Here is a 71,544-nt window from a genome sequence, read left to right as displayed (position 1 = left end):
ATAAATATTATATATAATATAAATATAATATAATATTATATATATAATATAATATATTAGATATAAAATATATATTTTATGGAAATTTGTAGGAAAAATGTATTTTGCTGCGGGTATGGGTTTAGGTGAAAAAACCCGAACCCAACGGGTGTGGGCGTGGGTGTTAATTTGCCACCCGAACAACCTTTGGGTTTGGGTTCGGGTTCTGGTGCCGATTTCAGGTGCGGGTTTGGGTAGTGTGAAACCCGCACCCGACCCGACCCGTTGCCATCCCTATATATATATCCTTGGAAAACAATTATTTTTTAAAAAAATTATTTTATAAAATATTTTAAAATTTATAAATTAGTCAAAAATAATATTATACTATAGTTAAACAAACCTCATTGACACTGTTGAGTAAATAATTTCAACTTTTCTTAAAAATGATCATGATGAATTCTAGTATATATATTAGATAAGCAATATATATATATATATATATATATATATATATATATATATATATATATATATATATATATATATATATATATATATATATATATATATATATATATATATATATGACAAAATTACCCTTGCAAGAAGCCAAGAACATATATTTAATTTGATAAAAAAAAGTAAAATTAGTATTCATATTTTTAAAATTTTAATAATTATTTTATTTTTAAATATTCTAATTTTTTATATTTTATAAAGTTAAAAAATTATCCTTATGATAATTATACATATATATTTTAAAAATTATTTATTAATATTTTTAATTTAATATCAAATTAATTTTTATTTGCATTTTGTCATATTTAATTTTTTATTTTAAATTATATTTTATAGGGGTAAATTAGTAAATCATTTTCTTATCCTATCCTGCTAGATTTAACCCAGCTCATATTCAGGATAACAATTTGAACTAGTGAGGCAGGATAAGATAAGTTTCAGGATTAACTTATCCTATCCTGTTGTGTCAGCAAACACTAAATTAAGATGGGATATGATACAAATATCCTATCTTGTCTCTTATCCTGCCCATCAAACGGGGCCTAAAACTTTATTTTAGTTTTATTTTTCATAACTCCCCCATTCTCCTTTAATTCTTATTAATCTCATTTACCAATTCCCCTTAATTTTTATTTTTTTCCTCAAGATCACTTATTCTTTGATTTTCTCAATTATTTCAATTAATTAACTAAAAATATATAACATTTCTACCCATCCTCATCAAATTAAATAAAACAATAAATTAATTCAAAAACACACCAAAACTCAATTAATTAAAACTGGAGTGTTAAACTTCTCCCTCACTTAAAGAATTTCTGCCCTCGAAAATTACTTGAAGGAAATAGCTCCGGATAAGACTCTCCCATTCTACTCCCTATCACCCGCGACACACTTCCTCCAATAGGTCCTCCCCATATTATATTCACCAAATTATCTCTTTACCCATTAATGGTTTCACTTCTCGATCCTCTATCCGTGAGGGTGATGCCTCAATAGTCAAATTCTCTCTCACTTGCACATCATCCAATTGGATCATATGAAATGGATCAGGAATATACTTTCAAAGCTGAGACACATGGAATACACTATGAAAAATCGAAAAAAGATTGTGGCAAGGAAACTTTGTATGCCACTTCTCCTACTTTCTGAAGGATATGATACAAACCAATAAAATAAGGCGCAAGCTTTTGAGACTTCAGCACACGATCAACACCACTCATTAGAGTGACTCTCAAGAACACATGATCTCCCTTCTAGAATTCCAGTGCCTTCCTCCACTTATTATGATAATTCTTTTGTCTGCTCTGCAATGCCTTCATCTTCTCCTGAATCATCTTAAATTTCTCAGTGGTTTATTGAACAATCTAAAATCCAAGCACAACACTTTCACCTAATTCATATCAACCTAAAGGTGTCTTACACCTTTTACCATACAAAGCTTCAAAAGGTTCGTTTCAGATACTAGAATGTAAATTGTTGTTATTGGTGAACTCGATCAATGGAAATAACTATCCCAATTATCTCCCTGTTCCAAAACAAAGTTTTCAACAAATCTTCCAATGATTGGATAATCCTTTTAGTCCGACCATCCGTTTGCGGATGGTAAGTAGAAATCAACCTCAACTTCTTTTCCAAGGCTTATTACAAACTCTCCCAGAACCTTGATGTGAAACTCGAATATCTATCTAAAACAATGCTCGAAGGAATACCATGCAACTTCACAATCATACTGAAGTATACCTCTGTTAACTTCTACAACAGAAAATAGATCTTAACGGAATAAAATAAGCCGACTTAGTCAGTCTATCCACAATAAACCAAATATAATCGCTTCCTTTAGAGGTCTTCAGAAAACATATATCAAAATCCATGGAGATACTATCTCACTTACATTTAGGAATACTCAACGATTTCATCAATCCGGACGGTTTCTAATGCTCAATCTTCGACTTCTGACAAGTTAAACAAGCGTAAACAAATTCGGCCACATACTCTTCACACATGGCCGCCAAAAAAAATTCTTAAGACCTTGGTACACCTTAATAGCTCTAGGATGAATACTCCAACTACTTCTGTGACTTTCTTCAATAGTTCTCTTCTAAAGCTTTGGAAAATCTGGCATACAAACTCTGTCCCAAAATATCATAATTCCATTCTCTTATACTTTGTTGTCCACTTATTAACCTTGATTGATTAACACTAACTGATCAACCATTTCTAAGTCCAAATTCTGACCTTCTTTGATTTCTTCTAACACATTACTAGTCAACTTCAGCATACCTAATTTCACACTCTCTAGTGTTATCTCACACACCAAGCTAAGATCTCTGAACTGCTCAATCAACTCTCTAACCATAAGTGCCGACATATGCAAAGACTTCCTACTCAAAGCATTTGCCATCATGTTAGCTTTACTATCATAGATCCATTCGAATGTTGTTGGCCTAGGTGGAAAAGTTTGACTTAGAACTTGAACAGATGGATGTGAAGATCGTCTTCATGTATGGAGAACTAGATGAAACAATTCAGATGAAGTAACATGACAGGAACGTAAAATAGGGCAAGGAGGATTATGTATGCATGCTGAATAGGTCTTTGTATGGCCTGAAAAAATCTCCTCAACAGTGGAATATGAGAGTTTATAAGTTCATGGCAGACATTAGTTTCACTAGGAGTTAGTTCGACCACTATGTTTACTCAAGATTTCTACCTGGAAGTTCACTTGTTATTTTGTTGCTTTATGTGAATGATATTCTCATAGAGAGCGACAATGTTGAGGATGTAATGAAGGTGAAGAATGAACTCAATAACGAGTTCAAAATAAAGGATCTAGGCGCTGCCACTAGGATTCTTAGGATTGACATTTGGAGAGATAGAAAGCAGTCGAGATTATGCTTATCTCAAGAGACGTACCTAAGGAAGAATCTCGATAAATTTGGTATGTCGAATTCAAAGTCTGTCGTAACACCAACAAATCCTCAATTCAATCTGAGTACGACTTAAAGTCCGAGTACTGAAGTTGAAAAAGCCTATATCAATACCATTACATATGCTATAGTATAATAGGTTCTTTGATGTATATTATAGTTTGTACGAGGCCAAACATAGTTTACATAGTGAGCCTTGTAAGCAGATATATGACTAATCTTGGGAAGGCACACTAGCAAGCTCTGAAGTGGATTCTGAGATGCATAAAAGATCCTTGAGTATGGTTCTAATTTATGGTGGAGCCAAAGAAGATGACAAAGTGGAAGTCAAAGGATTTGTTGACTCTGACTAAGCAGGAAGTATGGATACTAAAAAATATCTTTCTGAATATGTTTTCACTATGTTTGGTACAACAATCAGTTGGAAAGCAATGCTTTAGAAGGTTTTAGCCTTATAGACCATTGAAGCTAAGTGAGTATATTGCCCTCATTGAAGTTGTTAAAGAAGCATTGTGGCTTGAAGGGTTTGCTAAAAAACTGAAACTTCAAGTTCAAGCTACCATTGTTAAATGTGATAGTCATAGTGTTATACTTCTATCAAAGAATTCAACATATATAAGGAGAGAACCATGCACATTGATGTTAGGTTGCATTTTATTAGGGAGAAAATTGAATGTGGAGAAGTCAAAGTGATGAAGGTTTTGGCTGATCACAATGTTGCATATATGATCATAAAGTCATTGTCAATCAACAAGTTCTTTCATTGTATGCAGTTGATGAAACTGCATGATGAAAGCTAGTTTGTTTCTTTCATGTTGTACAGTTTGTTCCAAGGTGGAGATTTGTGGTATTTGGATCGAACTCTAGTCTCGACAAGAGTAGCTTCATGGTTCGACAGAGTGGTGCATGTTGTAGTCGAAGTTTGTTCTAGCATGCAGTAGTCGAAGATGTGTGTGCTATAGTCGAAGCTTGTTCTAGCATGCAGTTGTTTAAGTTAGCTTGTTGTTTAAGTTAGTTTAGTGTCTAAGTTAGCTATGTATGTCATGTATGTATGTGTATTATCATCATACTTAATATACATAGTTAGCAGTCCATAATAGGCTGATCTCTTGAGTTTTTGAGAGGTTGAAGTTGGTTGTTATTTTGTAATACTTGTAATTACAAACTCTAATGAGAAGATAAAGATTAATGATTTTAGTTAATCCTATTTTTCTTCTTCTTCTTCTTCTTTCCTCTTTTCTCCCTTTTGTTAACTGAACCGTTTTTTAGTCAATAAAAAAACTCTCTTTCTCACCTAAAGACATCGTAATTAGTATCGTTTGTTACAACAGTATGGAGGAAAATTCTAAATTCATCTTCTAATAATTTCGTAGATTCCCAAATATTCAATTTTGACATTTTGTATAAAAAGATCTTTCTTGAAAGTCATTCCTCAAAATTTTAAGTTTGAGGATCTCTGAAATTATTGGAAAATTGATTGAGAATTTTACTAAATATAGATTATTTGGGGTCCATATCCTTGTCCAAATCTCTTATAAAAAAATTGGTTCACTGGTTCACTTGTGAAAATTGTATAATTCCATAAAAATAATGCTCACTACATACAACTTGTTTATAGATAAGTAAGTAATCTGAAAGAAAATGAATGGTCAGAGGAAATAGTTCACAGGAATACCAGTGTGCCCACAATTGTCTCTTTCTAATATGACACAGTCTTAGGCACTGGTCCTATGGAATAAATGTCGAAACCCAAAAAAAATTCAAACTATGTAAACTGTATGTTATGTCCACTTCTGGAGACTTCTACTAGGTAACAAGTTAGGAACAATGAGGGACAGGAAAAGGTTAGAACACGTGAATTTGTTTGACAGTATAATCAACTAGAATTTGTAGCATTAAATAAGGTATCTTTAATACTTACACACTCAGGCTCATTGCTTTGTAACCATCCAAAATCCTGACACATCTTCAAACTAAAAGGTTTCAAAATTTTATTTACCAAATAAACTAATAAACTGTTATGTGTTATGTGTCGCTCACAATGCCCAAGACAAATTGAGCTGAGACAAAGCGAGGGCGAAAAACATATGTTTCCCCTTCTCACCAAGAGCAGACAAACTCTGCTCTCTGGTTCATCATCTATCGTCCAAATCAATTAGACGGTTGTCTTCAGTAATGAAATGACATTGTGACTTAATAAAAACTAAACTTATGAAGGCAAAGAAAAAGGTCTATAATCAACTTATACATGTTTGAAAGATAAATTTGACGAAATTATGGTGCCTCCGTTGCGACTTGGTCGAATGCTAAACTCATTTTCAATTCAAACATACACTTTATATTTCATTACTTCCAAGACCCTTGGAAACAATAATCAGATCAGGTTAATATACATCGGAAAGGTTTAAGTTCATCATAATATGTTGTTTGGCGATGAGATTATCGACTTGGTTAAGAAATCTTCACGTTAATAACTAATGACATACACACAAAAACATACAAAGAAATGCCTGATATTGTAACCAGCTGACTGTAGCACCGAGCAGGTGCGAATTCAAGAAACTTCAAATAATTTGAAAAAATAATAATGGTTAATCATCTTGTTCTTGTTCAGAACGTGGAACAGATACATTAATCAAATCAAATGAAATAAATGTCAACAACTTTACTTTGTTTTCATTCACTTCCTTTCGGCAAAGGGGAAGAAGTGGAGTTAATGTTCTCATTATCGGTCTCGCTTTGAGATGATAATCTAACTTCTGCTTGGTTCTCAGATGATGCTCGAGTCTGTGTATTATCAGTCAGTCTCACATTTTCTATCATCTTCACAACTTCTGACATCTTGGGTCTCTGATCAGGCATTCTTACCACACACGACATTGCTATCTGCAACATCTCAACCATCTCTTCTTCTATATTTGGATATCTCATCAACTCTAAGTCAAATACTTCAGCCGTCCACTCCTCTCGCACAACCGAATGAACCCATCTCACCAAGTGAACAAACTCCTCACCACCTGTTGAATGGATAGGTGATTTCCCTGTTAGAAGCTCTAGTAACACCACGCCGAAGCTGTAAACATCAGAAGGTTGCGCTGCTTTCCTTGTGTCTGTAACTTCTGGTGCTCGATAACCTGCTGCTCGTGAGATTGGTAGGGCGAGGGACGTTGATATGGATGCTAGACCAAGATCAGATACACAACCGTATTGCTTAGTGTTGAGAAAGATATTCGAAGACTTGATGTTTCCGTGTACAAGTTTACCGCTATTCTCAACATGGATGTAAGCAATGCCTCTTGCTGCACCTAAAGCGATTCTCAACCTAGTATCCCAATCTAAAGGCACCTTCTCTTCTCCTCTTTTCCCTGAAATTCTCAGAAAGCAAAATGAGTACAAAATTTTTTATATACATTTGATTCAAGCATAGTATACATATGCAATTGCAATTGGTTAAAATAATGGAACATACCATGCAACAAAGAAGTGACACTCCCCTGACTGTAGTAATCGTATACCATCAGTTTCTCGTCTTTCGAATAATAATAAGCTTTCAGCTCAACCACATTCTCATGTTTAAGACTTCCAACAATCTCCATGTATTGCTCAAAATCCTTCTTTCCAAAGGCAACCTCCTTCAATCTCTTCACAACAACTGCTGTCGCGTCCTCAAGAATCGCCTTGTAAGCAGTACCAAACATTCCCTTTCCTAATACCTCGGCGGAAGCTCTCAATAAATCCTCCAAATCAAATGCATAATTACATCCCTCGAAGAAAGTCAGTTTATTATTAGCATCCATGTTCCTCGAAACAGCTTTCTCCGGAGACATTTTCCCCTTATTCGACTTTCCAACAAACGTATCATCATCATAATCATCTTCATCCTTTTTTCTAGCACAGCAGCACACAAACATCAAAAAACCAAATGCCACAAGCCCAAGAAAACTCCCAACAACAATAATTCCAAGCAGCGCCGCTTCACTTAGCCTCCCGCGTTTCTCCGAGGGCGAAGACGCAACATAAACCGGCGAAGGCACGGGCGGAACAACAGGATAATCTCCAAGAGTTACATTATTCCCAAAAAACGCCGAATCCGGAAACCTCCTTAACGATCTCGGCACAGTGCCATGTAAATCATTGTTAGACAAATTCAGCGTCTGCAACCTCGACAAATTCAGATCAGGAATATCACCAGAAAGATCATTATTCGCAAGGTTCAAACCCGAAAGCTGAGTCAAATTGGAAAGCGAAACAGGAATACTCCCATTGAATCTATTACTAGACAAATTAACAACAGTAAGATTCTTCCAAGCTGAAAAATCAGGCAAAGACCCAGACAAATTGTTAAACTGAAGATAAAGAAAAGACAAGTTTTTCAAATTAGAAAAATCACTAGGAAAAAATCCAGTTATGAAATTGGATCTAAGACTCAAAATCTGAAGCTCTGAAAGATTGCTAATAGTATTAGGTGGAATCTTTCCATGAAATCCAACACCCGGTAACCGAATCGCTATAACCCTAGACTTATCACCATTGCAAGTTACACCAGTCCAATTATCACAAACAGAGAAACTCTCATTCCAATTCAGTGTCCTTGAAGGTGGAAACTTTTTCACAAAATCAAGCAAAACCTCTTTATCTTCAACAGGCTCACAATTTCCTCTCCACATAATACACAATATGAATATAACAAAACATGTAACATCAAGAAACTTCATGTTTTTTCACTTCTGCAATAAGCACTTCTACAATAAGCACTTCTACAATAAGCACTTCTACAATAAGCACTTCTGGGATAAGCTTAATGCTGCATGGATTGAAATGAAAATTACAAGAATGTTAGTACTATATAAAAAAAGAGAAAAAAAAAGTGAAATTTCCCGCTTGTGAAAATCGAAATGAAAGAGACAAAAAGGAAAATTCAAATTGTTATTATTCCAAGAACGTTGTCTATAGAATGAAAGTAGAAACCGACATTGCTGCATAAAAGAAAGAGCTTTTTGCAGTGGTGGTGTTTCTTTTCTACAACAAGTAAGTTTATAATTTAAAAAACTAGGTTAAACTAAAAAAAAAGAATTTAAAAAAAGCGCGTTTGAATTTCAGCTTTTTGGTGTTTATTTATTGAGTAAAGTGGAAAAAAAATGGATGAAATTCAAATTTTGTATGAAGAAAAGTGGTGGTACTTACTTACTTTGGTTGTTTGAAAATGTAGATCTGAGATAAAGAAAGTAAGAGAAGAATGAAGAGATGAAAAAGAAGAGAAAAGTGGGTTTTTATGGTGGTGAGTTTTAACAACGGTTGTTAAGTTAACGGTATTATTTGGTGTGGTGGCTGTAACGGTGTTGGAGAATTTGAAGAGGTTGAAATGGGAGCGGTGTTAAGTTAAGTGGTTGAGTAGTAGTGGGAGTGTGGGAATGAGTAATACTAATAATGAGAAAATAACGGTGAAAGTTGGAACGGAAAACTGCTTTTGTTTGTGGTGGTATTATCATGGAATGGTGGAGATGGTGATGTGGAATATGTGGGGTCATGTGTTACTTCTTTGGATTTCATTCTTAAATGTATTGTTTGGATTCACATGGATTGTTGTTATTTATTTCTTGATTTATCCTTAAATTTGGTTTCAATGCTTAACTATTTTGAGGTTGATATATTTTGAATAGAATTTTTAAAATTTTTAAAATTATTTTGTTATACAATTATATTTTAATTTTTATAATGTTAAAGTCAGCTTTATTAAGGTAGTATATCAGCTCAATTGATTGATGTACAAATTCGAGACATCAGATTTAAATTCACTCACAGATATTCATTTTTAAAAAATAAAATTTAACATAGAAAAAATATATCTCATGAATTTATGATCAATTTATAATAATTTTAAAACATAGCTACACTATGGACCAATTTAATTTGATGTATTTGAGATTTTTTAAATTTAAATACATTTTGTGATATCTGTATTTTTCTTTTATCTTTATTCTTTAATTGTCTTTCTTTAAAGGAATAGTTGTTTCTTAAAAGTGGTTATTGTTTTTGCACAAAATTAAGATGAAAGTAGTATTAGAAAAAATTTGATATAATTATATAACATTGCATCATTAAATTAGAATATAATGTAATTTTTTCGTTAAATAATATAAAATTTAAGAGAAAAAATTATAATGTTAAATAGAAACAACTATAATAGAGATAATATAAAATCGAGTTAGACACTGTTTGTCAAAAATAGTGGTTGACTGATAAGTTAGCTGATAATTTATGACTGATAGCTGATAACTTATAGTTTATAACTGATGACTTATAATTTATAGTTTATATGCTAATTGAAGTGTTTGGTATTAACGATTCAATTACCTAATAAATTAAAATGACACAAAACATTTAATAGTTAATTATTTTATTTTAAATTAAAATGAATTATAAAGGACAGTAATGAAGTTTGTTAAACCAATAAGGTCAAAAGTGAAATAAAAAATAAAATGTTATTAGCTATAAGCTAAAATGCTATTTGAAATAGCGTCTAAAAAAATAAGTTATAAGTTAGTAAAATAAGTTATAATAAGCTAATAAAATAAGTTATAAGTTCGTAAAAAAAACCTTATTACCAAACATATCTTTTATTGTCATATGAACATATAAACTATAAACTCACATACAGAGCTCTAATGGTGGTAGAGGTAGATGAGAGAAAACTTTAATTTATTAATTAAAATAAAAAATGTAAAGTTAATGGAATAAATAAATAAATTTAAAAATAAGAAATAACAATTTTATCCTCAATGTTAACGTCAAAGTTGATAAATAACTTAACAACGGTTAGTGGTGGTAGTGGTAGAAGAGAGAACAAAATTAATTTATTAGTTAAAATTAAAAAAATGTAAAGTTAGTGAAATAAATAATAATAAATAAATAAATTTAAAAATAGGAAATAACAATTTTATCTTTAATTTTGATGCCAAAATTGTTAAATGACTTATAGTTTATAACTAATAGTTGTTAACTGATAGCTTATAATTTATAGCAGATAAGTTAATTGAAGTGTTTAGTAAAATTAATGGTTCAATTACCTGATAAATTAAAAATGACATAGAAAATATTTAATATTTAAATGTTTTATTTTAAATTAAAACAAAATATAAAGAGTAGTAGTGGATTTTGTTAAAACAATAAGGGAAAAGTGAAAAAAAATGAAAAACTATAAGATATAAGCTACAACGCCATTTGAAAATAGCATATGAAAAATAAGATATAAATTAGTAAAATAAGTTATAAACTCGTGAATAAATGATTGTTATCAAACATATCTTTATTGTGATATGAGTTTATAAGCTATAAGCTTTAAACTATAAACTCGGAATTTGGCTAATCAAAAAGAGCCTTAGTGGTGGTAGTGGTAGAAGAGAGAAAACATTAATTTATTAATTAAAATAAAAAAATATAAAGTTAGTGGAATAAATAATAAATAAATAAATTCAAAAATAAAAAATGACAATTCAATTCTCAATTTTGGCGCCAAAGTTGCTAAATGACTTAACAACGGTTAGTGGTGATAGTGGTAGAAGAGAGAAAAATAAATATTTATTAATTAAAATAAAAAATTTAAAGTTAATGAAATAAATAATAATAAATAAATAAATTTAAAAATATTTTATTTTGTTAAAATAGCAGTTAACTGATAAGTTAATTGATAGTTTATACTCATGGCAGATGACTATAGCTTATAGCTTAGAGCTGATAACTGATGATTATAACGGATAAGCTAGTTGAAGTGTTTGGTAAAATTAACAGTTCAATTAGTTGATAAGTTAAAATGACATAAATGACATTTAATATATAATTATTTTATTTGAAATTAAAATAAATTATAAAGGATATTAGTGAATTTTATATAAAATAACAAGGACAAAAAAGAAAAAAATGATAAGCTATAAGTTATAAGTTAAAACATAATTGAAATAACGTTTGAAAAATAAGCTATAAGCTAGTAAAATAAGTTATAAGTTCGTAATAAAATGAACGTTACGAAACATATATTTTATTATCCTAAAAACTTATAAGCTATAAGTTTAAAAAATGTCTTGTCTAACAGAGTCGAATAAAAAATTTATCTTCAATTTTGACTTAACAATTTTTTTCTTTTTTAAAAAATTATCAAAGAAAAAAAACATATATATATATATATATATATATATATATAAGTGAGAACACTGATTTATTATGAGAAATGAGAACGATTAATCACGACCATTAAATTTTGATTTGTTAATTTTAATGAACTGAATTAGTTTCTCATTCTATGTTGATTTAAAATAAATATTAAGGATCATAAAAAGAGAAATCAATTCAGTCCATTAAAATCAACAAATCAAAATTTAATGGACATGATTCATTGTTCTCATTTCTCATAATAACCAAGTGTTCTCACTTGAGTCGTCTCCTATATATATATATATATATATATATATATATATATATATATATATATATATATATATATATATATATATATATATATATATATAAGTTAATTCATATGGGTTTCATCACGTAGGTTCTATATAAATTTGTGGGACTCATGTAAATGAAAACCAACAGAAGTGCTAGTGCTATCACTATAGCACACACTTTATAATACACTCTATTTACATGAACGGAATTAAATGTAATGGAATGACATAAATAAAATATATAACCTCATCTACTCATATCTTAATCAACAATTATAATTTAACTATCTATTATCATCAATAAACTCGAGTGCACAATCATAATATTCAAAGATTGAAATAGATTTATACTTTAATTACATATTTTGGTTGGTAGGAGCATTGAATGAGTGGCAAGTTTAAGTGGGTAGAGACTACTAGAGAGTGGTGAAACGATCATTGCACTTTTTCAATAACGACAAACAATCAACGTTGTCAATGGTCCAACACCAAAATATGGACTTGTACAACTGCACAAAAATTCTATAATCCATCATGAGTCATGACTTTATACTATCCCAGCTTCTCGTATTAAATTATTTTAATATGTATTTATCGTTGGTTGAAATACAAATAATTCAAGTGTGGTAGTAATACAACTGTGTAACGAGTTATAGTTTGAGAAAAAGTATTTCTAAGAGTTTGAAATAATTGTTTTTGTATTGTGATAATCAATTACGCAAACACGTTAATCAGTTACAATTGTGTTGTATTACTCTGTAATAAATTATAAGCAAATTTTGCTTTTTAAATTCATTGAATAACTAATGTATTTGGTTTATATAATATATTAGATACATTAGTTATTCAATAAATCTAAAAAAACAAATTTTGCTTATAATATATTATGGAGGGAATATTGTTTTTGTTGTTTCAGTGCTAACTGGTTAAACCTGCGCACAAATTTTTCAGTTTTTCATGTTGTTTAAGATTTTGCTTTAGGTCCTAATTATTGTAATAGTCTTGTATAAATATATTGGATGCATCCTCGTCTAAATGTTAATGAAAGTTTTCATTTTGACTCTCTCTCTCTCTCTCTCTCTCTCTCTCTCTCTCTCTCTCTCTCTCTCTCTCTCTCTCTCTCTCTCTCTCTCTCTCTCTCTCTCTCTCTCTCTCTCTCTCTCTCTCTCTCTCTCTCTCTCACTATCTTATTTTCCACAAACCCTAAATCTCAATTGTTTATCAATTGTGTGATTGTATGTTCCAACATTTAGCATTAAGAGTTTGGTTCTGATCCATAATCTGTTGTGCAAACATGAATATTGTCTCCAATGATAAAGTTCTTACAAACCTACCTCTCCTTGAAGTAAAAAATTACGACAAATGGTACAAGCAAATGAATGTATTGTTTGACTACCAAGATGTTCTTGAAACGATCAAGAATAGTAAAACTAAATTTTGATCAAAATCAAATTTTAATACTAAATTTAATCTCAAATAAAATGTTAAAACTAAAATATCATTATACTCCCATCTTCTACCAATTCAACATATGATTCATGATTAAAATATGTTATGTATTTTAGACTGAGATTGTAATTCTTTGTATTGAAGCAGGTTGTTCGATAAAAATAAAGTTGTGTCGAAAATAGTCTTGTGTGAGTGTGTCGAATTGTTGAAGGAGTTGTCTCGATAAAAATTTCTACTTGGGTCTAATTTTGTAGTTTTAATAAAATTAGGTATTTTGGACTTTTGTTTTTGGGCTTTACTTAAGGAGCAAACAAACCTGAAATCTATAAATAGGGAGTTCTCCTATTGTTGTAAATAGATTTTACAATTGCAACGAATAAATTTATAGTTTGTGAGCAGAGATAAACTCATCAGAAATTATTCTTCTTTCTTTTATTTTGTTCAAACCCTAATTCATCTTTCTTCCCAATTCATCTTTTTCTTTTCTTCTTTCATTAACAATTGTGCAGCAGAATCATTTTGCAATCAAGGTTGGTTAATTCACTCGAGTGAAGAGTGAAGAACAAGAGGGAATTCGATTGCTTGATTGAATATTGTTCATCAAGATTGATTCAGAATTCTCCATAGGTTTTTGGCAATTCCAACATTTTAAAGGGTTAAATATGTTTAAAGTCCTAGTAAAGTTAGACGTTTTCATTTTTCTTCCCTCTTAAAAATTTCATTAAAGAATCGTCCCTCTAAAGTTAGGAGTTTTATCTTTGGTCCCTCTTGCTAAAATTGTCGCTAAAACTATTGTTAATTCAGTCGCTAAATAGTATATCTATAACTTTAGAAAGACGATTGTTTAATAAATTTTTTAAAGGGACAGAAAATATAAATACTAAAAACTTTAAAGATAATTAACCCATATAACGTATAATACCGGGTTGACTTAAGAGAAAGTGAAATTATAAGCTCCATCAAAACAAGTAAAGTTGCTCTGGGCCCAAATTTCAATCTTAACCTTAAAATGGCAAGAGCTTCAATAAAGAGAACATGGTTTAGGTGGGAAAGACAGCGAAACCAAGTTGTTAGAGAGATATTATGTCAAACATCATACTTTAAGACTCAATCAGCAGCACATTCATTATTGTTTTGAATGAAAATATTCCAAATGTTGATGCCTTAACATATAGTAAAATATATTATCACAAAATACAAGATAAAATAGTTTATTTTAGGCAAAATTTAAAGACCAATATTAGAAAATCATTGTTTATGGATTAATTAAATGTGATTTGGTTGGAGAAACAGAGTTTATGCATGTCATTTTCCTCAAACTACCTCTGTCATCTTGGATGGTTATCATAATAGATGGCCACAAAATTTTAGTTGTTAAATCAATTGCTGATTTTATTTAGTAGCCTTAAGAAGTTTACTCTTAGATATCAAATTTTGATGGCTATATATAATGATCGAAATTTTTCAATCACTAAATCGATCACTAAAAGTGAATTTTTTAGTAGTCATACCAAATCAACAAATATTTGTACAAATCAACCCAACTCTTTTTAGTATTTTTTGGTGTCATTAACACATTTTATAACAATTTTTTTAAAAAGATCGCCAAATACACAAATGCGCTAAACTAAGGAGTTGTTATCTTTTAAACCTATATGTGTGTTTGGATACTTATCGATTTGATCAAAGTCACGTTGAAAGCTTAAACCCCTTTGTGGGTCTCACTTCCATTCCTTTGAACCATCCAATCCTATTGGGTTCTTGCTATATCCTACCTTCAACCTCCAACATATTTTCTCTACTCTTCGCCAACAACCGTCGAATACTCGTAGTCGCAACTCCGATTCCGTTCTCACCAGTCAATGAGTCAATTTTCTGGGACAACCAACATGAAAAAAGACTGCCACCAGAACCTCAACCACTAGAAGATTCAAGGCTGTTGAGAATTTGTGTTTGGATAGTGGTTACTATTTTTTTGTTTATTGTTTTTCTAGTTTTATGTTTGGATCTGTGTGTGTTTTTCTTTTGTTTAGTCTATTGTAAGTGTGTCTTCAAGGTGTTTGATGAAATGCTTCAAAGAAGTTTGGATGAAGGTAATGTGTTCTTGAGTAAAAATCTTAGTGTGAGTTTTGCAAATCAGATTCTCTCTTCCTTTCAACAAATGCTCCTTTTAGAGATGGCGAGTTTTTTCAATCTTATGAACCCGTATAATCGAACTGAACGTGATAAAGCCAAAAAAATGATCCATAACTGAATAGATTTAAAGATTATGATTCCCAAACTCATTTATCTTTTGTTGAAGATTTTTGTTTGGTTGATTAAATTAAGGAATTGGATAGGTAATACCTCATGGAATTCTTTATTCTCAAAGCTGATTATTGTCCAAATCTTGGTAGGCTTAGTTATTAGTCTTGTTTTTAGTTTGTGAATGGAAAATGCCCTTACACACTGTTTTGTCACTTGGTTTATACTCCTTCTGTTTAATCTAATGAAGTTTGTTGTTTACTAAAAAAAAAAGTCACGTTGAAAAAACACATAAATTAAAAAGCTCCAAATAGTTGTTTCATTATTTCCACATCTTATTTCTCACCATGATGTTCTTTCTAACGTGAATCTAAACACATACCAACTAGAAGATGCACATTGTTGATTTAAGTGGTACTAATCAACTATTTCAATTAAGTTATCATCAACTTCAAACTATATTGAAGTCATATACAAACATATATAGTCCATTCATCGACCACTCTTGTTTTAGTCCCCATTCATTTCATTCATGTCTCTTTTTTCGATTTTAAACTTTCTGTTAGTACTTTTTCTAATAACATGTTGTTAAGTTGTCTTCTTGTAATGCACTTTTTTGAAATATCTAACATTATAAGTTTGCTCAACTCTTAGAAATGCTTTAAATAATTTGATTACTTTTTGATATTGAACTATATTCGGAGTGTGTGAGACTGTAGTGTTTGTTTGGGTATAGGAAAACCATCCAATGGTGTGTATGAGGAAGACATGTCACATTTATCAAAATCATATATATTGAATAGTTTCAACATTTAGTTCATTGTTTTCATAGTTTGATGTGCCAATTTGGTGGGGAAATATTACCAAAGCCAACTTCTGGTGAATGCACCTTACATCCTTTGGGGCATTACGATTATGGTAGGTCCTGGACATGTATTGTCTTCCAATATTGACTACTATTGAAAAAGGATGTAACTCTTGTTTATGCAATGTTTTTGCTTTTGCTTTTTTTATTGCTTTGATTTTGAATATGTCTGGACTTAGTCTTAAAAGATTTTGGCTCAATTAAGTTATGCTTTTTTTAATTAAGATTAAGAAAATCTAATTAAATTTTCATCTTTTGTCTTAATTCTTCGGTTCTTAGGAAAAATGCTAAACAATATATGGACAAAGATTATTCAAATTTGAATAGGATAAGAGATTTCTTTTTAAAAATATACATAAGAATAAGCAAAACTTCAAAAATAATTTATAGATGATTCAAATTTACATAAAAGTGAAACGTTGCAAATCCGAACTCGCATTTGTATCTAACATCTATAGACAATTATCAACTGAGGATAATATAAAACTTCATATTAAAACCTACTTGAAAATATGTAATTTTGGACTCAACAATGAAACTTTTTTAGATCCAAGGCGCATTCTCACTTCAAAATACAATATTTATTCTTTAATGTACTTTCACTTTATATTTCAAATTGTAGTTTGCCAAAAGTATAATTCCTGAATGGTTTAAATGTTTTTTTTTTTTCTTTATAGCGCCAGTTTAGTCCGGTTCGGGGGCGAGTTCTGGCATCAAATGGTTCCATCCCCCTCCCGATCGCAGTTGCGGGGCGATCGGGGGGATCGAACCGTGGTTCTCCCTACCAAGTCCAGCGCCAATCACCACTGGACCAACTAACGATTGGTGGTTTAAATGCTATTTTTATAGAATGACATTGTTAGAAATTAAAGCAAGAATTAAATTCCCCTTTTTGTCACGGAAAGTCTGAGAGGCATAGATGAGATTTTGAGGTAATAATTTTCTGCCTTTTTCATTCATTTCTTCATACTCTTATAGTCTTGAACCAATTACAAATGTTTCTAAAATAAAGGATCTAGAGACACTTGTCAACATCTTACAAAACAATAGAAAAATACTGATTTATTCTTATCCTGATTCTATGCCAGGTACTAACGGTAAAGAGGTGGAGGTGGACACAATTGACAGCTCGTAAATTTTTGTCCTTTTCTAAAGATGCTTCTAGGATATTTGTTTTTAATTTCTAAACCTACCGGGCATTTTGATTGTTCTCTTAGGCTTTTCCCTTGGCCCACTATTGTCGTCATTTTTGTTGTTTTGCTGATTTGTGCTTCTAGGACCCATCTGACTTGTAACATTACCGTATCCATTGGGACAAATCTTGTCCTCAAGATTGAAGTGAGGGTACTTTGTCTGAAACAATGTCTTCTTCTCCCAAGTTGCTTCAGAGAGTGGAAAACCCTCCCAGTGAATCAAAACTTCTTCAATTTCTCCGTGCAATGGCCGATGAGATAGAACAGCGACTGGGGTCAGCACTTGTGGCGGAAACGACACCGGATCGGGCAGAGGAGAGACTTGGGTTGTTGGTCGGCCATGGCAAAGCTTGAGTAGGGAAACATGGAAAACCGGATGGATCCAAGAGGATGCTGGAAGATCGAGCTCGTAAGCTACAGGTCCAATGCATTTACAGATGCAGAAAGGTTCGTAATATCGTTTTGCAAGCTTTTGTGAGGGTCGATGTTGAACGAAACTCTGCCTATATGGTTGTAGCTTCAGAAAAACCCATTGATCAACTTCAAATTAGTTGTCCTTGCGATGAAGATTTACCTGTTGCACCATTCGATTCCTTTCCTTTGTGAGATTTTCTTTGAGCAGACGGAGGACGTGGGCTTTGTTGTGAAGCAAATCATCCAAGGTGTTGATTTTGGATTTCCCAGTGGTGTATGGGATCAAGGTGGGAGGTTTGCGACCATAGAGAGCTTTGAATGGGGTCATGCCAATTGCTGAGTGATAAGCTGTGTTATACCAAAACTCGACAAGTGATAGGAAACGAACCCAGAGTTGTGGTTCATCACTAACAAAGCAACGCAGGTATGTTTCTAAACAACGATTTAAAACTTTAGTTTATCCGTCTGTTTTCGGGTGATACGAACTACTAAAAGAAAGTGTTATGCCCAGGTGTTTGAACAAAGAGCTCCAAAACTGACTAACAAAGATGCGATCTCTGTCGCTAACAATTGTTTTAGGTGCTCCATGAAGTTTGTAAATTTCTGAGATGAAAATTCGTGCTAAGGATGCGGCGGTGAAACTTGCAGGCAGTGAAATAAAATGAGCAAATTTGGTGAGGCGTCGACGATGACCCAAATGGTGGTTTTATTGTTTGATTGTGGGAGGTTGGTGATGAAATCCATAGAGATACCATCCCATACTTGTTGAGGTAAAGGTAACGGTTGAAGTAGACCGTAAGGAGCATGGGTATTGTATTTATTGTGTTGGCATGTGTTACATCTGTTGACAAACTGTTTAACATCCTTATGCATTCCAGGCCAATAGAAGGAAGCAGACACACGAGCCAATGTTGCTTGAATCCCAGAATGACCGCCTAAAGGAGAAGCATGGAATTCCTGTAGAATTTTCAATCGGAGCTCTGTTTCTTCTGGTATGAACAACCTGTCTTTGAAGTACAGTAAGTCTGATTTATGAGTGAAATGTTGCTGCATTCTGGTGTCCTCTTGAGCTTTTTTTATTAAATTTTGACCTGCGGGATTAGCAGAAAAAAAGATTGCAATTGAGAAATTAAAGGAGAAAAAGGGGAACTAATAGATGCACAAATTTCTTCAATTGGTGGCTCAGTTATTCGAGATAATGCATCCGCAACAACATTGTCTTTTCCAGGTTTGTAATGGATTTCATAGTTATAACCCACAAGTTTAGTTAACCACTTTTGCTGCTCGGGTGTTTGAATTGTTTGGGTCATGAGGCATTTCAAACTCTTAGGCTATGTTTGGGAGTTTGGAGGGGAGGGGAGGGGAAGGCTTCCAAAAATGAAATTTTTAAAAAATATAGAAAAATATTTGACATTTTTTGAAAAAATGATTTTGTTTAGAATGATAAAAGAGTCATTATCATTACTAAATTTTTAATTTTCAAAATACTATAACAACCTAAAAGATATTTGGAAAATTTATGTAGGCCCTTCAAAACCCTCCAAAACCCTCCTTCAATACAATTTTTGAGTTCCCCCATTTTATGGGGTTTTTGGTGTTATGAATAAACTCAAACCCTCCAAAACCCTCCTACCCAAAATCTTTTTATCATTTTCACCCAATTCTTCTTATTTTTCAAAGCCCTCCCCTCCCTTCCCCTCCAAACTCCCAAACATAGCCTTATGGTCTGTGAAGATTTTGAAAGTGGATCCTAATAAGTATTGCCTCCATTTTTTGATTGCTTCAGTTAGGCCATACAACTCGCGAACATATGTGGACGAAGCTGACAGACGGGGGTTCAACTTTTTGCTGAAACAGGCGATGGGTCTGGAGTTTTGGGACAGAACGGCGCCTATTGCCGTGGTGGAAGCATCAGTTGTAACTTCGAAAGGCTTGGAAAAATCATGTAAGGTAAGTGTAGGTAACTTGATCATTGGTTGTTTTAGTGTGTCAAAGGCTAAAGTGGCAGCTTCTGCCCATTTGGAGGAATTTGCTTTGAGTAAATCGGTTAACGGGCTAGCAATAGATGCATAGTTTAGTACGAAACGTCGGTAGAACCCTGTTAAGCCTAGGAAAGCCCGGAGGGCAGTGATGTTTTTAGGTGTGGGCCAAGAAATCATGGCCTGGATTTTTGAAGGATCTGCTTGAACACCTTCAGCTGAAATAAGGTGGCCTAAGTAGTCAACAGAACGTACCCCGAATTGTCATTTTGATAGCTTTGCGTAAAACTGGTGGGTAGATAGTAAGGATAGGATTTGGTTGATGTGACCCTTTGCACATATTTCAGAGAATAGAAAGCAAATTCAAAAAATCCTTTGCCTAAAGATGTCACGCCCCATTTCCCAAGTGAAGGCCACAACTCAAGAAACCTGTTTTTTAGGTTCACAACTGTGAGCGGCTGGGAACCTTTAGACCAGACTACACGGCTATGGAGATGATGTTTACAAGCTTCAAATCCAAGCGCATATTCTTCTTTCGGGATCGTGATAGCAAGCCTATCTCCCTTTAGGAAAGGTGTGGGCAACTGGCTTAAAGGAATATCGCAAAAGCTATTGGAAACCACTGAAGCAAAGGATTTGGCTTTCACTTGACTAGCAGTGTTATTGTTCACATTGACATGTTTTGATTTACCACCATCTGTGTTTGTTTCAGGAAAAAGAAAAGAGACATCCATGGAAAGGAAGTAGATAATGTTGTCGAGCAAGAGGAGGAGAAGAAAACAAGATTGGAGAGGGTGAAAAATTTGCGGCAAAGAAAACTAGCCGTTATCGATGGAAGGAGTCAACATTTTGAATGTATTGAAATACTAGATAATATATATTTCCAATAGAGGACTACGTTGATGAAGTGAATTAAAAAAAAAATTAAGTTGATTGACAATAGATATTCTTTTGTAAGTTTGTTCTTTAGTAATTTGTATTTCAAGTTATTAATATATCTGAAAATATAAAAAAAAATTATAAATAGATGACAAAGGAAAGTATTAATAGTGTCTTAATATTTAAATTTGTTCTTCTTTCATCAAATTAGTTATAAAAATATTTATCAAATTAGTTACAAATATACGTTCAAATAAGCTTTATAATTAATATGGTAATAGTGTGTGGATGACTATTACTATTAGCCATAGAAAGTTATTAACAATATAAGAACACGATTTATTACAAAATAAGTATAATTATAAAGATTTATATAATTAATTCACTTCAATTTTAGTAACAAAATTTATGCCAAAAAAAGATGATTAAATAAAAAATGCATCCAGACTTAAACCTACTTTGCCAAACATGTCAAATTCTAAAAAGATTGCAAATAATACTTATAATAATTTTAAAATGAACACCAGAATTTAGGCCTATTATTTCTAAATGTCCTAAAAATAAAAAATAAAAAAATTAAGAGGGAGGGATATCTCTTTTGAATTTAAATTATTAGCCTAAAATTTAATCACTTACAATAATATTTTTTTTATTTTTAATTCCAAATATATTCTAATGTAATAAAATTTTGATATTTATAAATCAACATGTTTTTATGAAAACAGTAATTAAACAATGTAAGCGTGTCCAAATGATAGGTTCAAATTCAACTGTATCTTTTCACACAAAAATTGACTTATATATAATAAGATTGAGTACCTCAGGCCTAACATTTCAACGCATACTCCTGTAAAAATCCTATCAAAAGACAACCATGTAAAGATAGAAGTTCGTGTCACTTGTAATAAACCTAGTTGTCCTAATCAACTGACTTTTGTATTAATTCCTTCCATTCCCAAAGGAATAAAAAAAGCTAATTAAACCAGACATTTGACTATTTAATTGTTCAATGCATTTCTCTTTCTCAGAATTAAAACCTTCTAACTCTTCAACCATCTTATTCATCTTCTTGACATACCCATTCAACCTTACTTTTTCTTCCTCTACACTTGAATATAGCTTATGAACCCTGTCAATGGTGGAATCTTCCTCCTGATACTCAGAAAAATTTTCCAGGGTCAACTGACTTAGAGAATCTCTCGCCAGCTGTAGCATATGTGAGATGTTTTTTTCATTACTTTTGTTGACTAATTGCACCATTTCTTTGTTAACCATCACCATTCCATTTTTAACTCTAGTCAGTAAGTAATAGAACTCGACTTTCTTGGTTTCGAAAGACTTGGTTTTTTCTGAAAAAACTTCAACTCCCCTGTAAAATCTACCAATGAGCGCAGTTAATTCATATTTTATAATGCTACACCTTTCTCGAATACTCTGAATTTGAGCCGCTACTTCATGGATTTGAGTGAGCTTTGAAACTTCTGATCTTGTCTCATCCAGATTCTCTTTGAACTGGCTTGGTGCTTGTAAAAACTGATCATCTAGTTCTTTTTTGTTGTTTTGAAGCAACTCTAGTTCAAGTTTCAAATTCGAGATTTTCCCTTCAAGTTCCTTGATTTCTTCATGTTGCCCTTGATGGATTTCAGGGAGGATAGTGTGATCAAAGTTCTTGTTTAACTGACTTGATTCAGCTAGAAACACATGTTCCTCTGCCTCTCTTTTCTGGTTTTGCAGTGATTCTAGTTCAAGCTCCATATTTAAGATATGTCCATCTAGTTCTGTGGTCACCTTTGATATGTGTTCCTCTAGTTCCTTAACTAGATTTGAGGACTCACTCTCATGCCTTTCATGCATTTGAGTGAGGGTTGAGACATCTTTTTCTCTCCCTTTTAGTTTGTCAATTATTCCTGCCAGAAATTCTTCTTTTCTGATTTGAGATAGTTGAATCTGATTCCAAACTTCCTTTTGTTCTATGGAGACCTCCTGTTCTAACATAGAATGTTTATCTGTTACTGTTTGTGATGCTTTCCCAGACAAGAAGTTCATCAGGTTTCTAGCAACTTTCTCTTCCTCAGCAATCTGTTGTGCCTCTTCCTCTTTGCTGATACCGTTATTGATTGTCTTCGTATCTTCCAAACCTGTACTTATAAGCTCTTTTACTTTTTCAGAAATCTTCACTTGCTTAAGTAGTTTGGATTTCAAATCCAAAATAACAGTGTCAGCTTCTTGTAATCTGACAACCCCCTCTTCATATTTTGAAATTAATTCATCTTTTTCTTCCTGAATAATTTTTAGCTTATTATTTAATTTAACGACTTCCTTGTTCAATGCTTCATGTTGTTGCCTTAACCTAGCATTTTCCACTTTTGATTCACAGCAACATTCCATGGCAGACACTATGAAATCACAAACAAAACAGAATTCAGAAAACCTAGAAGCAAACATTAAAATTTAATGAGTGCAATCTATGCTTATAACCTATATACAGAATTAGCATAGGAAATCATTAAAATTTAATGAGTGCAATCTATGCTTATAACCTATATACAGAATTAGCATAGGAAATCATTAAAAATTACTGAGTCCAATCTATGCTTATAACCTATATACAGAATTAGCATAGGAAATCATTAAAAATTACTGAGTCCAATCTATGCTTATAACCTATATACAGAATTAGCATAGGAAATCATTAAAAATTACTGAGTCCAATCTATGCTTATAACCTATATACAGAATTAGCATAGGAAATCATTAAAAATTACTGAGTCCAATCTATGCTTATAACCTATATACAGAATTAGCATAGGAAATCATTAAAAATTACTGAGTCCAATCTATGCTTATAACCTATATACAGAATTAGCATAGGAAATGACACTGACACGCCAACATCGATGAAAAAAATTCTAAATCAAAAAAGAACACTGTATCGATCCGAAAATTTTGCAACCCAAGATAGAATAATATTAAAATGTAACAAATTAATTACTACAATCTTCTTATCACCTATCCAGAATCCGCATAGGAATTAGAACGTCGACATGTGTGAAAAGATAATACTTCGTTATTCATATTAAAAAGAACAAGAAATCAAGATACACAATGAACTAGCTTAAAATCAATCACACATGTTAAACAGAATTCAAAGAAACGGTAATTACGGTCAACTTACACTTCAGAAGGTTATCAACAAATCCAGAAGTAAATCCACCAACAAAGAACTTCAACTGGAACCAAAAATTGAGCATAGTTCAGATTTATATTCGAAACGTAATGAAAAACTTGTAGAGAAAATAACGGAATTAGCCGTTCTTTGTTACCTGAGAGAGTTGAGAAGAAGAGGAGTGAAGGATGAGAATAGCTTTAGGAAGAGTGAATGGAACAAGATGAGTAAAGATCAACGAGTGAGTGCAAGAAGATGAGTAAAGATCAAAAGTTCGTTAGGAAGAGTCAAATTTGGATTTGTTTATATTAGAGCGCTTTCGATTGATTTTGGGATGTTTCCCCCCTTTTTTTAATTCTATTTATAACCATATTTCCATGGGTTAGTTAGTTAGTTAGTAGTTGTTATTATTATAATTATTATAATTATTATTATTATTATTATTATTATTATTATTATTATTATTATTATTATTATTATTATTATTATTATTATTATAATAATAATAATAATTATTATTATTATTATTATTATTATAATTATTATTATTATTATTATTATTATAATAATAATAATTATTATTATTATTATAATTATTATAATTATTATTATTATTATTATAATTATTATAATTATTATTATTATTATAATTATTAAAATTATTATTATTATTATTATTATTATAATCATTATAATTATTATAATTATTATTATTATTATAATTATTATAATTATTATTATTATTATTATTATTATTGTTATTATTATTATTATTATTATTATTATTATTATTGTTATTATTGTTATTATTATTATTATTATTGTTATTATTATTATTATTATTATTATTGTTATTATTATTATTATTATTGTTATTATTATTATTATTGTTATTATTATTATTATTATTATTATAATTAGTATTATTATTATTATTATTAGTATAATTAGTATATTTATTATTAGTATAATTAGTATATTTATTATTATTATTATTAGTATAATTAGTATATTTATTATTATTATTATTATTATTAGTATAATTAGTATATTTATTATTATTATTATTATTATTAGTATAATTAGTATATTTATTATTATTATTATTATTATTATTAGTATAACTAGTATATTTATTATTATTATTATTATTATTATTATTATTAGTATATTTATTATTATTATAATTATTATAATTATTATTATATTTATTATTATCATAATAATAATAATTATTATTATTATTATATTTATTATTATTATAAGGGTTAAATATACAAACCCCCCTGTAATGTTAGCGAGATTAGGTTTTAGCCCCTGTAACAAAAAAATTTTTGATCCCCCTTAACATCTGTAGATTCCATCCCCAGACCCCCCTAATTGCCACGGTTGCACTCAGATTCCCCTAAGATTCTATATTGTATCACACGTGGAATTTTTTTCTTCTTAATATCCACCATGGCATTTCATCATCTTCTCAAATTACATTATATCTGTAAACGAAGAAACTAGGGTTCCTCCATTGTTCCTCTCCTCGTATCATTCCTCCGTCGCTGCTTCACCGTTAATCTCACAACATGGGTAGCAAATCTTCCTCTGTAGGAAACTCCGGTTGCAAATCTCCTTCGCTGCTTCATCGTTCCCAAGCTCCACCTCATTGTAGTTGTAACATAACCATGAAGCTGTGGGTATCAAACACCATTGATAACCCTAAACGCAAATTCTGGAAATGCAGAAATGTACTGGTAAGTTCATTCACATTTTTTTTTATTTGCTCTGTTTGCTGTGCGATAAAGGTTGCTTGTAATTTGCATAATGGATGCGGTATGTTCATATGGGATGATGAGCTGGGTGAATTCAATAATGTCGAGGTGATTCAATGTAAATGCACTGAAATGACAAAAGATGCGTTGAAAGAGATTTTGAAGGACATTGTCACTGACAATTTGGGAACAGACACAAGTAATGAGAAGATTTTGAGGTTGAAGAAAAAAGTTGCAATGGAGAAGAAGAAGAACGATAACATGATGGTTGCACTTGTTATGTCTTGGATGTTTTTTGCAGCATTTTATATGTTTTTGTAATTTAGTTTAGGGAAGTGTATGCTGTTTGTGATTGTATCACTTGTATAACTTTTGTGGTATAACTTTTGTGGTTTGTAACAATTTGAGCTTGAATGGAATGAATGAGTCTATTATCAGTTTTCTATAAAGATTTGCAAATAATATGAAGTAATTATGAGATTAGATAACATTTGAGGAAATTGATCCAAAAAACCATTACAAATGTTATAGGTCATTACCCTAAAAGTCATGTAGATCATCACCCAAAAAACCATTACAAATGGCCACAAAACAAAATACCATCACACAAAATATCATAGGACATAGTACCATTACTAGACCATTACAAGTTAACTTAATGTCAATTGGTACAAAATACACAAAATAATCAACTGCTCTTTTGTTTCTTCCATTTCTTCAAAGACTTAGTTGACACTCCAAGGCTTGATGATGTCTCTGCAGGGTCTTCAACTATGATTGGTTGCTCAGATGAACCTGGACCAATAATTGGTTTCTTGAACCAACTTAATTTGACTATTTCACTCCTCCTTATCTTTAAACCATGGTGAGGTTTGATTGTCTTCTTTTTCTTGGGTTGTGGTTGACTATTGTCTACAACACACGACTGGGTCTAACTCTGCTGCACATCATTTGGCACATCATCATGAACATTCTCAGCCTCTACATCATTTTGGACATCAACTTGATCATCATTCTGAACTACCTCAGTCTCCACATTATTTTGCTCCTCATTCTCAGCCTGAACATCATTCTGAACAACCTCAGTCACTTTAGCTTTGACCTTTCTCTACATCACAGCCACAAACAAACAGAACAAATTAATACATTGAGTGCAATAGAAATATTTATAAAGAACATATAACATGTCTTACCTTTCTTTTGAGTGCAACAGGGTCCTGTGTGGGGCTCTTACAGGTCAAAGCATTATGACCAAACTGGTCACATTTTGTACATTTGTATGCAACCCCAGTCCTTCTTTTCCTAGCACCCTCTTCACCACTTTCTCGAATCCTCACCTTTCTAGGTCTACCAGGCACATGTCTTGGCCATTTTCAATCTCAGTTTCTGGCCACATGTCTTGGCCATTTTCACTTGATTGCATTTTCTTGACCACATGCTTAGCCACCCATCTTGAGTTTGCAGATCTGTTGTTTAAAACCCTAGCACATGTGTGGGTGTCTACAAGTGTTTTTATAGCATAAGTATGCTTGTGGCCCACTTTGGAACATAAGACCAAAAAACCACATTTAGCCTTACACTCTACCCTTACTCTATAACTTTCATTTTTCACAAAATTAATTTCCCTACCATTGAGAACTGACCACTCACGTATTGCCTCTTTGAAGTCAACAAGTGTATTAAATTCCATACCCCACTTAAACTTGAAGTCCTTATTTAGGTGCTCTTTCCTAAATTTCTCATACTTGGGCTTATCCTCATCACAAGACTCATCTGGATCTGATGAGTTGAGCTCATCACTAACATATGCATCTTCTTCACATTTCTTATTGGGCCTAGTCAACAATCCAGCAACTACCCCCTCTTCCCTTAGTGGCAAAGTTACATCAATACCCTCAAATCCATCTAACAAGGCAGTGGCTCTGTCGTCCTCACTATCATCCAAACCCTCAACCACTTCATCTCCTAAGTCATCTAGATCAGTCTCTCCATTAACACAAGCAGGTTCCCTCACATGTTGTTATATGTTTTCAGCATCATGTTCCAGATATAAGTCTCCCTCAGTACCATTTGCACAAAAATAAGAAGCAAAGTCATATGCATCATCATCCTTTCTAATTGGGATATAACCCTCATCTATTTCCAATATCTTCGCCCATACCCTATAGCTCCCTTTCTTGTACCCCCACTTATTCACTAGGTTCTCGACAGTTTCCATGGTCCATGATTCTATGTGTAACCCAGAAATAGTAGAATCTACCCCCCTCTATAGATTATCTCATCTTTGTTTACCCTAATAAACTCACCCCCGTGGTGGAAAGTAACGTTGAAATGTTGCATATCCTGCGTTTAATCATTCAAATCGAAATAAAAACCCCAACAGAGAAGAAACACGAAATGGAGAAGAATAATAACCATAACAACACTAACCTCTGACATTGCGCCGTCGTCCACCAAACCCTTATGCGCCGTCGTCCACCAAACCGTTATGCGCCGTCGCCGTGGTCACTGTTGTTGCTAACTTGAGGATGTCTGAAAACGTAACTAAACCTAAATTTTACAAGGGGGTAAAACCAAATGACTTTTTAACTCTTTACAACATCATGGCATGTAAATTTTACTCATATTGCCACGTATGCAACATGTTAAGGCCACATGGACATTTTAATTTAATTTTAATAAATCTGATTTAACAAGTGGCATTGGGGGGTGTTTTGGCGTGGAATCTTTGCAAGTTAAGGGGGTGATGAAAAAAAAAACTTTACCAGGGGCTAAAACCTAATCTCGCTAACATTATAGGGGGGGTTAGTATATTTAACCCTTATAATAATAATAATAATAATAATAATAATAATTATTATTATTATTAGTATATTGGTTTATTATATCTTTGTAAGGGTAATTTAGTACTTTTCTAGCATATAGTATTTATATTATAGTGTAACCCTTATTCTCTAGTTTTTTCTCATTCTATTGAAACCTTAAGTTAAAGGGTCTTTTACCTTCTCTATGTTTTTATATGTTCATTATTGTTAACATGGTATCAAAGAGTTTGGTGTGTTTTTGAGAATTACCGGCAAAGTAATTTATTGGAGTGTTGGTTTTACGGTATTGAAATTTTCTGGCTCAGTAATGTTCATCGGAGAAGTAGTGGTCATCGAAGACAAAATAGCAGTTAATTGATTGGAGAGGTATTTGCAACGTTACTTGTTTCATGGTTCGGTGGCAATTTATTTTATAAAGAAATTGAGATATAATAAGCGTCACGGTTTTTAAATCACGGTACAGTTTCAATCCCAAATTGCCTTTATATATTAAGAGAAGCAATATATTCTTATATTGGCATTGTTCCATACTTTATTAAATTGGGAGAAGTAATATTAATTTTGGTACATTGGTTTTGGGTTAATATTATTTTATACTTTGTTTAATTGGAGTGTTTTGGTTATCTCATAGTTGACTATAATGAGTAACGATAAAGATGATTCTCTTCCGTCTGTTAGTGTCCAACTCAATGGAGAAAATTATCCTTATTGGAGTTATGTAATGAAAAAAATTTTGAAAGGAAAAAGGATGTGGAGTTACGTTGATGGAAACTCGATTAAACCTACAGATAAAAAGGATGAAGCAAAATATGCAAAAGAGTTGGAAACATGGGATGTTAATAATTCAAAGATTCTTACTTGGATTAATAATTTTGTTTCTCAGTCAATAGGTGTGCAGCTAGCAAAAAATTATACTGCTAAGGAGGTTTGGGACCATTTGAAACGCTTGTATGCTCAATCTAATTTTGCAAAACGGTATCAGTTGGAGAGTGATATTAGAGCTCTCAAACAAAATAATATGACAATTCATGAATTCTATTCAGCGATGACTAATTTGTGGGATCAACTGGCTCTTATGGAATTGACTAAATTGAAAGTTGTTAAAGTGTACACTGATCAAAGAGATGAGCAACATTTGGTTCAATTTCTAATGGCGCTTAAGGATGATTTTGAGGGGATTCGTGGGGGTATTCTGCATCGTAATCCTCTTCCTAGTGTTGATTCAGTTTTTAATGAATTATTGGCAGAAGAAATTAGACTCAAGTCCCACTCAAAGTTGATTTCAGACAATGGAGTTTTATCCACTCCTCCGTCTGTTTTTGCTGCTTCATTTCACAAAGGAAAACCTCAAGGTAGGTCTGGGCTTGGTATTGATGAATGTGCTTTTTGTAAGGAGAAAGGTCATTGGAAATCACAATGTCCTAGATTGTTGAAAGCAAATAAGAAAAATTTCAAGAGCCCGTCATCAAATGTTGTTGCTGCTGCTCTTACTACCATTGGTTCTGGTTCTGATCGTGCATATCCATCTGAGACTACTTCTCAAATATCTGATATTGCAGAGCAGCTTCAAAAGCTTTTTGCCACTCAATCACGTGCCATGTCTGCTTCCTCTACTAAAGGTTTGAACTCTTCTAGTTGCTCAGGTATATCTCCTTCCATATGGATTCTAGAATCTGGAGCATCGCACCATATGTTATATGATGCTAAGTCATTCGTGTCTTTGAATGTTGCACCATCTATGTCGGTTATGACTGCTGATGGCACTCTGATCGGAAAAATAGCAAGTGTATTATTTTTACGATGTAGTAATAAAAGGGTAAAAACCAAGTATCGATCTCGAGGATTGCGTAGGAAATATAAGTTATTATAATGAGTCAACTAAATAAAAGAGCATAGGGGTGTTTTTGCTTATCAATGAAATAAGTTGAAATAAAACAAATAAGCTGAAATTAAAGTTGAGCTTTTTATAATATGAGAATAATGCCAAGGTAGGTGTATGATATGCTTTATAACTCCTCTGAATAAAGATCTCTTTAACAAGTTCATATGATGCAACTATTTATTCTCAAGGGTGTTTTCCTAAGACCTTAGTGAAAACCTTTTGGTTTACAATCCTATTATCTAAGTCCTTAGAAACATAGGATTAAACCAAAGCTGTAATTAATCAAGAACTTCTAAATAACCTTACGGTATCCCTAATCCTAGGTGATAACTATAATATTTAATTGTATAAAACCTTAACAACCGTAGTCCTACAAATTGTTAACCGTAAATCAATCCTTGTTTGTCCGACAAAGAAGGCATAAAAACATTATACAATCAAATTGAATAATACGAACATTAGATTAAAGAAATACGATATTCAGAGTCATTACAAACCAAATCAGGGACACCCCTAGCATTGGGGGGGGGGTAGCCTCTCATAGTATTCAAGAAACACAAATTAAAGAGTTTAGACATTACAAAGATTAGGAAAACTCTGATCTTCAATGGTGTCCACCGTTGAATCTCTTCGTCTTCCAAAACCTTGATGAAGCTATATTTCAAACCCTTGATATGGAATTCTATCGTACGTTGCAAAAAGTGTCCCAAAATAACTTCAAACATAAACCTAAATAGTCTCCATACAAGCCTCAAATAGTACAAAGTCAAATGTGCCCTTGGAGATAAGTTTCAATGTCAAAAACCCAAAAATTGAACATTTATGCGCCTGCCAACACGGGCCATGCCAAGCCACACAGCCGGTCGTGTTGGCCCCCTGGAAATTATATGAAGTCTGCTTCTGCCAACACGGGCCGTGCCAAGCCACACGGGCGGACGTGTTGGCTCCCTGGATTTTAAATGGAGCTTCTCTCTGAGACCTGACACGAGCCGTGTGCTGAAGCACGGCCGGCCGTGTTTGATCCCAATATCTCTAATTTTCATCTATCTCTTGCTTCTCCTCCCTTCATGGTTGCTTTGACACTTAGGATGACTTGTTCAAACCTGAAACTTGTACACAACTAACCATACGGTGTAAAAACATCTAAAACTTAAATAAATAAATAAATAAAGCAAACAACGAAATGAACAAACATTATAAAATGCGAAAAACTTAAAAACTTTCAGCAAAACTCACAACAAAGTGTTACCGGATTGATAGATGCGGACCGAATGCATGATTAAATTTATATGAAAATGGTGACCGATCACACTCACATGCCATTAGCAGGAATTGGTTCGGTCTCCTCATCTAATTTGTCATTTTCTAATGTTTATTATATTCCTAACCTCACTTTGAGTCTTGTTTATGTTAGTCAATTGTGTAATTCTGGTTACTCAGTTATGTTTTCTTCCACTTCTTGTTGTGTGCAGGATCCTCATTCCGGGAGGCTGATTGGGACAGGCCGTATACAAGGGGGACTTTATGTTTTGGATGAGTTGAGAGTTCCAGATACTGCAGCCTCAACCTCTACTTCCACAACTGATTTATTATCCTCTTTTCGTTTGAATTCTTCGTCTTCAAATTTTTATTTATGGCATTACCGTCTTGGACATGTATCTGCTTCTATATTAAAGCACGACGTGTTGAGCGCTACAAAGCATGTCGTGTTGCTAAGGGGTTCTCTCAACAATATGGTATGTGTCATACCCCAAAATTTGCCCATAACATTTCAAGATATCTTGGCTCAAGCAGCCTCCTCAGGCTCATATGATATCTAATTGCAAGCATGTTCACTCTCCTCCTAAACAACAACTCCCTCAAGCTAGGGTTTTGATCTTTTCAAAGTAAAATCAAGTTCTAAAACCTCAAATGGAACCCTTGGTCTCTCATATGCCTCAAAGGATCCTCATGCCAAGTTTCAAGCTCTGATTCATAGGATTGTTCAGTCAACAGCTCAAATGGTCAAAAGTCGACTAGTTTGACCTAAAAGTCAACTATGGTCAAAGTATAGTCAAAACTCCTGATTTTTTGTCAACAATATTATTTTGAAGTATAATTCATCATTTGATCAAGGATTGATCATGATTCATCAAGAAAAGATCAGAAATCAACAAATTCAAAGGTTTCTAAATAGGGTTTCATGGGAGAAAGTCAACCGAATTTTGACTAGCCATAACTCTCACATGGAACATCAGAAATTTACCATCCAAAGCTCAATTTTAAGGAAATTGAACTATCTACAACTTTGTCTCTCACATGCCAAGTCTAAAAATGCCTCATTTGAGAGGTATGGAGCAAAAGATTACAGGTCTTTCTAGAAGATCGCAAAAAGCAGTTTCTTGTCAAAGCCCATATCATCAAGATAAAATCCTCAAATGGAAAAAAGCTTCCTAAGTGGATTATAGAGGACATCTTGAGCTTTCCAAAAAGTCCTAGAAATCTTCCATATCTTAAAAATTGAGGGAGATGTGCCTTGTCAAAGTTGGTCGATGTTTGGTGAAACGCATGAAGGAAATAATGACCAAACGGGTAAATTTTTCAAATGGGCCTATATTTCTTTAATTCAAACTTGCTTCCAACATGGCCAATAGTCTCCAAAGCTCAAGCTCATGACCTTGTTTTGTTTATTTTATTTATTTTGATTTTTAATTCATTTAAAGATCAATTTAAACTAAATAAATAATGGAAATAATCAAAGATTGGATTGAGTTTATATTTGCAGCAAATTTTGCATAATATTCTGCGATCAAATCAAAAGGAACTCGTTGAAATTGGTTGGGAAAGATTGAATGCAAAAAATAGAAATTTTTTATTTAATTTTGAATCAAATCTCCAATATCTCAATCACTTGGATTTTGATCAAGTTTGCTACCCTAATTTCTCTACTATATACACCTCATATATGCAAACCCTAGAGGAGGATGGGAGAGGACGAAATAAGGAGAGTAGACTAGGGCTCCAAGTTCATGAACTTCTCTAAACTAGGGCGTGAAGGAAAAAATTTCTCAACTCATTTCAGTCACAACCAAGCGTTCAAATATACTCTCCAGGGACCCAGGAAGTCGTCCCTATATTCCTTGAAGATTAAAATGCGTGGAAAGGGCTTGAATCTCTCTCATCGAGTTTAATTCTTACAGGTGATAGCTACGGGTATCACGCCCAAAATTCGTAGCAAAACCTTGTTAAATCGCAGCTATTTTCGTAGCTAATAAGAAGATGAAGGTTGAAGAAGATGATGGAGATAGTGGAATCCACGCGGCTTCTTGCTATTGGATGCAAACGGGCATAGTACAAATGGCAAGGAGTGGAGACATGCACCTTTGAGGGCCTGAGTTTGAGACTTGGTAATGGCACGTTATTTTTAACAAATTATGTGGTTCCTGATTTGATACTATGCCTTCAAACGCATCCACGCTCCACTCTTGGCGTTCAACCATCAGACCATACAACTACCAGATCCAACGCACAAGAAGGTACCGGCGCACCATGGACACTCAGGAAGGCGTCCACACCAGATCCAGAGCCCAGTTTTTTTTTTTTTTAATTTATTCTATTTATTTATTTATAAAATCTTGTTTTTACTTCTTTCTTTTTTTAAAACCAATTATTTATTTAATTTTAGACAAACTTTGATTTAATTTTTTTTTTAATTTAAAAAGGTAGGTTTAATAATTTTAATTAATTTTAGGTTTAGCAATTTTAATTAATTTTATATTTAACAATTTTAATTAATTTTAGGTTTAACAATTTTGATTAATTTTAGGTTTACAATTTTAATTAATTTTAGGTTTAACAATTTTAAGTTTATTTTAGGGTTTTAATCATGTTTAGCCCTAATCAATAAGCCGTAGGTTTTTATTATCAACAATGTAAGAATTGTCTATTAATTTTAGGTTTTTTACCCTTAGGTGTTTCTCACTAACTGTAATTTTCTCCCTTAGGTAAATGTTACGCCAACCCTAATTTTATTAACTTTTAATTCCAACGCGATTCTCTTCCCATCCCATACTCTGTGTATGTCGCATGTCTTTAATTATTTATTTATTTAAAATTTTGCCTTTATTTTAATTTGTTTTTTATTTGTCATTTATTTTTGCCCTATCTTCATTTGCCTTAATTTGCCCCGGTGGGCCTGTGGTAATTAATTTTAATTTTCGCGCCCAATTATTCCTCTATAATGTAACTGCTCACATGATGTAATAGCTTAATTAGGATTTTCTCCGCCTTTATTTTCTGTCCGCCTTTATTTTCTGTCCGCAGGTGTTTATTGTAATAACGTATGACTTTTAAGTTTCTGCCTTTAATTTTTGCATTTTTAAACTGCATGGTTAGTAACCTTAGGGAGTGCAAGCTTTGAACTGAATTAGCATCACTAATTACAAGATAAATATCATCGAAGTTAACCACGTGATTGTGCACCCACACACCTTTAGGGTAATCCCTCTGTTGCCTTATTATTGTTGCCTTGTTGCCTTATTACTGTTGCCTTGTTTCCTTATTGATAATGCCTTAAAATAGGCAAGCCCCTCGATTCCGAGGATACCTAAAAAAAATGTTGCCTTTAAAGTTATTGAAACTCCCTCGAAGCTACCTTGGTAATATATGATGATTGTCCCAATTGCTAAGGTATCCACGCATGATGCCTTAAATGACTATTATATCATTCCCTTAGACTATCTTCCCTCTTTATGGCAAGGGACAGTCTTATGGCGAACGATAACTCGATGACCCTTCCACATCCAATTGAAAGACTTCCTGCCCTCTCATGGTATGGATAGATCCTTTCGCCCGAAAGACTTAAAGAACAAGAAAGACGAACTTATGCTAGGTAGTTCTCAATTTCTTGCTCACAATCAATACAAAAATTCAAAATGCTTTTCACACCTCCTTTTCAAATACTTTCAAAACAAGGCTACGCTTATTTACAAGCTAAAGTCCTTAACGAAGTTTTTACTATTCACACACGACACTCTTTCAAACAATTCAAACAAACAAGTGAGCTAAGCAATTAAGAGTCCGTGGAAAACCATGGATACAAAGGGTGCCTTACACCTTCCCTTTGTATAACTTACCCCCGAACTCAAAATCTTTCAAAGGTCTTTTCTGTTCTTTTATCCTTTCCTAATTGGATAAAATAAAAGTCGGTGGCGACTCTTGCTTACCGCGACATTTCGAATAAAGTCAGTTCATCGAGTTACAGAACTGGCGACTCTGCTGGGGATATATTCGATTAAAAAAGAGGGGTTACCTTAAAAGCTTAGGATTCACTTAATTGTTTTCTATTATTTTCTTTGCTTGCTTTATTTTTCAGGGTTGTTTTGGGAATTAAATGAAGGACGAATCCTACACCCGGATTCAAGTACACCTAAGATAGGAAGTGGCATAGTCATGGCGACCTCCTTCATGTATGTGGAGGATTGGTCAATATGAGAGTTCACGCTTAAGTTAGGCCTCTATGGGTGTTTGCATGCTTCTCTTGTATGAGGGAGGTTCGTGCGGATGTTTGTGGGTGAGTCGGAGCTTAAGGACCTTTAGTTACCTTTAACCCATCTTGACTTTTAGGAACGTAGTGGGGGGACTACTCTTGATGTATGTTGAGAGCATAGTCGCTACCCGATACTATAGCTCGGATAGGTTCTTTCTCAAAGTATCATTTCATGGTATGTATGTATCATGTTCGAGGGTGCTTTAGGAGGGCTGATAATTCTGGGTAACTCGGTAGAACCCGTTGCTGATATCGTCTTTATCCTTAGAAATACCTTTGGGGAAGGGTATCTCACATGATCTAAACTCCATGCAAGCCGAGCCTAAGGAAATTGTGTGACTTGTGTGACTTGTTTGTGTTTGCTACTAACCTTTGCTTCCCTACAGGTTATGTTAAAAGACTTGTTTACCCTTACTATCTCACGTTGTGCCTAATGAACTGCATTCGCATAACATCATGACATATCATATTAACTGACCCTTTCAAGGATCTTAGGGATTTAGGGCGCATAATTTCAGGTGCTCTTATCAAGGACTGAATTCCTAATCAAGGGGTAAGAGGTTTTACTTTCCTCTGGCCACGTACCTTCCTCTAGCCATATACTTTCAAATTCAGAAATATCTCGAATCAGAGGCGATGACCCACTCGATATGGTGAGCTTGATTCTCAAAGAAGGACGTTAAAAAACAAAAGTCAGAATTCTTCAGACAAATACGCGACCTAATCATTTTCTTATGTTGCTAACTATATTCCTTAAAGATCCTTGAAAACATTGCGTCTGCATTCATAACATCTCATCACAAGTATATACCACAAGTTTCTCACCTCCTCGCTGTTTATTTCAGCATCATGAGTGTAGCGGTAAAAATGTGACTCGATGCGTTTCCACGCGCTCGAAATACAACAGAGTCGCCACCGAACTTTATTTATTCCAAGAAGGAAAGGGAAAATATCGATAAAACCCATAAAAGAAAAGAATGGATAAGATGGTCATCGCAACCAAATTTAGGTTCGGAGTCGGTTAAGCAAGGGTAAGATATTAGCACCCTCATCTCCATCGTACTCGATGGGACCCATTTAGTTATTCTTGTGATTAATTGTTAGCTTATTATCTACTTGTATTCTTTATTAGGTTGGAAAAAACAAAGGGACAAAAATAGATTTTTTATTATTGTGCTCGCCAAGACATTTGTATCTTGTGCCTACGTATTCCCTAGTGCAATGGGAAAATCAGAGCAATCGTAGTTCATGGTAAAGAACCACGAATAGTTTGTTGGTTTATTTTAGCGAGAGGTACTCGATCGCATTCAAACAATACTATGCGGACATGGGTAAGAGATTGTTTGCATCACTTACAAGAATGGATGACTAAATCAAAGTTAAAACAGGATTTTGGCCATCATCACATTCGAGTGGAAAACATTCGATCTTCACATGTGGAACTATAATTGCATTTGAAGGTTTTAAAGTTAAAAGGTGTGAATAAATTAGACGTTTATTGTTAAGAGAAGTCAAACATTTAAACAAAGGCTTAACGACCATCGCCTAAATGCTTGAAAGAGAAAATTGTACAAGTACGTACAACCCCCTCGTAGGTGATGAAAAAAAAGGATGATTTGATGAGTTGAAATTGTTTTGTGAAAGGGGAGATGAATTAGGTTTGAAAGATCTTTTTATGGAATTCTAGCGTTCAAACAAAAGCTTAACGGCAAGCTTAAACGCTTGAAAGAACATTAGCTAAATCGAGTTTTATGAAGTCTTTAATGGAGTCTACGTGCTTAAACAATGGCTTAACGGCCATCGCCTAACGGCTTAAAGAACAACTTGTACAAGAAAGACTAAAATGATAGACTAAAATGATTTGATTAAAAGAAAGTGTTTAGTAAATAAAAGAAAGGTGGATTAAATCGAGTTTTATGGAGCCTTTAATGGAATACAAGTACGTAAGAACCCTCCTTGATTCATCCATTAAGACTCAAAATTCGATTCGATTAAAAAGATATTTTTTGTATCATTTTAAAATATTTGGAAAGAAATCTAAACATACAACTAGAAAGATATTTTTGTCTTTTAATAAATCTAAGAGAATAAAGTAAATAATAAACATTTTTGATGATTTTTTTATAGGAAAACAAATCTAACATTTAATTAAAAAAGGGATTACTTATCACTAAAAAAAAATAATTGATATATATATATATATATATATATATATATATATATATATATATATATATATATATATATATATATATATATATATATATATATATATAAATATAATAGTAAAAAAGAAGCACATTGGGCCATGGGGAGGTGAAATCCGAAATAGGGTGTGAGGCCCATAAAGAGAAAGCTGTAAAAAAGAAAAAAGAAAAAAACATAACTAATAAATAAATAAAAAAGGGAAATGGGCTGGAGGATTGTGCAATCTGTAAGAATACCAGGACCAAATGAAAACTAACAAAAAAAAAACATTGGGCCCGGCGGACCGGTTCGACCCGCTCCAAAACTCTATCCACTAATCCAAACCGGTTTTAACCTAAACAAGCATTTGGTGCCTCTTCATCGTGAAAGAAACGGAAAAGAAGGAGATCTCTCCCTCTCACGCGGATCGCTCTCTCTCAATTGCGTCTCTCTTCCAGTCTCTCGCTCTCTCGATTCGGTATCAACACAACAATAACAACAACCGAAACTCCCTTCTCTCGATGCCATCACAATTCAAACTCAGACACAAACAAACAAAAACATCAAAAAGAAACCTAACCCCCAAAGTAAACCCAATAAGCCCAAATTCAATATGTTCTTCAGACTACAAATTATAAATTACATGGAAATCAAAGAAAATGATTAAAGACAAATGATCAGGGAAAAAAGAGATACGATGTCGACGACGAGAATTACATCCTTTCGGCGAATCTACTCAGGTACTCTTCTTCCTCCTTTGGCCTGCTTCTGACTCTTCTTCTTCACTGTGCCTGAGCTTTTGTTTGTTGTTGTTATTCGATGTGATGCTGTCTATTGCCGTGGGTTATGTGTTCGGTATATTTTTTTCCGGAAAATTTGAGTGAGGGAGGTTACTCTGCGGCTGTGTTGTTCTAAGTGAAGGTTTATGACGTTTGAAGGTTGTAGGTTGTGATGGACGGTTTATGATGTGACTCGGTTGTGAGACTTTGAAGTTTTGTATGAGTGTTTGAGGGTTATGTGAAGATGGTGGTGTGGTGAGTTGTGTTTATGTTGTTCAGGTTGAGGGACTAGTGAGATTTCGTGATGGATGAGGTAAGGTTGTGTTTAGGTGAGGATGAATGAAGAGGTTTTAGGGTGGATTTGAGTATTTAGCAGAGTTTTGTATTGAAGGAGCAGAGTTGAAGTTTAACAGAGGTTTGAGGGTGTATGAAAGGAAAAGTTTTTCTCTGTGTCCCTCCTCCGTTTTCTTTTTTTTCTTGCCTCTGTCCTTCCTTTTCTCTTATAGACACAAGGCAATAGGTTTAGGGGGGAAAGTTTGAAAACTTTGAACAAATCTGTGATACTGAGTTTGTTGTTCTTTGTATGCAGGGATTTGTCCTACCATTTCTATGCAATGTTTGGCATGTTGTGTGCGAAGTTTTGAACTTATTGTTTGACTGATTTTGGTGCTTTCTCGATGCAGGTTTTGGTATGCCATGTTTGGGAAATATTTGGACTCTTGTGTGCAGGTCTGTATGGAGCAGCATAGTGGCAGATTTCTTGGACAGAAGCGGTGGAGTAGCAACATGGGATAACAGCAAGATGAAGACAAATTTTTTTGTTTCAAATTCTGTACTATTTTGTTATAAAAAATGGGCTTAAGAACAAAATGTAAATGGGCCTCAATATATAAAACTCTTTTTTTTATACTCTTTTTTGGAACAAACAAAAAGGAAATAATAATAATAATAATAATAATACTAATAATAATAATAACTATACTAAAATAAAAATAATAACAATAATATTAATAAATAAGGGAAAAGCTAACATGTGCCCAAGGGCACAAGTTAGTAAGATATTTATAGATTTTTTTTTTTGAAACGCGTGTACTCAATGTATCAAAATTTAAAATTGACTTTATTGCATTTAATTATATCTAACTTTTTCTAATTATAGTATGCTTAACATGTGCCCTTAGGGCACATGCTAGCATGACCCTATATGCAAGAAATGCGATGATTTGCATGCAAATGAAATGCAAATGCGACATGACTATATAAAAAAACTAGGTCAAAAATTGGGGTGCGACAATGAGTCTCGAGCTATCAGTCAAAAAATCTTCAGGCTCAGAAGGAAATATGCAAGAAATGCGATGATTTGCATGCAAATGAAATGCGAATGCGACATGACTATATAAAAAAACTAGGTCAAAAATTGGGGTGTGACAATGAGTCTCGAGCAATCAGTCAAAAAATCTTCAGGCTCAGAACATTCGATCCCAAACTTTGATTCTGAACGTGGACAAGGGGCAAGAAGAATTGAAGGCACTCCTGTTCCTGGGTACAATTACGAATGCGCGATGTGCTTATTATTCGAATAATCCTGATCATGATGTAAAGGATTGTAGACCGTTGAAGCATGTGATTCAAAACTTCATTTATGACAAGATCATTGATTTCAACTCACCTGAGGAGCCTCATATGGCTGACACTGCAAAGGCCGTAAGGAACGCAACCAATATGATGGGGCATTTCTGATATCTACATCGGCACCACAACAACAACGTAAGCCATATGTACCTAAGAGTCAACTCACAAAGATCAAAATATCGTCGACTCAAGCATTATAACATCTGTTGAAGATCAAATTGATTACTTTGAGGGATGCTCCTAAGAATTCTAATACCTCCACTCCTGGATATAAACTCAATGTGAGGTGCACGTACCATTCCAACAGCCCTGAACATTGCACAAACGATTGCTGGACATTAAAGAATAAGATCCAAGATCTGATCAATGACGGAGAAATCAAATTCAATCCTCCTGAAAACTCCTGTGGTGATCACCGCTCATATGCCTGGTCATGACAAGACTGATTGACGTCTAGACGGACAAACCTTTGGATCATTAGATCTACTTTCATTTGCAAGTCTCTTTTATGTTTGTTTAAACATTCGACTCATGATAGACATTATCTGTTTTAATAATCATCATCAGTGCATTGCATAGGTTTGTCTTGAATAAATTATTTCGTTATCACTCATTTTAAATTGCATCTTTACCTTGCGTATGTTTTGTGATACTCAACTCCTGCTAAAGCTGTATGCCTTTTAAGGGAGGATGACGAAAATGATACCGCAACGTCATACAGTATGCTTTTGAACAGACTATGCTGACGATGTACATGCATTGTTTCAATTCCTAGACAGTGGAGATATAAGGATGTTAATCCCTCTTAAACCCTTTTGAGCAGTGTTTTAAAAACCGGACCGGTCATCGAACCGGTGAGGGTACTGGGTCACTGGTTTATCGGTCGAACCACTGGGTCACTGGTCGAACTGCACGACCAAACCGGATTAAACCGGATAACTCGGTTGAATAGACCTGTCATTATATAGGTATAAAACCGGTCGAACCGGATGATTCAGTCTCTAAAAAAATATAACTACCTTTTAAATTTTTTAAAAATATCATATCATAAATTCACAATTTCATAACTTAAATTCAAATTTTAAACAAAGGTATCACACATAACAAAATAGTAAAAAAAAATACAAAGTCTAATTGCAAACAAAGTCTAATTACAACATAATCTAAACAAAGTTTAATTATAATATAACAAAGTCTAATTATAACATAATCTAATTGAATAGTTTATAACAAAATAACTCTAATGTGTACCAAATTTAATTCAAAATAGGATCTTCCTAAAAAGAAAATCAAATAAAATTCAATATGTTTATGCTATTTAAGAAAATTTATTAGCAAAGATAACAAATAGACAATAAAGTTTTTAAATTTGTCACTAACGAAAAAAACTATGTGAGAATGCTATTTAAGTAATACACTACTAAATACATTAAAAAAAATTAAAAAAAAAGTTTAACTGAAATGTTAAAAAAAAAAGTTTAAAGAAAAAATTAAAAAAAAATTAAAAAAAACTTTTTAAAAAAAAGCAATTAAACCACCGGTTTTTCGGTTTTCCCGGTTTTCCTGGTTTTTCCGGTTTTCACCGGTTTGATGGCATATCCGATCCAACTATTGAACCAGACCGGTTACCTGGCCGGTTCCCGGTTCGACCGGTCCGGTTTTTAAAACACTGCTTTTGAGCCTAAGAAGTAGAAGTTTTCTTTCATATGCAATTTAAAACCCTTAATCATAACCTGGGGCAGAATAGTTATTCAGTTAACTCAATTATACTAGTTGTTTTTACACTAGTAATGATGGGTTTCTGTAATCATCAAGTCAGGCAGTCAATATCCACCAAAAAGAAAGAGATGTTAAGTCAAAACCTATTGTTAGAATCCCATTTTGTGCATATTTTGTATATAAGTTTTGTGGTATTTCTTATACTCTTGTGCCAAATCTGATTACCTTTTGATATAATAGTATGTAAATAAATAATTTTGGGTTATTTTCTAAATTAAGTTAGTTTATTAACTCTTGTTATGTTCTTCTTTAGGTTTTAACAACTTTTGGGCAAGATGGAATGAAAAGAATAGTCAAAGCAAGCTTGCAATGAGGTTGGAAAGCCAAAAGAGGAATTTTTGTGCAAGAAGCTCCGCTCAGCGGAGCTGAAGCGGACCCAGGCAAAGATTTCACACAAGAAAGTTCGCTCAGCGGAGTTGAAGCGGACATGGGCAGGGATAAGTGAAAAATTACCTCCGCTCAGCGGACCTGCTCCGCTCAGCGGACCTTGAAGACAAATCAGATATTTTTACTGCTCCGCTCAGCGGACCTGCTCCGCTCAGCGGACCTACTTTTTCAACTTTTGTTCTTAGCCACATAAAATTGATGAAAAAGGTGGTTAGCTTAGTTCTTATCATAACACACACTTGGAAAAAAAAGTTAGGGCAAGAGAGGAAGAGAAAAACCATTTTTCTTAAGAGAAAATCAAGATTTCCCAACATCTTTCTTTGATCTTCTTGAGTTTGATGTCACTAAATCTTGGTTTGTTGCTTGTTGTTGAAGCTTCCATGGATATGGAGGGCTAAGTTTCATCTTGTGTCAAGATTAGAGGTTGTTAGTTTGTAAATATGTACTTTCTTTGATCTATTATGTATGAACTTGGTTAATGATTAATACATGGTGAATATCTTGTTATTTATGTTTCATTTGTTGTTTTGGATCATTATTGAGAGATATGTTTCAAAGCTAGACTTAAAAGATATTCATCTATCAATAAACAAACTCTAGAGATAGATTTGTGAGTTGATATTCACAAGTATCAAGCTTTTAAGATTATCATGTTGATTGTCGGCATGAGAGATCATCTGACGGTGAATATGATAATAATCACGATATTGCTTTAGAGATAAACGGTATCGAGAGGATACGTGATTGTATTAATCATGAATAGGTTCATATATATAATCATTAGAGTACATATGAAGCAAACTAATGAACACTAATCTTGACACAGTTTTACCAAACCGTTTTTAAATCCTAAGTTATTGTCTTTAATTTCTTTTCATGCTATTTATCTTTCATGACATTAAAAACAGCCAGAACCTTAACTCAAAATACACTAAGCTGTAGAACGGCGATAATATCGCATCAATCCCTGAGGAGACGATACTAAAAATACTTATCCTATACTTTCTAACAAAATGACGCCGTTGCCGGGGATTGGCGTTAAGATATTATAAGCATAGCAATAGTTTTTGTGTGTTTTGAGTATAAATATTATTATTATTGCCTAGTCTTTGCTCACTTTTTGGTTAGTGTTTCAGCTCTGGTTTATGCGTGGGAGTGTACCAGCAGATCAGCTTCTTTTTGATCCAGAAATTGAAAGAACTGCAAGGAGATTGAACAGTAAAACCAGGAGAAGAAGGAAACTAGCCAAAGAACGAAGATTAGCCCAAGAAGCAACTACTTCATCAGCACCACAAGTTATAGAAGAAGAGATGGCAGGGAATGGAGACCAGGACCCACCACCACCACCACCACCTAGAGCACCATGTGCTAACAGTCCGAGAAGAGCAGCCCAGTTTGCACGAAATGACAACAATGCAAGAAATTCTGAAATGAAGACTGGCATTCTTCAGCTACTTTATGCTAGTCCCTTTGCAGGACTTGATCATGAGGACCCCTATACACACTTGACAAAGTTTTATGAAATTGCTGGAGCAATCGGAGCCCCTGAAAGAGAGGAAGAGCAGGTGTTTAAAAGACTATTCCCTCACTCCTTGATTGGCAAAGCAAAGGATTGGTATCTAGACCAACCTACTCAAACCATGACAAATTGGAATGAGTTAGAAGAAAAGTTTCTTGATAGGTTCTTCCCTCAGTCACGGTTACTTGAAGCAAAAACAGCAATTTCAGTGTTCTCTCAAGGTGTGAATGAAACTCTCAATGAGGCACGGGAAAGGTATAAGTCAATGTTGAGAAAGTGTCCTAGTCATGGATTTGATGAACTCACTAAGATTCACATTTTTCGTAATGGCTTACAACCACAACCTAAGCTTCTGCTAGATGCTACAGCTGGAGGTTCCTTAATGGCTAAGACAGCAGAGGAGGCAATAGAGATAATTGAGAAAATGGCCAGAAATGATCATCAGGTGCAACATAACCGAGGAGTTGTTCAAAAGAAACCGGGGCTTATTGAATTGGGAGCCAATGATGCTATTCTTGCTCAGAACAAGCTTCTTTCTCAACAAGTGGAGGAGCTTACAAAACAAATGGCAAGGTTACCTCAACAACTCAAGGAATTACATGATCCTAACAAGAACAAACAAGTTGCTTCGTGTGAGCTTTGTAGTGGAGACCACCCTACCGGATATTGTCCACCGGTGAATGAAGTGAATTACATGGCGAATCAAAATCAAGGAGGCTATCAACAAAGACAAGCTCCTTACCAAAACCAAGGTGGATACCAACAAAGGCCTAATGCACCACAATATAGCCAAGGGTGGAGACAAGATAATTATCAACAAAGACAAAGTCCTTATCAACAACAACCACCTTCTCAAGACAAGCCTTCAAAGTTAGAGGAGACTCTAAATCAATTCATGCAAGCATCAATGGAGAATCAAAAGAGTAATGAAGCGGCAATAAAGAATTTAGAGACTCAAGTCGGCCAACTTGCGAAACAACTCGCCGAGAAGCAAACCGGACCATCATTCACGGCAAACACTCAAACCAATCCTAAGGAGCATTGCAAAGCGGTTGTAACTAGGAGTGGGAGGGTGCTTGAAAGTGAAGTGGAGAAGGAGGTCGAGGAGGAGGAAGTTAGGATAGAAAAGGAGAAAGAGGTGGAAAGTGAAGTAGAACCAAAGAAAAATGAGGGAGTCTTAGTTGAAAATGAGAGTGAAGAAAAAAGTGAGGAAGAAAAAGAAAAAAATAGAGAGAAAAAGAGAAAGATTAAAGAAGGAAAGAAGAAAGTTATGAGTCCTCCGGTTCGTAATTTACCTTACCCTCGTGCTCCCTCGAAGAAAGATAATGAGAGGCAATATGCTCGTTTTCTTGACATATTTAGGCAATTGCAAATTAATATTCCTTTTGGTGAAGCTTTAGAGCAAATGCCAAAATATGCCAAGTTTATGAAGGACATCCTCACAAAGAAAAGAAGTTACACTGAGCCCGAAACGGTTGTCCTAGATGCTAAATGTAGTGCCATCATTCAAAGTACTTTACTAAGGAAGGAAAGAGATCCAGGAAGAGTTACTTTGTCGGTTACTATTGGTGACATTCATATTGGAAGAGGTTTGGTTGACACGGGTTCAAGTATCAATTTGATTCCTTTATCCATGGTCAAGAGGTTAGGCATTGTTGATATGAAAAATACAAGAATGACACTTCAATTAGCCGATAAGTCTACAACTATGCCTTTTGGGATAGCAGAAGATTTACTGGTGAAAGTTGATAAGTTCTTTTTTCCCGTTGATTTTGTTGTCATTGATATGGAGGAAGATGTTGATACCCCATTGATTCTAGGAAGACCTTTTATGAAGACGGCAAGGATGATGATAGACATTGATGATGGTTTGATGAAATTGAGGTTCCAAGATGAGGAAGTGTGTTTTGATCTCTCGGAAGCAATGAAACATCCAAATGATACAAGTTATTGTTTTAGAATTGATGCTATGGAGGAAGTTATCATGCAAGTTGAAAGTAGAGCTCATGTGTTCAATCCTCTTGAGAAAACATTAACCAAAGCTCTTGATGTTCTCAATGAAGAAGAAGAAAAAGAGATTGAAGAGTGTTTGCGAGATCTTGATGTTTTTGAAGAGATAAGTCCTTTTGAAGCAAAGATGGAGGAGTTGAAAGATGAGCCAAAGGTGGAGGAAACTAAGTTAGAGTTGAAGAAGTTACCACCCCATTTGAAATATGTGTTTCTTGAAGAAGGTGGTAAGAAGCCGGTGATCATTAGTGGTTCATTGTCAAAGAAGGAGGAAGAGAAATTAATTCATGTGTTGAAAGCTAACAAGGAGGCGATAGGATGGGTTCTTTCCGATCTAAAAGGAATTAGTCCGGCCTATTGTATGCATAAAATTATGATGGAGGAGGATTTTAAACCAGTAGCTCAACCTCAACGCCGGTTGAATCCTACAATGAAAGAAGTTGTAAGAAAGGAAGTGGTGAAACTATTGGAAGCCGGAATGATTTATCCTATTTCCGATAGTGCATGGGTGAGTCCAGTCCAAGTGGTACCGAAGAAAGGAGGAATGACCGTGATCACAAATGACAAGAATGAGTTGATTCCGACAAGGACCGTGACGGGTTGGAAGATGTGTATTGATTACCGAAAGCTTAACCAAGCTACTAGGAAAGATCACTTCCCTTTACCTTTTATGGACCAAATGTTGGAAAGGTTATCGGGTCAAGAGTTCTATTGTTTCTTGGATGGCTACTCCGGATACAACCAAATTTCGGTCAATCCGGAAGATCAAGAGAAAATGGCGTTCACTTGTCCCTTTGGAATTTTTGCTTATAGGCGAATGCCATTTGGATTGTGTAATGCACCGGCCACTTTCCAAAGATGTATGCAAGCTATCTTCTCGGACTTCATAGAAAAGACAATGGAAGTTTTCATGGATGACTTCTCCGTTTTTGGAGCTTCATTTGATCTTTGTTTGAAGAATTTGGATGCCGTGTTGAAAAGATGTGTTGAAACCAACTTGGTCCTCAATTGGGAAAAATGCAATTTCATGGTTACCGAAGGCATAGTTCTTGGTCACAAAGTTTCTTCCAAAGGAATTGAAGTCGATCGAGCAAAAGTGGAGGTTATTGAAAAGTTGCCACCGCCAACAAATGTCAAAGGAATTCGAAGCTTCTTAGGCCATGCGGGATTCTATAGAAGATTTATCAAGGACTTCTCAAAGATTGCAAAGCCTTTGAGCAACTTGCTCAACAAAGATAAGTCTTTTGTTTTTGATAATGCATGTCTTTTAGCTTTTAATGAGTTGAAACAAAGATTGACTACCGCACCCATAATCATAGCGCCCGATTGGAAACTTGACTTTGAACTAATGTGTGACGCTAGTGATTATGCGGTAGGAGCGGTGTTGGGTCAAAGAAAAGGAAAAGTTTTTCATGCTATACATTATGCTAGTAAGGTTCTTAATGAAGCACAAATTAATTATGCAACAACCAAAAAAGAGCTACTAGCTATTGTATATGCATTAGAAAAATTTAGGTCCTACTTAATTGGTTCGAAAGTTGTTGTTTACACTGACCATGCAGCAATAAAGTATTTGCTTACCAAGCCGGATTCAAAGCAAAGGCTCATCAGGTGGATATTGTTGCTACAAGAATTCCACTTAGAGATTAGAGACAAGAAAGGAGCGGAAAACTTGGTGGCGGATCATTTGTCAAGGTTGGTGAATGAAGAGGTAACGAACAAAGAAGAAGAGGTTTTGGAATCATTCCCGGATGAAAAGTTGTTCATGGTGGAAGAAAGGCCGTGGTTTGCTGACATGGCTAATCACAAGGCATCGGGTTGGATGCCGGAAGATTGGAGTAAAAGTGCAACAAAGAAGTTTCTTCATGATGCAAAATTTTATGTGTGGGATGATCCATACTTGTTCAAAATTGGTGTGGATGGTGTGTTAAGGAGATGTGTGACAAGGGAAGAAGCAATGAGAATCTTGTGGCATTGTCATAACTCACCTTATGGTGGACATTATGGTGGACAAAGAACGGCAGCAAAAGTTCTTCAATCCGGGTTCTATTGGCCGACATTATTCAAAGATGCCTACTTGCATGCACAAAGTTGTGACAATTGTCAAAGAAGTGGTGGAGTGAGCAAAAGGAATGAAATGCCATTGACAAACATGTTAGAAGTGGAAGTGTTCGATTGTTGGGGAATAGACTTTGTAGGACCATTTCCTTCGTCTTTTGGTTGTGAGTATATTTTGGTTGCGGTTGATTATGTTTCAAAATGGGTGGAAGCAATAGCGTGTTCAAAGGCGGATGGAAAGACCGTAATCAAGTTCTTGAAGAAAAACATTTTCACAAAGTTTGGAACACCAAGGATTCTCATTAGTGATGGTGGCTCACATTTTTGCAACATGCAACTTGAAAAAGTCTTACAACAATATGGTGTGAAGCACAAAGTAACAACAGCTTACCATCCACAAGCTAATGGTCAAGCCGAAGTTTCCAACCGAGAGATCAAAAGAATCTTGGAAAAAACAGTTTCTTCGTCAAGAAAGGATTGGTCACAGAAGTTGGATGATGCTTTATGGGCTTACCGTACGGCATACAAGGCACCGATTGGTTTTACTCCGTTTCAAATGGTTTACGGGAAGAGTTGTCATTTACCCGTGGAATTGGAGCATAAGGCATTTTGGGCCTTGAAGTTACTTAACTTTGATCCTAAGGCAAGTGGTGAAATGAGAAGATTGCAATTGCTTGAGATGGAAGAATTGCGATTACAAGCCTATGAATCCAACAAAATCTACAAGGAGAAAGTGAAAGGATATCATGATAGAAAGATTATGGAGAAGGATTTCAAAGAAGGCCAAATGGTTCTATTGTTCAATTCAAGGTTGAAGTTGTTTCCGGGCAAATTGAAATCCAAATGGTCGGGTCCGTTCCGAATCAAAGAAGTAAAAGACTATGGAGCGGTTGTGCTTGAAAATCCGACAACAAATGAAAGTTGAACCGTGAATGGCCAAAGACTCAAGCCGTATCTTGGTGGTGAAGTCGATCGAAATTCGGAATCCGTTCTGATTTTTGATCCGTAAAGCCGCCTTGGACCGTCGAGGTATCCGACGTTAAACAAAGCGCTAGTTGGGAGGCACCCCAACATTGTAAGTATTCTCTGTTTTATGTGTTGTGGGACATTTGAAAAGTCGGTGGAGAAAAAATCGAGTGGATCAGACTGAGAAAAAACCAGAAAAATGTTGTTTTCTGTCATCCGCTCAGTGGACCCCCCTCCGCTGAGCGGACCTGCTAAAAACCAGAAAAAAAATAACAGGGCCCAATGGACCAAACCGGTCCAAAGGCCCAATTAAAGCAGAATCTGTGGCTGAGCGGGTTCAGAACCCTAACTCACCACATTTGTGCCTCTCACTTGTTTCCTTCTCCTTCTCCACCATTTTCAAACCTTCCAAGCTTCAATTTTTCTTTGTTTGTTCAAAGTTGCTGCACTTTTGTTCTTGTCCATTTTCATCAAGGTATGTTTCTAATGTAGTTTATAATTTTGCAATGATATCATAGTAGGGTTATGCAAAGCTTTGTTTCCTTTTTAGATTTGAAGTTAGGTTTAGTAATATCTAGTGTTTAGGTTTGATTCTATTAAGAAATCTTGTTTATATTTTAGGTTTAGGTTAGATTAGATTTTAGATTTTAGGGTTTTATCACTTGCATGCTGTGATTATCTATTTCCTTACTTGTTTTCATGCTTAAAAGTGTTGTGGAATGGGGTTTGAAACCCCATGGATGTTCTGGTGCAGACCTGTTTCTGCAGGTTTTTTTGAATTTCTGCGCAGGTCCGCTGAGCGGACCCCCTCCGCTGAGCGGACCCTGCTGAGTGCAGAATCTCAGTTCTGTTATCTGTGTTTGATGCAATGGTTTAGGGTCTAGTTTAACACTACCAATGGACATGTAATATGCTATAAATGTTGCTTTTGACGATGTTTGTTCGATGTTGTGTTGTTTTTTTGTAGATGTCGTCAAGAAGTGATCGGGGAAAGCGAGCTAGGAAATTGGCAGGTTCAAGTTCAGGAACTGCTCCACAACCACCCTTCGATTCACATAGGTTTCTAGGTCCAGAGCAGCAGGCAAGGTTTGAGAAATTGGTTGGTCGGAAGATTTGGCCGGAAAAGGTGTTTGACCTCCCACAAAGAGGTAACTTTTATCAGTTTCTGGATAATATTGCGGAACGCCATTGGGAAGCTTTGATCTCTCCAGATACTCAAATCAATGCGGACCTCGTGCGTGAGTTCTATGCCAATGCGATTCCGATTGAGGGAAGGGTGTACACTTACACGTCCTATGTGAGAGGTAGGGGAATTTCTTTTTCAAGGGATGCAATTAACACTTTTTTTGGGAAGACCGTCTCCTCGTGCTGCAGGTGAGAAGTGTGAGTATGCGAGGAAAAAGGCTGCAAAGACTTGGGATATGCAGGAGATTGCTGATCTGTTATCCTTTGATCGGTTATATTCAAAAGATGGACAGGAAGAATATGACTCAAATGGCACAGTTGTACACAGTCTTCCTCCTAAACAATGTCATGCCGAGGAGCCACACATCTAACCTAACCATTGACATGTCTTGTCTTTTGTTTTGGATTATGACAGGTGGAGAGGTGGATGTGGCCCAAATCATTTCTGAGGAGATTAAGATTGTGGCTTCAAGTGGTACCAAGTCAGGGACAAAGCCTTCTGCTCAGCTTGGTTTTCCAAGTTTGATTATGGGACTATGCAGGAAAGCAGGTGTGGAGTTTCCTAATGTGGGAAGTATGAAATCCACTAGTGTTGTGGATACCGGTTATGTGCTCAGGCATTGCTCCCCTAAGCTAGGTGTCCAGCAGCATCCTCAGCCACAGAACATGGCTCCTCCTGCTGGTGGTAGGTATAATGAAGAATTAGCTTGCAGGTACAATTGGGCGTATTTTGATGCCAACAGAAGATCGCAGGCGATGATTCATGATTCTCTGTGCAAGCTCTATCGCCACCAAGTCAACCCGGCGGATGTTCCCTCTTTTCCTACTAATGAGGATTATGAGGCTCATTGTGCATGGCCTGCGGAAAGGCCATTTTTCATAGAGGGGGATGGTGAAGAGGAAGAAGAGGAAGGAGATGGCGTGGAGCAGGACGATGAGGAAGATTGAAGATATTCAGTGTTTACTTTTGTATTGTTTTTATTTACTTTTTGTTGTTGAACTAGTAGCATAATTTCCTATTGCTTTTGTTAGTAACGACTTTTGTGCCATCCATATGAGGATGAGGTTTGATGTACTTTGGTGGCCGTGGGTGCCACCCGAACATATTTTGTAGGCAACTTATGCCTTTGTTGATTAAGTATTTTGTTTAAGTAATGTGTGTTTGTGTGGGCAATTTATGCCCTTGTTGTTATAATATTGTGTTTTAGTAGTAGAATAGTGTACATATATTATATGTTAAGGTGTGTCATATGGATAAGGTGTGTCATATGGATAAGTTGTGTTTGTCTTGGAATAGAAGTGATGCTCTAAAGAAGAAAAAGTGATAAGGTGTGTCAACATCAAATACTTTGGATGGTGATGATAAGATTCTTGATGATGTTCATACCAAGGTAAGTATTTTGTTGCTTTGTAGATTATAAGGTGACTATGAACTAAGGGCTTTACACAAAGTTTTTTGTCACATTGCATTTTAGAAATTTTGTTTGTGTTTGAATCAAAATTAGGACAAAACTAGATAAGTGAGTGGACTTCCATTGTGTACAAAAATAAGAGTGTTCTAGTGATGGATGTTAACTTAAATGATTCATGTTTAATCTTGCTTTGTATGAAACATTAGAACTTAGAAGGGATCGAGGCATTTTTTTTAGTAGTATGAGAAAAACCACCTTAAACAAGGCTACCCGTGAGTGTGTGATCTTTTGTAACCAATTTTGAGCCTAAATTTTTGTTTTGTCAAGTGACTCAAAGGAAAACACAATGAATTTTGATAAAGAGAAGTGATTCACTTGACAATTTCTTTGGTAAACACTTAACCCAATAGTATTTGAACCTTGAATGGAAAGCATTGATGTCTTTATAGATGGAAATGTTTAAAGTTGGGGAGAGATGTTTCTTAAAGAGAAAGAAAACAAAGAAAATGGTGGTGCAATGCATTCTTTGAAAAAGGAAAATCAATGAAATTTTTTTTTTTGAGAAAGAATGAGAAAATGATAAAAGAAAAGAAAAAAAAATGTTAATGGTCTAAAGAAAAGGAAAGAATGCATTGTATGGTGAAAAACAAAAGGGTAACATATTAGTAGTGTTGTACATAAATAATGCTTTCCATGATCATTCACCCTCTTTGTTTCAATGGCCGTGTACATATAATATCACTTGTTTGGAACCCAGGCCAAGTTACAACCGAATGAAGTCCTCAGTGATCTTTGTCTCTATTGTCTCGTGTGCATAGTATAGATGAATATATGAATTGTTTGGGATGTGCATCGTTACTAGTGAGTGTGAATTGTCCCTTATGCTATCATGGCAATTGTCCTTCAATTATTTTGTGAAGAGAAACATAGGCGATTCATTCATGAACATTATCTTTTTAATGCAATTGTGTTGAAATGTTTGTGTTCAGAAAGTGGTTCATAGTCATGTTAGAATCTTGTCCTTCAATTATTATTAGAATCCCATTTTGTGCATATTTTGTATATAAGTTTTGTGGTATTTCTTAAACTCTTGTGCCAAATTTGATTACCTTTTGATATAATAGTATGTAAATAAATAATTTTGGGTTATTTTCTAAATTAAGTTAGTTTATTAACTCTTGTTATGTTCTTCTTTAGGTTTTAACAACTTTTGGGCAAGATGGAATGAAAAGAATAGTCAAAGCAAGCTTGCAATGAGGTTGGAAAGCCAAAAGAGGAATTTTTGTGCAAGAAGCTCCGCTCAGCGGAGCTGAAGCGGACCCAGGCAGAGATTTCACACAAGAAAGTTCGCTCAGCGGAGTTGAAGCGGACATGGGCAGGGATAAGTGAAAAATTACCTCCGCTCAGCGGACTTGCTCCGCTCAGCGGACCTTGAAGACAAATCGGATATTTTTACTGCTCCGCTCAGCGGACCTACTTTTTCAACTTTTGTTCTTAGCCACATAAAATTGATGAAAAAGGTGGTTAGCTTAGTTCTTATCATAACACACACTTGGAAAAAAAAGTTAGGGCAAGAGAGGAAGAGAAAAACCATTTTTCTTAAGAGAAAATCAAGATTTCCCAACATCTTTCTTTGATCTTCTTGAGTTTGATGTCACTAAATCTTGGTTTGTTGCTTGTTGTTGAAGCTTCCATGGATATGGAGGGCTAAGTTTTATCTTGTGTCAAGATTAGAGGTAGTTAGTTTGTAAATATGTACTTTCTTTGATCTATTATGTATGAACTTGGTTAATGATTAATACATGGTGAATATCTTGTTATTTATGTTTCATTTGTTGTTTTGGATCATTATTGAGAGATATGTTTCAAAGCTAGACTTAAAAGATATTCATCTATCAATAAACAAACTCTAGAGATAGATTTGTGAGTTGATATTCACAAGTATCAAGCTTTTAAGATTATCATGTTGATTGTCGGCATGAGAGATCATCTGACGGTGAATATGATAATAATCACGATATTGCTTTAGAGATAAACGGTATCGAGAGGATACGTGATTGTATTAATCATGAATAGGTTCATATATATAATCATTAGAGTACATATGAAGCAAACTAATGAACACTAATCTTGACACAGTTTTACCAAACCGTTTTTAAATCCTAAGTTATTGTCTTTAATTTCTTTTCATGCTATTTATCTTTCATGACATTAAAAACATCCAGAACCTTAACTCAAAATACACTAAGTTGTAGAACGGCGATAATATCGCATCAATCCCTGAGGAGACGATACTAAAAATACTTATCCTATACTTTCTAACACCTATAAAGGAGGCTTATAAAAAATCAAAACATCCCGCTGACTGTAATATCAAAATAAGCAGTTCAGGAAAAAGTTAGGGATAACAAAGTCAAAAAAGGAGGTTGCTAAAAATCCTCGACAAAAGAAAACATTTCAAAGGAGGTCACTATAAATGCTCGACAAAAAGAAAGCATTACAACAAAAGATGGTTGTCTGTCCAAATAAACTGTCGGTTACTTTAACCATCATCAAAATGTTACAACTTCAAGCTTTGATAAAACTTAAACGCAAAAGTTAACTGAGCATAGGATCGAAGAACATCACGAAGATTGGGAAGGGTACAAATAAACTTTGAGCCTTTATCCTTTGTTTCTTAAATCGTGAACCAAGCCACGTTACAACCCTTGAAAGTCCTAACTGAAGCATGGTTAGTTTGAAAGCATATTGTAATACGGTGAACTGACTTTATTTGAAATGTGCGGATAGCAAGAGTCTCCACCGACTTTTATTTTATCCAAACAAGTTAGAAAGACTAAAAGAAACAGAAAAAACCTTTTATAGAAAACAGGGTTCGGGGGGTAATTATGCAAAGGGAAGGTGTAAGGCACCCTTTGCATCCATGGTTTTCCATGGGCTCTTAATTGCTTTTCTCTTCATTTTTTCAGAAAAGTAGATGAAAAAGATAGGGACTTTAGCTCGTAAATGAGCGTAGCCCTTTTGAAGAATTATGAGAAAGAATATAAAAGTTTAGAGCAAGGCAAAGCAATTAGGGGCAATTACCTTAAAGTTTTGAAAATGGGATTTCTTTTAGCCTTTCAGGATGAAAGGGTCTATCCTTGCCATAAGAGGGCAGGAAGCCTTTTGTTTGGATGTTGAAGGGTCATCGCATTATCATTCGCCATAAGACTGACCCATGCCATAGAGAGGCAGGTAGTTTAAGGGAAGGATCAAAATAGCCTTTCGTAGGCAGCCAGAGGATACCTTAGCCTTTTCGTATGCAACTTTCGAGGGTCGAGATCATGTATATCGAAGGCAGCATCATTAGGGACCATGATCTTAATCGAGGCAACTGGCTAAGGTATCCTCGTATTCGAGGGACTGGCTATTCTGCAAAACAACACAAGGCAACAAGGCAACAGGCAACAGGCAACAGAGAGGTTTACCCAAAATAGTGCGTGTGTGCACCAATCACGTGATCATATTCAATTATATTATCTTATAATTAGGTGATTCTAATTTAGTTCAGAGTTACACTCCCTAAAATTACTAACCACAACAATAATATAAACAACAATAATGGGGAAGGGAAATTGTAACCAGCGGAGGAGAGGGGAATTGAAACCAGCGGAATATAATTAAAACAAAAGGTTTAACATAAGTAATAATTGAGGACAGGGTTTAGGGTTACCAACGTTCGTAGCTTTGGCAATTTGACAAACCCTGAAAAGGAAACCAAAAATAGGGTGAGTGCATTTATCGATTCAGAGACAAACGAAATTAACCCTAAAATAAGAAGGTAAAAAGAAATTAAAATAATGAATAAATAAATGAAAAGGTACTTAGCTTTGCATTTGATCTTATATGGTTGGCGGTCGGAGGAAACCTCAAGGTTAAACCTTTGATTGGAAGGTTGATAGGCAAAGGCTTGCCTCGAGCCTTAAGCATTGACCCTGATCATCAAAGAATTGACAAAAATATAAGTGTAGGAGGAGTTCTATTGACGAGGAAATTAAACCTTAATCACATAAAAATAGATAACAATAATAATAAAAGAAGGGTTTAGAACTTAGCTTCGTTCTTTTGACGTGGCGCATAGTCGGAAGGCATTTGGAGATAAACCCTGAAAAGGACATAGACAAATATTTTAGTGTAGAGAACGATCATTGAAAACCTTGATTAGGGTATAAGTTAGCCACGGTTAATAGAATAAATAATAATCAAATGTAAAAATAAAACTTCGATTAAATGGTCTAATCCTAATCAATAAAATTATCGACCAAATTAATTATTTAGTTATTTTTAAATCAAATAAGAAATATTATTTACAATTAAATCAATTAATCATTTAATTATAAAATAAATCAAAATAAATAATTTTATGGAAAAAGATATTTAAAAGAAATTTTAGTTAAAAGAAAACTTAAAAGAAAGTTTACTAAATAAATATGTAAACAAAGAAGTAATTTAAACAAAAGAAAATAAAAAGAAATATGTAGTAAATAAAATAAACTAGAAATATCACTTAGCTGAGATTCTATGTGGTTGTCTGAGAGAGTCTATGATGGACTAGCACTCCCAAGAGCGTTGGATTTGCTGGCATGGCGAACGGACGGCTGAGATTGAGAGGAGCATCGTGATCTCGTTTGCATAGCGCGTATGGGATCTGAATCTTAACTCTTTGATGAAAAATATTGCAGGAAAAACGCCAAGGGGAGGGATCGAACCCTGGTCCCTTGGGTTACAACACTCTCCTCATAACCATTGGTGCAGAAGCGTTATTGTGATATTATGTCTAACGCAATAATTAATATATAATAAAAAATGATTAGAAGGACATTCAAGATTGGAACGCGCGCTGGCTCCCTTCGTTTGAATCGATTCAATCAACAGATGCCACGAAGTCATCTTCCCCGTTTGTCCGTCACCTTAGACAGGGGCTATAGCAACAGTTTTGCGGCCATAGCTAAAAACCTGCAACCTTCAACACTAACAGACAACAATGATAAACACACGAAGAGACCATGAATCCGCTCGGAATCGTTTTCTGGACACGATAGGCACCTTGGTTTCGTCCAATTTGGCCTGCAAACAAAATCCCTAAAAAAGAAACTCTGAAACCTACAATGGTGAAACACTAATTCTATGCCAAACTCAAATTAAACCAGTCACACACATTGAAAACATCAGTATTATTATAGTTATGCAATCGAATTGTGCTAACAACACATGGATTATGGAAATCGATTTTGAAATTTAAGTTACAAACCGTCACCCTTGTGGCCGTGTTCGTAGCGTTTTGATGGATGGTGATGATCTCTACAGCTCTAGAATGCCACGAGGAATCGCTTGGGATGCTTGGAAAAGCCTAGAATTGCTTCAAATTTCGACTGATGCTTCACTTGAATTCACGGTTTTTTTGAGTTTTTTACAGAGTTCTCTTGCGGCCAAATCCTCCTCTAGGGGTCTGAGATTACTGAGTATATATATGTGGTGAGCTTAGGTTAACAATCTTGGCCAGAATCTCTTTGAATCTTTGTTTTCAATTTTTGGAAAATTTGATTGAAATTTTGGAAAATATGTTTCTAAATTTGCCCAAACTCAATCTTTTCTTCACCAATTGGCTTTGCACGAATTTGAATCAAATATTGAGTTAAATTGGTGATTGAATATGATTGAACTTAAAAGAAAATCAAATCTTTTCAATTTCCTTCCAAATATTGATTAAATATGTTATTTTTAATGAAATAAAATTCAAATAAAAATCAAATTTTAATCAAAAATTCGTGGCCTTTTGATTAGAGCTTCAAGATGACTGGCATATCAAGATTGGATCATAATATATTGGGCCCATTTGCAAAAAATTTCAAATTCTTTCACATTTTTCCCTCCAAAATAGCTCAACTTTAAGAAGGCCTATATCTCTCAATTTTTGAGGTATGGAAGTGTTCTAGGACTTTTTAGAAACCTTAGAGAGTCCTCTAACCAGTGTCTTTGGTCTCATATCAAAATCATTTTCCATGCTCCTTGTGTGTCCTTTTGGAAAAAGTGACTTTTTGTGTACTTTTGAAAATGACCTATAATGTTTTAGTCCATATCTCTCAAATGAAGCATTTTTAGAATTGGCATGTGAGAGACAAAGTTGTAGAGAATCAAATTTCCTTCAAGATGAGCTTTGGATGGAAAATTTCTGATGTTCCATGTGAGAGTTATGGCTGTTCAAAGTTCAGTTGACTTTTCTTATACAAAACCCTAATTTAGAAACTTTTTGATTTGTTGATTTTTGATCTTTCCTTGATGAACCATGACCAATTCTTGATCAAATGGTGAATGATACTTCAATATGAGGATATTGACAAAAAATCAGGAGTTTTGACTTTACTTTGACCACAGTTGACTTTTAGGTCAAGATAGTCGACTGTTGATTTTCTGAACAATTGAGTGACCATTCCTTTGAATTGAGCCTTGATACTTGTCATAGAGATAGTGTGAAATGTATAGAGCCATATGAGATGCTTTGGAGCCATTGATTCACTGATTTTCCTTTGAATAAGTTAAACCCTAGTTTTAGAGCCTTGTGTAGGAGAATGTGTTTAGGAGCTTTGTGTATTGATTTGAATTTGTATAAGGAAGAATAGTATGGGCAAATTTTGGGGTATGACTAGGGATGTCAATGGGGCGGGGCGGGGCCGGGGGATACATTCCCACCATAATCCTCGCCGTCGAATCTATTCCCCATCCCCGCTTCGGGTCCCCACTACGGGGGGATTTTATCCCCCATCCCCGTACCCGCGGATCCCCGCGGGTCCCCACGGATCCCCGTGCGGAGATCCATAGACATGACTATTATCTTTTTAAACCAAATTAACAGTAAAAGCTTTAAAAAGTAACTACGAGAAATTTATAAATTATTCATTTACGATAAATAATATTGTTTTAACAATATTTAATCTATAATATTGAGTGTCATGACCACCAAAATTTCAAACTTAAAATAATCATTTATATCTCACTCTTTTAAATTTGTGTATAAGATTAATTATATGAAATGACAAATAGACTTACATAATAATTTAAAATTATATATATATATATATATATATATATATATATATATATATATATATATAAAAAATAAATTAAGGACATTTGGCTATTTTATGCGGGGCGGGGACTCCACGGGGCGGGGGATATTTACGCCACCCCCGTTCCCGAAGTCCTTCGGGGATACTTTGTTCCCCATCCCCGTCCCCGCGAGAGAAAAAATCCCCATTTTAAAGGCCCCAAATGGGGGATCCCCACGGGGATCCCCGCTAACGGAAACAAGTTGACATCCCTAGGTATGACAGCTGCCCCTGTTCAATTATCTTAAACCTGAAGATGTAGAGTGGTTTATATGCCAGTCGGTATCTGAAGGTGGAAGGTGATTGAACACTAGAATACCAAGAAATTTGCCCTAGCTGCAGTAAGGACTTTTGTCGGAGATGGGCTTGAATATGCCATCACTTGATATACTCGAGAGTCAGAATGTGTCGTATGTTATACTGTTTGTCATACCCCAAAATTTTCCTCCCACACTTTTTCATAACAAAAGCAAGGTTCAAATCTCAAGACATGGCTCATTCAAATAGTCCAGATAATTCACAGTCAACTGATTCAAATTGAAAGGTCGATCACAATCAAAGCATGATTCAAACCATAATTATTGGGCAAACATCAAGTATGGGGTGCATAACCATCATTTGATCAAGAATTGATCATGATTCCATTAATAGAAACTCAGAGATGAACAAATATAAAAAGGTTCAAATTAGGGTTTCTTAGGAGAAAGTCAACCCAACTTTGACTGGGCATAACTTTCACATGGAACATCAGAAATTCCCCACTCAAAGCCTGTTTTGAAGGAAATTGGATTCTCTACAACTTTGTGTCTCACAAGCCAAGGCTAGAAATGCTTCATTTAAGAGGTACAAAGCAAAAGATTACAGGTCATTTCCAGGCATCCTTCAGAAACAGTTTTTTTAAAGGGGATATGATCAAGATAAAAGCCTCAAATGAAAAATATGTTCCAAAGTGGCTTGTAGAGGACCTCTTGAGGTTTCTAAAAAGTATTAGATCCCCTTCATAGCTTAAAAATTGAGTGAGATATGCTTGATCAAAGTTAGGTGATTTTGAAGGGCCAAATATGAAGAAGGAGGGTTCAAATTGAGAAATCTTGCAAATGGGCCTATGTTTTTATGGTACAAACTTGATCCACAAGCCATTATCTTGTCCAAAACAAAAGGGCACGAAATTTAACATTATATTTAATTTAATTTGATTTTTTATTTTATTTTAATGATTTAATTAAGATAAAAATCAATTATTTTGATAAGAGAGATATATTGATTGTTTCCAATCAATATTTATGACCAAATATATGATATAATTTAGTACACATTGATTAGAGAAAAGATCAATACAAGATTGTGGCCAAAATAGAAGGATTAGATTTAGAAAAATAAAATCAAATTCTACAAAACTTGCAAGCTTGGATCCAAGGACTATGGGCTTCGTTTTTGACCTAATTTGAGTCTCCTATAAATATACAAGTCAAGACAGTGGATTAGGTGTGGAGAATTCGTGCACAAACTCACTTGCAAGAACCAAAAAAAAATCACTCAAGAACTTGAAACTGATTTTGGCGAATTCAGAGGTTTCAACAGAATTGGAAGATCGCAAAAGCTTCCTTGGATCATTTGGAACGTGCCTGGATCATCATACTTCGCCAACACCCCCAGAATAACCTCCTACAAGCCGAGGTAAGTCGTTCTAAAACTTGAATCGATTGGCACGATTTATGCATCCATGTGTTAATTTGTTTGCGTGGTATGATTTGTATGATGATTGTGAATGTTCCGGTGTGTTTAATTGAATTTCTGGGCACTCTGTAATGATCTGCCATTGTTGACCGAGCAAGGTATTAGGGTTCGTGGATTAGGGGTTTCTTATAGGAGTAAAATTAGGTCGCGATAATGGTGTGAATGAATTCGCGTGGTTGAAACGAAGGGAATAGGACAGGTGCGAAATATTTATTGCCCAGTATGTGCTGTTCGCTATTTTGCAGGTTTTTCTGCTACGAACGAATTCGTAGCGAATTCGTAGCCAATTCCTCAGTTTTTTTTGCAGGTGTGTTGGGGAAGATGATGATTTGTCATCGTCCGATTCGCTGGTTTGAATTCCCGCGCGCTTTTCATTACATGATTCTGATTTTATTATATAATATTCTGGGCGCATATATATTTCAAATAAGTGACTTGGTTGGGGTGGTTAGCAGGCGCGTATGTGAGAGGGAGGTCGCAGGTTCGAGCCTCCCCTCCTTCATTATTTTTTCTGAAAACATGACTGCTTGATCCAGTACATGTGCCTGCGTATAGAACACTATGCGTCCCTCAGATCTGACCCTTGATCTATCACCCATCTAGATCCAACGCTCCAGAATCCAGTGCCTATACCATGAACCTTAATAACAGCCTTATTAAATCACAAACCTAATAAACTAAATAAATTTTAATTGATATATTATTTTAATTAATTCTTTGTTAATATATTTATTTGTATAATAATTATCTTTTTATAAAATAATTAATATATAATATTTGTATTAAATTATAATTCGTTGTCCGTTCCGATTAAATCGATTAATCGCTATAGTCAACGATGATTTTAATTAAAATGTTATTTAATTAAAATGCAATCAATCTCTATTATTTGGTTAAATGGTTGCAATTATTTTATTAATTGTGATGATTAACCGTCTTCCCTTCGATTTAATTTGTTATTCTTTTTAATCGAATCAATCGATTACGAGGGGTAACAATACATATAAAAATTCTATAAAAATTATTAAAATATACCTTAATTCATTATTAGTGATAATCGAATCAATCGATTAAAATTGGCAGTGATGCAAATTTCAAATCTTTTAACTATGATGATCAAACCTATTGATCACTGCGGTTAATAGTGCCAAATCAGGGTTGTACGCCCACACCTTCAAATAATTCTCAAATCCATCCAAAATTACAAATTATCAAACTGCGATAGGCTAACCAAAAAGCCTCTAAAAAACCATATCAAATCAAATTCGAACTCTAAATGGCGTACAACCCTTCCCGAACTACGTAGACTCTGATCCTCCCTAAGGAGGTACGTAGGCACTTGGCAACAAGGCGAGTCCCCCTCTTCAAAATCTCAATCATGTCCTTATAATTTTGTTTGCCACATTTCTTTACAAACCCTGCCATGCAACCCTAATCTTTGATATATTAGCCTTTAGGAAAGTGCTGAGGGTGCCTAATACCTTCCCTCAGCCTGATTATAATAACTTACCCTCAATCTCTTATCTGCGTAGGGTTTCCTATTCGCCCTTCAGAATAGGTGGCGACTCTAAATCTAAAATTTTAGGCAGGTTGCTACAGCTGGCGACTCTGCTGGGGACAACACTTTTAGTGAATTATTATGCTCCTAAGGCTTGAGTGGGTTTAGGTTTATGGCTCGTGGTTTATGGTTTAGGGTTTGTGGCGCATTTTAGGGTTTGGCAAACTTGCCATTTTTAGGGTTTGGGGGGAGGTTCATCTTTTAATAAATATTAATGTTTTTTTATTATTTATTTGTTTTTGTTTTTTGTTTATTTGTTCTGCCTTGAAATGTTTAATTATTATATGCATTGCTGTTTTATATTATGTTAAACCCTAAGTGTGGGAGTTAACTTTGAGATCAATAGGGGAGTACGAATCTCCTACGAATCTCACTGATAACTCCACTCGGAGTGGGTTGAGTGTTCGGAAAGGTCCAAAACGAGGCTTGACTTTGTTGAGGGCTGGACTGGATACTTGGCTGATCTCTCCGAGAACCTACCCCAAAAATTCGAACCTCATGGATAAAATGAGTCGTTTTAAAATCCGAAGAGACAAAGAGTCTCGGAGGCTACGAATGACCCCATGAGACCTTCTAGAACCCCCCATAAAAGGTTGGCTCCCTAGAGCCCCCTACGTCGAACCTATGAACTTGGGTTTCTTGAAATATTGTGTTATATATGTTTGATTTGTTTTATATATTTTTTTGTTGCTATGATTTTCTTTTCTTTGTTGTGTGTTTGCATGCATCATCTCTCATTTGCATTCTCATCATGTTTTATCCACAAAAAAATAGTAAATAAAAAAATATGTAATATAAATGTAAAAATATATTCTATTTGGTGAATGTGTAGGAAGGATGAGTACCAAGAAGACCATTGTTCACTTTTCTGTTTCCACTCCGGATATCAAGAAGCTGAAAATAATCAAGGAAAAATTACCATCAAGTGCTTTGGATAGATTTGTAATCCGCTATGGGAACATTTTGGACTTGCTAAGGGTGAGAGTACAAGAAGAAGCAATTACTGCTTTGGTTCAATTTTATGACCCTCCGCTTAGGTGCTTCACTTTTCAAGACTTTCAGTTGGCTCCAACTTTGGAAGAGATGGATGCTACGTTGGGGTTCTCAAAAATTAAAAAAGAATTCTATACTGGTGTGGGTAAAGAAGTTGACTTTTCAGATTTGGCAAAAGCTTTGGGGTTATCTGCTACGGAATTGAAGACTAATTACAAAACTGATGGGGATGTGCATGGGATCAAAAGATCTTACTTAGAAAATCAAGCTTTAATGTATGCTCAAAAGAAACAATGGGACATTTGTGGACATTTACTAGCTCTTCTGATTTTTGGAGTTGTTTTATTGCCAAAAAATGTTGATTATGTTGATCCCGCTGCCATTCATGCTTTCACTTCCTTTAAGGTTCACGGAAAAGATCCTACTCCGACTATCCTCGCTAATATTTACTATGCTATCCATACAAAGTACGAAAAGAAGAGAGGAATGCTATTTTGTTGTGTCCACTTTCTATATTCTTGGTTGACTTCGCATCTCTATAAAGCTAGTGGTCTTATCAAAGAATTGACTAGAAATGATTGGGCTCAAAAGCTAAGGGCTCTTAAAGCAAATTCTATCCTATGGTATGCAAAGAAATTAAATTCTGATAGGATCATTTACAAATGCGGAGATTTCGACAATATGCCATTAATAGGGACTCTTGGTTGTATTAATTATAACCCCGTTTTAGCATTACGTCAATTAGGACATTCTATGGATAGTGAACCTTCCAAACAACAAATAGAAGAATTGATCTTGCATGATAATGGGAAAGGTGAACCAAGAACATTGAAGAAAGTAATTCAAGCTTGGAGTCAGGTCCAAAGAAAATATTTTGGGCCAAAGAATGCAATTGCAAAAGCACCTTACACCGCATGGGTTCAAGAAAGAGTTGGGAAGATTTTGCTTCCTTTTGTTGTGGATCCCGCATACAAGCCTGATTCTCCTGATCTTGTTCCTCTATCCATCGAAGAGATAGAAGGGATCAAGGCTGCCCTAGAGGCGTCCCGAAAAGAAAAAAAGAAGTTAGAACTTGATTTGCATCAACTTACCAACGAAAGGAGCCAACTACGCTTCGACCTTAAGGATAAGAACCAAGAACTTCAAGCAATGAAGGAAGAGAATGATAGACAAAGGAGTAAAAGGAAGCGTGCAACTGAAGGGTATTTAAGTGCTAATTTTAATTTAGAGGCTCATGATGAGAGGTTGGAGCAAGCTAATGCGGAAATTGCAAGGTGGAGAAGGCGTTATGAGAAGGCTTCCCATGACAAAGCGGAATCCGAGAAAAATCTAGAAGCTGTAGTCTTTGAATTGACTGATAGAACTAAGGATCAAGAAGAGGAAATAAGGAACCTCAAATATGATCTTCAAGAAGCTCGCAATTCTGAACAACAAGAGCGCGCAAGAAGATTAACCACGGAAGAAGAACTCTTACAGCGCACTGGTGAGTATGAAAGAGCATTTCAAGCTATGGTATCACTTCGGGAAGTGTTCATGAGAGAAAAAGAGATACACGAGGCAGCCTTGAACGAAAGAGACTATTGGAAAAGACAATACGCAATCGTTTCTACAGCTTACGAACATGTGAGCATGGTTCCTAAGATGCTTGAAGACTATGAGAAATGTCGCGATGATTATGATAAGCTAGTCTTCTTGTGTAATGATCTAATCCTGGATATTCCAAAAAGTTTGGAAAGAGCAGAATCCTCTCCCATCATCCTTCCTAAAGTCGTCAAAGAGTTTATGGAGCTTTGTAGGAGCATGGTGGACAAGTTCAAAGAAGACATCCAAAGGCGTTCTTAGCTTTATGATATTTCCTTGTTGCTTTTATTTCAAGTACTTTTAATTCAATTTATTTTGAGTATTTTTAATTTCAGTTTCCCTTCCTCTTTTGTAAACCAACAATGAAGTGGTATTTCCTTTCAATTAATAAAGTGTGGTTATTTTCGCATTTACTTATTGTTCCTATAATATTCACCAAATAAATATATGCAAAAAAAAAAGAAAAAAAGAAGAAAAAGAATAAAAAAAGAATGTATATTTACTATAATAATGTGGATAAGACATGAACATAGCATAAGCACAACATTCATATCATGCATGTCATATTTAACTACCAAGCATTAAAGAAAAACTATCTTCATCTCCAGTCACACCATTGCAACTCAACCGCTAATTCAGACAAGATCTCAAAAGAAAAGGGCAATGGAACAATTGGAACAGAACCAGGCCGCCCTTCGTGAGGAAATGACCCAACTAAAGGGTACTGTTGAAGACCTCCAGGGAGGAATGGCCCAAGTGCTGAGCTTCATGAAAGACCTCAAAGATAAGCAAGACAAAGCTAAGGAAGTTCATGATCAGTATGAAGAGATACCTAAAGATGGCAACCCATTGTTAGGATATGTTCGAGGCCATGACCCTCACAAAACGAATGCTCACGCATCTAAAAGGGTCACCACGACCCATGAAGAGGGAGAGGCCTCTCAAGAAGGATTTATCCCTACTACTCAGAAAGAAGGGACGTCTCGCACAGTTCGCATTCCAATCAACAATCCGCTTAGGGATGAGGACTACTTGGATCTACAGTATGGGGACACTAATGACACAGATCAAGTCCCTCAACCAAAGCTGACCTCTGCTGATTCTGGGGAGAATTCCAAGGAAAGTGAACAAATCAAGGCGCTGGAAGAAAGGATGAAAGCAATGGAAGGATATGATGTCTTCGATGTGGATACCTATGAAATGAGCTTGGTGCCGGATTTGACTATTCCTCATAAATTCAAGATACCCGACTTTGAAAAGTACAAGGGACTCTCTTGTCCGAAGAGTCACTTGCGCATGTATGTACGAAAAATGGCTGCTTATGCTCATGATCAAAAGTTGATGATGCATTTTTTCCAAGATAGCTTGAGTGGAGCATCGGTTGACTGGTATATGCAATTAGAGAAGTCTCACATCCGAAGCTGGACCGACCTTGCTAATACGTTCCTAAAGCAATATAAATACAATTTGGACATGGCACCCGATCGGATGCAACTCCAAAATTTGTCACAAAAGAAAGAGGAATCGTTCAAGGAGTATGCACAGAGATGGAGGGAAATGGCCTCCCGAGTCCAACCTCCCCTGTTGGAAAAAGAACTCGTAAAAATGTTTATGGCTACATTACAAGGGCCATACTACGATAAAATGGTAGGGAGTGTGTCCTCAGGGTTTTCAGATTTAGTGGTTATTGGTGAAAGAATAGAAGACGGAATTAAGAGCGGGAAAATACAAGGAGCATTATCTAACTCCTATCAGGCGAAGAGGCCTACCCCTAACTTCACAAAGAAGAAGGAAGGAGAGACTAATGCTGTAGGGCATCAGGAGAACAGACCTCCCATGTCATATCCACCACAACAAAACCGGTTTCAGGGAGGACAAAGGAGATTCGATCCGCTACCTACTTCCAAGAAAGAAATTCTAAAATATTTAATAAATGAATCCTTGGTAGAAGTTAGGCCACTGCCACCCCTTCCTCCAGGCAAGATCACACCCAACTACAAACCAAATGAAAGGTGTGAATTTCACGCCAATTCTCCTGGACATACCTTGGAGAAGTGTTGGGCTTTTAGACACATAGTCCAAGATCTGATTGAGTCAGGGGCAATTGCCTTTGACAAACCCAATGTGAAGACGAACCCGATGCCACACCATGATGGTGCAGTCAATGCAATAGAGATTGTCAATGAGCAAGAGTTGGTTCAACAACGGAACTCCCCCATAGATGCACTTAAGAGGTATCTTCTTATAAAGGGGTTTATCCTAGAACACAACGAGGCTTTTAAAGACACTCTGCAAAGACTCATGGATCAAGGGCTGATCCAGCTGGAGGAACACCCTGAAGAGGAATATGTGGCAATGGTTGAAAGAAACGAACCTTTAATGATACCCGCACAAGGGGCAAGGAAACCATTAATTATCCCATGCTCTAGACCACCAGTGATGATACCTACGCAAGAGCGTACCAAGATCATCCCAATCAGAGGACCATATCCCTTGGACAAGATGAAAGCAGTACCATGGGAGTACGAGACCGATACCAATACTGCAGTATCAAGCATTGTTGGACCTGGGGGCATGACCCGTAGTGGGCGCATATTCAAAACTACGCAGGCACCACAAACGTCTAGTGAAAACTTGACACAATCTGGAGGACAAGCGGTTGTAAGACCAAGTGACGAGGCTGAACCTAAGGATAAAGAAACTTCTAATAGGGATGCTGAGGAGTTTCTTGCTCTGATTAAGAAAAGTGATTACAGAGTAGTGGATCAACTGCAACAGACACCGTCTAAGATATCGCTCTTATCACTATTGATACACTCTGAGAAACATCGAGATGCTCTGATGAAGATCCTAAACGCTGCCCATGTAACTAAGGACATCACAGTCAATCAATTTGACGGAATGGTGGCCAATCTAACTGCTGGGGCATGCCTAGGTTTCAGTGACAATGAGCTACCCCTGCAAGGAAAGTCACACAATAAAGCCTTGCATATCTCCATGCAGTGTGGGAAGGCTCATCTGGCTAGAGTTTTGATCGACACAGGGTCATCCTTAAACGTGATGCCAAAAGCAACACTTGACAAGATAGCCTTAGAAGGACTTGTGGTTAGACCTAGTCGTCTGGTGGTTAAGGCTTTCGATGGATCACAGAGTCCGGTGTTTGGAGAGGTAGACCTTCCTGTCATAATTGGTCCCCACACCTTCTGCATCAATTTCCAAGTGATGGAGATTGAGCCAGCTTATACCTGCCTACTAGGACGCCCTTGGATCCACGCAGCTGGGGCAGTCACCTCCACCCTCCATCAGAAATTAAAGTTTGTGAATGGGAACTCCATAGTGACTATCAATGGAGAAGAGGATATATTTGTCAGCAATCTAAACTCATACAGATATATTAAGGCTGGAGACGAAGCATTGGGTACCGCATTTCAAGCTCTAGAAATTGCAACCGCTATTACACTACCAGTGGAGAAGATAAGAAGGGCGGTGACCTCATGGAAAGACCTACAAGACGCAGATACTAAAGGCTGGGGCAAGCTGCCAGAAGTTTTGGAGAAGAAAGATCGCCTGGGATTAGGATACCAACCCACCAAGGTCACAAGCATTAAGAAAGAAGAACGACCATTTCCCCCAATAATGCAAACTTTTGTGACTGGCGGGTATGAACATGTGGCTATGGTGTCCAACCAGGATTCTCGAGAAGGGACGTCCAATTTCATTCGAAAAATCAGGCCAGGAGAACAGCTTCAGAATTGGACAAGCCGGGAGATACCGGAGATAGTTTTCATTTCAAAGTAATTTGCTTTTTGTGTGTTTTATTTCCCTCTTTTAATAAAGAAAAACAATAACGCTCATGCCTCGCCCGAAGCATAGAGCCAGTTTGTAAGGGCCCCATTTACTTTCAAGTTCGAAGTTTATTAATAAAATTGTCTTTGCATTTTGGTATTGAAAATATTGTCTTTTCTCGCATTTATTCCTTTTCCATTTCTGAAAATGACAAATAAATTTCTTGCACAAACAAAGCACGTTCACATCTGCATACTAAAAGAAAACAAAACATAAAACATGTGCAGATCACCTTCTGACACCACCGATAATAATACTGCTGAGACCCTATACAAACTCGAGGCTCTCGCTAATCAGGCTGAAGAAGGGGATGAGGAAGACGATGAACCTCCGGAAGAGTTGTCAAGGTTAGTGGATAAGGAATCCAAGAGCATGCTCCCTCCACAAGAGGCCATTGAAATTATAAACTTGGGAACGGATAAAGAACCCAAGAACATTAAGATTGGGGCAACGCTAGGTAAGGACGTAAAAGCAACGCTAATCAAGCTCCTCTACGAGTATGCAGAGATTTTTGCTTGGTCATACCGTGACATGCCGGGGTTGGACACAGACATCGTGGTACACAGGTTACCTCTCAAAGAAGGATGTGCGTCGGTCAGGCAAAAGCGCAGAAGGGTTCGACCAGATATGGATAGTAAGATTAGGGAAGAGGTGCTCAAACAATTCGACGCCGGGTTTATCGCCGTGGTTGACTACCCACCATGGATTGCAAACATAGTACCAGTTCCTAAGAAAGACGGGAAAGTACGCATGTGTGTAGATTACAGGGATCTAAATAAAGCAAGTCCGAAGGACGATTTCCCACTACCACATATAGATATCTTGGTGGACAATACAGCACAAGCTTCAGTGTTCTCTTTTATGGATGGTTTCTCCGGGTATAATCAGATCAAGATGGCGCCCGAAGATATGGAGAAAACAACCTTCATGACATCTTAGGGCACTTTCTGTTACAAAGTAATGCCTTTCGGGTTGAGAAACGCAGGGGCAACATATCAAAGGGCCATGGTTACATTATTCCATGATATGATCCATAAAGAGGTCGAAGTATATGTAGATGATATGATCGCCAAATCCGGCACAGAAGAAGAGCATATTACAAATCTACATAAGCTGTTTGAACGCCTGAAGAAATACAAGTTAAGGTTGAACCCGAATAAGTGCACATTTGGTGTAAGATCGGGAAAGCTGTTGGGATTCATTGTAAGCCAACGAGGTATAGAGGTTGATCCTGATAAAGTAAAAGCCATACAAGCGATGCCCGTCCCAAAAACAGAAAAAGAGGTACGAGGTTTCCTGGGTCGGTTGAATTACATCTCAAGGTTCATTTCACACCTAACAGCTACATGCGAGCCTATATTCAAACTACTCAGGAAGGATCAACCTATCAAGTGGAATGATGATTGTCAAGTAGCCTTCGAAACCATAAAGAACTACTTGCAAGAACCACCTATACTCTTACCTCCTGTACCCGGAAGGCCACTAATCATGTACCTCACAGTACTCGAAAGGTCTATGGGGTGTGTACTGGGGCAACAAGACGAAACAGGCAGGAAAGAACACGCTATTTACTACCTCAGTAAGAAATTCACGGATTGCGAGTCTCGGTATTCACCATTGGAAAAGACATGTTGCGCCCTAGCATGGGCCTCCAAACGTCTAAGGCAATATATGCTGAATAATTCCACGTGGCTAATATCGAGAATGGATCCTTTAAAATACGTGTTCGAAAAACAGGCACTCACGGGTAGAATTGCAAGGTGGCAAATGTTGTTGTCCGAATACGACATACAATATGTAACTCAAAACGCAATAAAAGGGAGTGTATTGGCAGAACATCTTGCTCACCAACCCCTCGAGGAATACCAATCTATGAAGTTCGACTTCCCCGATGAGGATATTATGCTAGTAAGAGACTATGAAATACCAGGACCCGACGAGGGACCTAAACCGGGTTTGGTATGGAAACTCATGTTCGACGGTGCCTCAAATGCACTAGGACATGGCATAGGAGCAGTATTGACATCTCCCGATGACCGGCACTTACCCTTCACCGCAAGACTATGCTTTGACTGCACCAATAACATAGCAGAATACGAAGCGTGCATATTGGGGTTAGAAGCTGCGATCGATCTGAGGATTAAACTCCTTGATGTCTACGGAGACTCAGCATTGGTAATCCATCAAGTCAACAAAGAATGGGACACTCGAGATGCAAAACTAATCTCATACCGAGACCTTATACTGGAGTTGACGGCTGAATTTGATACTATCACTTTTACTCATATCCCGAGGGAAGAAAATCAAATAGCCGACGCACTAGCAACGCTCTCCTCTATGTTCAAGGTGACCTGGCCAAACCATGAACCATAGATAACTGTTAGACACTTCGACGAACCTGCCTATTGTCTCACGATTGAGGAGCAGTCTGACAACGAACCATGGTACCACGACATTAAAAAGTACCTGGAAAAACAAGAATACCCGGAGAATGCCTCAACAATTGATAAAAAGACACTAAGGAGACTTGCATCCAAGTTCTTCTTAAGCGGAAGCATCCTATACAAAAGGAACTATGATTCAGTGTTGTTGAGGTGTGTAGATAAAAACGAGGCTAAGGAGATTATCAGGGAGGTACATGAAGGAACCTTCGGAACTCATGCAAACGGACATTCAATGGCTATAAAAATACTGCGAGCAGGGTATTACTGG

At 35.4% G+C, this 71,544-nt stretch overlaps 1 protein-coding gene and 1 long non-coding RNA gene across 3 annotated transcripts; one reads left to right on the top strand and one right to left on the bottom strand.

The window, feature by feature from the left end:
- Positions 1–5,997: 5,997 nt before the first annotated feature.
- LOC131603695 (probable inactive receptor kinase At4g23740) lies at positions 5,998–8,927 on the bottom strand. Of its 2 annotated transcripts, none has more exons than XM_058876110.1 (3): positions 8,613–8,927; positions 6,898–8,232; positions 5,998–6,793 (listed from the first exon to the last, which is right to left on the bottom strand). In XM_058876110.1, exons 2-3 carry the CDS (start codon positions 8,141–8,143, stop codon positions 6,105–6,107), a joined length of 1,935 nt encoding a protein of 644 aa, XP_058732093.1. In that variant the 5' UTR covers positions 8,144–8,232; positions 8,613–8,927; the 3' UTR covers positions 5,998–6,104. The 2 variants fall into 2 exon arrangements, with proteins under 2 accessions (XP_058732093.1, XP_058732094.1); XM_058876111.1 differs by having other exon boundaries at positions 8,617–8,927.
- Positions 8,928–38,623: 29,696 nt separating this feature from the next.
- Positions 38,624–39,936, top strand: LOC131608088 (uncharacterized). The gene is made up of 2 exons (XR_009285493.1): positions 38,624–38,988; positions 39,711–39,936. It is a non-coding gene; the product is annotated as an uncharacterized LOC131608088 (long non-coding RNA).
- Positions 39,937–71,544: the final 31,608 nt, after the last annotated feature.

The sequence above is a fragment of the Vicia villosa genome, linkage group LG5 (assembly GCF_029867415.1).
Source record: "Vicia villosa cultivar HV-30 ecotype Madison, WI linkage group LG5, Vvil1.0, whole genome shotgun sequence".
Lineage (NCBI taxonomy): Eukaryota > Viridiplantae > Streptophyta > Magnoliopsida > Fabales > Fabaceae > Vicia > Vicia villosa.
The sequence above is the reverse complement of the archived record's forward strand: the minus strand, read 5'-3'. Positions and strand labels throughout refer to the sequence as shown.

Coding starts and splice junctions, on each gene's coding strand:
- LOC131603695 (XM_058876110.1), bottom strand. CDS start 8,143: ATGAAGTTTCTTGATGTTACATGTTTTGTTATATTCATATTGTGTATT. Junction 6,794..6,897: donor TGTCACTTCTTTGTTGCATG/GTATGTTCCATT, acceptor TGAGAATTTCAG/GGAAAAGAGGAGAAGAGAAG.